Raw genomic sequence first — 72,089 nt, forward strand, 5'->3', positions numbered from 1 at the left:
TCGAACTGTTCGTGCAAATGGTTGTCGTCTTGCAAACGTCCCCATCTGTTGACTCAGGGCTCGACACGTGGCTGCACGATACGTTACAGCCATGTGGATCAGATGCCTGTCATCTACACTGCTGGTGATACGAGGCCGTTGGGATCCAGCACGGCGTTCCGTATTACCCTCCTGAACCCACCGATTCCGTATTCTGCTAACAGTCATTGGATCTCGACCAACGCGAGCAGCAGTGTCGCGATACGATAAACCGCAATCGCGATAGGCTACAATCCGACCTTTATGAAAGTCGGAAACGTGATGGTACGCATTTCTCCTCCTTACCCGAGGCATCACAACAAAGTTTCACCAGGCAATGCCGGTCAACTGCTGTTTGTGTATGGGAAATCGGTTGTAAACTTTCCTCATGTCAGCACGTTGTATGTATCGCAACCGGCGCCAACCTTGTGTGAATGCTCTGAAAAGCTAATTATTTACTTATCACAGCATCTTCTTCCTGTCTGTTAAATTTCGCGTCTGTAGCACGTCTTCTTCGTGGTATAGCAATTTTAATGGCCAGTAGTGTAGTTTGACCGAGTACGGTCTTTCCCATGGATTAACGCGGGAGGTTCGGACTGCCTCCCTACGAGAACATGTGAAGTCCCCTGCTGCTGCTCTACCAGCTGTCTCCCAGCTGAATCTAAGTGCAATGGCAGCTGGTTGGGTTTACGCTACCGTGCGCCTGGTAGTGCGGGAGACGCTGTTGAGGACATTGGTCCGGTAGCTGGCGCTATAATTACCTGCTGCTGCATGTGCGTGGATGCTGGCGCCAGTCAGGGGCCGCCTGTTCCGCTTATCCTCTACACGTAACAGATCATCACCTGCGACGTCCGTATGTCGGCTGTCAGGAGAAGGAAAACTTTTCTTCCCCCTCTGACGAGAGGTGCTGGGAAAAAAAAAACCACACGAAATTCTTGAGTAAGATGATCATGACATTAAAATTCTGGTTGTCACAACGGATAAGATAGGAAACCTTTGCTTGGTAGATGTAATTCCAGCCATGATAAATTGTTATAGTCGTAAGAAAAACTTTTCGTCGAAGCTTCAGGCTAGCAGGAGCAAAGCTATCACGTCTTCTACAGCGAATAACAGGATGATTGCTATCCACATAATCCCGAACACAGCAAGGGGAAGTAAATGAGATAACTAACGTGCAATCCTATTGACAACTCGTCATCCAGGCTGCTCACCAGTATAATGTGCAGATGAATGGAAAACAAAACTGAGGATCTGATAGATAACGATCGGTGTAGCTTTAGGAAAGGTAAATATATCACAGATGCAGTTACGCTTGATATTGCTGTAAGAATCAACATATGCCGCTCTAGAAAAATTGTTTCACAATGTAAAGTCGTGCGAGTTTTCTGAGATTCTCATGAATGTAGATACATATTATTGAAAGACAAAATGCACCAGGAACACAAAGGAACAAAAGTACTTAAGATCAGAATCTGCAACCCATACCAATTTGAATCAATGAGAAGTATCAAGATTCAGAGGGGAGCTACGTTAACTGTTATAAGTTCTTTTGTCATCATGAGTGTTTCATAGACAACATTCACATATTATTCGGAAATGATAAAAGAAAATATTAATATTAGTGTTTGAGAGTAGAACAAAAAATCTTCTGCCACTCTGAGCGAGTGCAGGAAAATAAAATACGAGGAGCCTTCAATAAGTAAGCAACACATTTTTTCTCGGTCAATTTCGGATGAAAAAATGACCAATTTGCTGTCGGACATAGTTGAATATTCCTGCGTGAGCCCGTATAGTTTCATGAAGTTGCGATCTGTGCCAGTGCTGGACGTAGCCTTTGAAATAGCGTCTGCAAGGGAGGGGCGTTCCAAGCAGAGAGCTGTCATTGAGTTTCTTTTGGTGATAGACCAGATCACGGAGATATTCATAGGCGCTTGCAGACTCTGCGGGGATGTGGAAGTAAACAGAAGTACGATGAGTCGTGAAGCGACGCGTCTGCCGTCCCGCAACAAGGTCTCGAGGACCTGTCTGATCTCTCGCCTGCTGACTGCCCACAGCTGTTACTCCTGCAATGTCGGAACGTGCGGACACACTCGCTGAGGTGATCGACGGATCAGAATCAAACACATTGCCGCACCGTTGGTCGTCTCTGTTGGTAGTGCTGACACACTCGTCCATCAGTTCGGGTATTCAAATTCCAGCTGGGTTCCTCGTTCCTAACGGAAGACCATAAAGAGCAGCGAAGGACATTTGTGCGGAATTGTTTGCGTGTTACGAGGCTGATGCTGGTAGCCTGCGCCCCCGCGAGGAGCTCGAAAACTTCACTGGACTGTTCTTCCTCATCCACCATACATCCCGGATCTCTAATCTTCCTACTCCCATCTGTTTGGTCCAATGAAACATGCACTCCTCGGGAAGCAGTACGTGGATAACGAGGAGATTATTGATGCAGCAAGACACTGGCTCCGACGTCGACCAGAAGAGTGATACCACGTGGGCACAAAGGCCCAACCAAAAAGGTGGCGTACGGCCGTCGTTTTGAACGGAGATTATGTTCAGAAATAGGTTTTTATAGCCAAAAAAGTGGTGAATAATGTAGTGTATTGGAATCCTGAATGAAACGAACCGGCTTTCAGAAAAAAAGTGTTGCGTTACTTATTGAACGCCTCTCATATAAAATGCGTTAAAATTTTCTGCTAGAGTCCAAAATCTACACACAGAAGATTTCTGCGTTTCTAATAGCAGATAAGAAATAGGATTAAAAAATATTACAACAGAGAAACGTGGCAACCTGAACAGTGGGTTCAACAAGAATGAGACAGCCACACAGCAACGCACTAAAACCTTAAGCTTAAAAACCTAGACTGAAGTTTAGACAGTAAGTTAATAAGTTAGTAAAATGTTTTACAAGATTCATCTCTATTTCAGCTACTATTGAGGGCTTGTCTCAATTGCTATGGAGGGCAGGTCGTTTCTAAAGTTAGTTACTATGAAAACATAAAATGGAATACTCTAAACTATGTCATATGATGATTTTTACGACTAAAACATCACGGACCTTGGGTTTCTCAATCCAGAGAATGAAGAAATTCGTAAAATGAGAGGAGAGGACGCGGTGCACCTTTCTTTCAAAATACTTTCGAATACAAAGCAAGGTACTTCCTCCAACAAATTATATCTCGCATAGCGACCACGAGGAAAATTGATACGTATACAGAGAAGTACCTAGAATACTCCTTCTCGAGCACTGCTCGCCAACTAAAAGAGGAAAAAATGCTGCTACGGAGAGTGGTTGAGGGATGGCGGAACCAAGAGTGGGCGACAAGGTCTTGGGCGTCCACGCATCATCACCGAACATGGTGGTCGGTGCTTTGCCGCTCTAGGTAGGAAAGGCAGCAGTATGTAGCCGATATGACGACAAGCACAAAGCTGGTGCAGGCAAAAGTGCTACCATTCAGTGCGTATTATCCGCAGCAGATTACCCTTACATATGCCCGACATCGATTGCAGTCGTCACTGAATCATCGAGACTGACCTGTGTTCATGGAAATGTGTCACCTGGACTGATAAATCTTCTTTCTTGTGACACCATGTCGATAGTCGTGACCAGATACGCCGTCAGCCTGGAAATCAGATTGGTGGAGAAATGTACTGCGTCACGGCTGAAGTCAGTGGAGGACAGTAATCGGGAAGGTGGAGAGGGGTGGGGGAGGGGGTGGGGCGTGAATCGTAGCAGCATGAAAGCTGTGGGCTACTTGAACATCATTACAGACCATCTGGAGCCCTCTATGCTTCATGTCCTCCCCGTCGGCGATGATATCTTCCAGCAGAATAAGTGTCCTTGTCACGAAGTCAGAATCGTGTTATATTTCTTTGAGTAGCATGATAGTGAACTCATGTTCATGTCTTGGCCACCAAATTCGCCTGCTCTGAACCCGATGGAACACATGCGGGAATTACGAGGCCTGTACAGACGATTCTGGCACCACATGCCTGCAGGGATCTACCAAGGACTTATCGAATCACTGAAATCGCTACTGTACTGCGTTCCGAAGGTGGATCAACACGTGGTCATAATGTTTCACTCATTGTAATCCAAAATGCTTTCCTACTAGGCATCCTGAACAGAGCCTACATACATATTGATGATCGGAAGCTGATGTACGTGCGATAGCTCATATTGTAAGCATCCCATCTGAACAGGTACATGAAGTTCTCTAACCTTATACGAAAATTCCCTGTGAGCACTGAGTAGTGCGATTGCTAACTTTTGATAAAAAACGGATCTGAAGAGCATTTCACTCCACAATGTCGCCGTCTACGATACTTTCATGAGGATTTGTTAGTATGGCTTTATCATGGTCAATTCTTTTTCATTGTAAGCGACAGACAAAACCATGGCCAAAACCTCTTGAATGTTCACCAAACGCAGATAAAACAAATTTATATTTTTTTTCAACGTTATTCACATTATTTTATACATATTACATTTGAAAGTTATTATGATGAAAAGACGCGTGCTTTTACACGATCTTTTATTGAATTTTCAATGTTATTTCATTGGTTACTAATTTTTATCATCACAGTAAATGTTATAACTATCGTCAAGTAAACGATCAAAGGCATAAAGTTTTCCTAAAAGTGTATGCCTGTCGTGATTTCCGAAATAGCTGTCATCGAATAAAGTACCTGCACCTGGGCGCTTCGAACTGCAGACACAGATTTCAGGATCGAGGGACAGCCTTGGGAAGCCCAAGTCAAACATCGATAGATAAAGGTGTAAATAACTTCATTCAATAATACAATGAGATACAATATGCCAGAATATGATCGTAATGGATGATTAATCGCCGGGTATGCTTTCGACATTACAAATGGTTCAAATGGCTCTGAGCACTATGGGACTCAACTGCTGAGGTCATTAGTCCCCTAGAACTTAGAACTAGTTAAACCTAACTAACCTAAGGACATCACACACATCCATGCCCGAGGCAGGATTCGAACCTGCGACCGTAGCGGTCTCGCGGTTCCAGACTGCAGCGCCAGAACCGCGCGGCCACTTCGACCGGCTCGACATTACAATTTGCAGGATCGTATTTTTCATACATACACGGAAAACATAAATTAAAACGGAATCTACTTCATCGAATGAATGCAGTTTTCCTGCGTGCACAAGGAACCATCAGAGAGGAAAAACAAAGTTCGTTGGCATCTTGAAAAATTTCTCATTCTTCCGACAATTTGGATGCAAACCATGCGTAACGCAGTACTTTATAAATATCGGTGCTGAAAACTGGCCATGTACGATTGATTGTATTTCAACAGCATCTTTACGAGAATCAATATCTCGTTCATTGTCAATCAAATATGAACAAGTTTAAAGGCGGTTTATACAGTTTTTAACTTGCTTGTAGGAATAAAAGTCGCATTATATTTTTTGCAACAACAAATACTGGTAAACAACCCAAAAAACGTTGGAAATTCAGAGAAGTTCATGCAAATACACGTGTCTTTTCGTCATATTACCTTGTGAATGTGATATGCACGAAATAATATGTCTAGTTTTGATAAAACCATAAATTTTAAAAAAATGAGCGAGACTCGATGGAGCGATTGTAGAGCTTGAATACTCACCACATGAGCGCCGCCAGCTCGAACTAAGGGTCGCAACGCATCGGTCCACTCACTGAAGAGTAAAACTTCTCTTGCGATTTCCTCGAATTCTCCTAAGCAGTACGCGTTACTCCTTACATATTATGTTGTTCTAATTGACTATTAAAAGTGTACAAAGTCTGAAGTAAATGCGTTATCCAAACGTCGTGGATTGCCCTTGTTAGTTCCGCCAACACGTATCCCCTAGTATCCCCGTTTTACAGTTCTGCATACCTTGGAGGTCTGCCACTAGCACGATAGGATGTTAATGACAAATGGCTTAGCCTAGGGGGTTCTTTTCAGCGTGCACACCGCGAAAGAGTGAAAGATTAATTGCGAAAATATTCCCCCCTCGACTGTGGCTGAGCCACTTCTCCGCAACACCTTTTCTTTCAGGGTTGGTTGTCCCGCAAGGCATGCAGGGGAACCTCTTTCAAGTTTTGTTAAAGTTCGTGAGAAGTACTGGCGTAAGTAAAACCTTGAGGGTCGGTCATGTGTCACGATTGGATAGCTCTTGTTACTATTATTTTAATTTACCCTTTTCTTTTTATTCTTATTAGTAGTTCTGGTAATTCACTCTTCCCAATGGATCATTGCATTACCTGTGGCGAAGTGGTTACACGGCAGTAGCATCCCTGTAATGGACTGGCCTGCACAGAGTCCTGACCTGAATCCTATGAAACACCTTTGGCATGTTTTGGAACGCCTACGTCGTGCCAGGCCTTACCAACCGACATCGATACCCCTCCTCAGTGGAGCACTCCGTGAAGAATGGGTTGCCATTCCCTAAGAAACCATTCAGCACCTGATTGAAAGTATGCTTGCGAGAGTGAAAGCTGTCATCATAGCTAAGGGTGGGCCAACACCATATTGAATTCCAGCATTACCGATGGAGGGCGCCACGAACACAAAGTCATTTTCAGCCAGGTATCCAGATACATTTGATCAGATAGTATATCTTAGAATTCTTGGTGGGAAGTACCACTTTACTTCAACAAGTTTAACTCTGAAAAGAAAGGTGGAGAGTCATCGGCTTTGACATAAAGTATCAACCAAAGCTCCTTCTTTGCCCATGAAAAAAAAATCAAGGAATGCAAATGTTTTAGTAAATCTTCTCAAGAAGAGAATTTCTTTAGTCAACTGCTAACACAGACGAAACTGATTGTGACGCATCTAAGGTGGGTTAAGAAAAACAAGTATAATCTGTAAGGAAAGATAGGAAACATACACTACGTACAAGAACCAACAGGCAACAATAGGAATTAAAGACCAAATAGAAACACTCGCATTGGAAAGACTGAAAGATAGGAATGCAAACTTTCGCTCGTAAAGTAGGTTAATGTTAAAGTTATCATCTAAAATGTGGAACAACGAAAATGACGAAGTGAAGGAACACTACCACCTTGGAAGCAAAACAACAGATGACGGACGAAGCAAGAGGGGATACAAAAAGGCAGACTAGCGTAGGCAAAGAGGGAATTCTTGGGCAAAAATCTACTAGTATCAAACATTAGTCTTAATCTTAGAAATAAGTGTTGGAGGACATGTTTCTGGACCACAGCATTGTATGAAAATGAATCATGGATTATGGCATACGTAGAAAATAAGAGAATCGACGCGTCTGAGGTGTGGTGCTGTAGAAGGATGCTGAAAATTTGGTGGGTTCAAGGAATGAGGAGGTTGTCGCCAGACGTGAAGAGGATAGAAATATGTGGAAAACATGGAGAGGGAGATGTGACAGGAGGGTAGGACATGGATCAAATCGTCAAATGATTTGACTGTGTTTGCCATGAAATTAAATTCCTTTTAAAACATCATGTTTATTATCAAAATTATGTTAGACTAATATTCATTATAGTTATCAATAATAAAATAACTTACTCAGTTAGTAGATTAATGCATGACACAGAGTGGTTAACACTTGGAAAACAAATATACACTTGGAAAACAAATATATGAACATCATCTTCCCCACACAGTCCATCCATTACACACATACTTTGTGCCATGTACCAATCCTGTTTGACAGTAAAACAGACATATACGTAATAAATGCTAATTATATCATAAAAAACCTGCCTGAAGTTGGAGATATTTCGAGCTATGGACCAGAAATTGCTTCATTACTTGCTTCAAAATAGATAAATGAACTCAGTAACAATGTGACACAACAGTAACTATACAGGGTGAGTCACCTAACATTACCGCTGGACATATTTCGTAAACCACATCAAATACTGACGAATCGATTCCACAGACCGAACGTGAGGAGAGGGGCTACTGTAATTGGTTAATATAAACCATAAAAAAATGCACGGAAGTATGTTTTTTAACACAAACCTACGTTTTTTAACGGAACCCCGTTAGTTTTGTTAGCACATCTGAAAATATAAACAAATACGTAATCAGTGCCGTTTGTTGCATTGTAAAATGTTAATTACATCCGGAGATATTGTAACCTAAAGTTGACGCTTGAGTATCACTCCTCCGCTGTTCGATCGTGTGTATCGGAGAGCACCGAATTACATAGGGATCCAAAGGGAACGGTGATGGACCTTAGGTACAGAAGAGACTGGAACAGCACATTACGTCCACATGCTAACACCTTTTTATTGGTCTTTTTCACTGACACACATGTACATTACCATGAGGGGTGAGATACACGTACACGCGTGGTTTCCGTTTTCAATTACGGAGTGGAATAGAGTGTGTCCCGACATGTCAGGCCAATAGATGTTCAATGTGGTGGCCATCATTTGCTGCACACAATTGCAATCTCTGGCGTAATGAATGTCGTACACGCCGCAGTACATCTAGTGTAATGTCGCCGCAGGCTGCCACAATACGTTGTTTCATATCCTCTGGGGTTGTAGGCACATCACGGTACACATTCTCCTTTAACGTACCCCACACAAAGAAGTCCAGAGGTGTAAGATCAGGAGAACGGGCTGGCCAATTTATGCGTCCTCCACGTCCTATGAAACGCCCGTCAAACATCCTGTCAAGGGTCAGCCTAGTGTTAATTGCGGAATGTGCAGGTGCACCATCATGCTGATACCACATACGTCGACACTTTTCCAGTCGTACATTTTCGATCAACGTTGGCAGATCATTCTGTAGAAACGCGATGTATGTTGCAGCTGTTTGGGCCCCTGCAATGAAGTGAGGAGCAGTGAGGTGGTCGCCAATGATACCGCACCATACATTTACAGTCCACGGTCACTGTCGCTCTACCTGTCTGTGCCAGCGAGGATTTTCCACGGACCAGTAATGCATGTTCCGTAGATTCACTGCGGCACGTTGGATGCTCTCTGTCCGGCTACCGTTCTGCATACACCCTGCAGGCTTCAGCTGCATTTCGTCGACACTCGCCATAGATGAGTATCATCTCCAAATGGTTCAAATGGCTCTGAGCACTATGGGACTTATCATCTGTGGTCATCAGTCCCCTAGAACTTAGAACTACTTAAACCTAACTAACCTAAGGACGTCACACACATCCGTGCCCGAGGCAGGATTCGAACCTGCGACCGTAGCAGTCGCGCGGTTCCGGACTGAGCGCCTAGAACCGCTAGACCACCGCGGCCGGCAGTATCATCTCCGCCTTTTCAGAGTTCGAATACACCATGGTCACAGTTCCTACAACACTACACTATCACAGACGTCTGGTAACACGGTGTACTGCAGTTGGTCTGCGTGCGGAGACGAATGCAGAATAACAATAACAGCAAGCGCTACATGTGGACACTGCGACAGCTAGACCAAACCACAACAGTGCACTACAGCCACACTCGTAAACATGTCCCTGCAGATGATGCTCGCCGACCGTGACATGTGTTTGTTACAAGCAACTGAACGTCGGAGGTTTCAAGCGTCAACTTTAGGTTACAATATCTCCGGATGTAATTAACATTTTACAATGCAACAAACGGGACTGATTACGTATTTGCTTATATGTTCGGATGTGCTAGCAAAACTAACGTGGTTCCATTTAAAAATACGTAGTTTGTGTTAAAAAACATACTTCCGTGCATTTTTGTATGGTTTGTATTAAACAATTGCACTAGCCCCTCTCCTCACGTTCGGTCGGTGGAATCGATTCGTCAGTATTTGAAGTGGTTTACGAAATATATCCAGCGGTAACGTTAGGTGACTCACCCTGTATAAGGGCACTATAGTACTTTACCCTTTGTTTTTACACTCAGGTGACGAAAGCCATGGGATGGCGATATCCACGTGTACAGATGGAGGTAGTATCGCTAGTGGACAAAGTTCGTTCCAGCACATTTTGTTAGTGCAGGTTGCTTATATTCAGGTGCAGGCATACATTCCGGGGGACACTTGAATGATTTATGACCTTAATCTATTGTTCTGATAAATGGTTTATGAACCCGCCATTCCCCATCCACCTCCCCCATACCTCTAGAAACCTCCAACCCTCCCCCTCCCCTTCGCCAGTATAATCACACCTTTGATGTCAAATTAAATCACTAATTGAATAAATCGATCAATTAATTAACCCTTCCACACCCACCTTCCATTATGCCTCCCCTCCCTTACTTGGAAACTGATGGGAAAAAGACTCAGTTGACTGGATATTTGGTGAAAAATATATTGCAGTGTATGGAATATTGTTTAACAATTTCTGGTAGACAAGGCAATATGGGATATAAGACACTGTTTTGAGCTCAGTTTATGTATTTATTCATAGAATTTGTCAGGAAATTAACTGCACTGTATAGAATACTGTTTATTTAAACATTTTCAGGCTGAAAAGGCAGTATAAAATATTCAAACAATTGTGGCACTTTTTTATTCAGATAGTACAAATAATATTGCCATTAAACATCGTCACACACAATTACACTTTTAAAAATCTTTTGTACCAATCACAGGGCAATGTGCACCCATGTGCTGACTGCTTGGCCAGGTTGCACAAAATGCCAGTGTCCGAGAGACTGCACTTCAGAAGCCTGAGCCCCACAACTGTTCTCGGCTCTCACACCACCAGCTGTCTCATGTATTACCAAGAGTACAGGACAGGGGAGAGGTACACAGACCAGAATATGCGCTAATTCCCAAACAAATTATCATGTGGCAGCAACTCTTTGGTACTGATACCTGAGAAATTCCTGTCGAAACACATGTTCTCCTTCTCTCTCCCTCTCTCTCAAATGGTTGCTTCCGCCGGCCGAAGTGGCCGAGCGGTTCTAGGCGCTACAGTCTGGAACCGCGCGACCGCTACGGTCGCAGGTTCGAATCCTGCCTCGGGCATGGATGTGTGTGATGTCCTTAGGTTAGTTAGGTTTAAGTAGTTCTAAGTTCTAGGGGACTGATGACCGCATAAGTTAAGTCCCATAGTGCTCAGAGCCATTCGAACCATTTTTTTTTTGTTGCTTCCTGTTTGTGTGAGCCAACATATGCAAACACACACAATTCAAGATATCCCTCCCCACCCCTCCTCCATTACACACTCCACATGCACCCCTCGCCACTCATGCAGACTTGGTCTTGGTAGCTGGTACACCCCTTTGTCCCCACACTTCCACTTCTATGGAAACCTGTAGTGCATGGAATGAAGACATTTGAGAAAAAGTAGGCAGCATCTGACATGTGCCACACTAACCCAACCTTTGTCCTCAACAAAGCAATGTATACCTGCTAAATCCCCAGCTCTGCACTTCTTGGAAATATTCCCACACTCGATTAGATTCACTGACTAATTAATTAAATCAATGCATATGCTATGTCCTGCATCACAGGACTAGAATATTAAACTCATTTTAGGCTCACAATGGTGTGCTAAGACCATGCTCTAGCTCTGTCACAGGAACTTTTGAACTCTCTTAAATTAAACATATGTCTTGTCACATACGAAGTCTCTCAGGGTCACAGCACAGAGGTGTTGTAAATATCAGGTTTATATCCTGATATCGAATTTATAAAGTGATACATCACTTCATAAATTCGATAATATAGCTCATTTCATTACGAAGACCATGTCTGAAGGTGGGAGATTGAACTTCTGTTAAAATTTCTCTCAGCAACGAAAAAACGCCTGATCAGCGCTCCAACTCTTGAATCATATCAGTGGTGCTCTCGCCCACGCTTCCACCCGCCTGGCAGCACGTCACTGATGTCAGATTGATAGGCTAGTTAATTAAATTGATCATGAGAGTCCCTTTGCATGATGAGTAATTTTTTTTTGCAGTCTGATTACGCCCGCCAGATAACCGTTACATACACTTCTGTGACGCCTCTTTTGGCTTCCCACAGGGTAGGTAGACACTTCCTCTGATACCAAAATGAGTGGTAACCATTGAAAAGATGCTGAAGACAACCAACGCTAATTGCAGTCAGTATCTCAGTTGTCTTGTCACATTGGTGGATCAAGCCACTTAGAATTCTGGTATACTGCTCCGCAACTAATGCTGCTGAGATCTGTGGGTCTATGGGCATTGTAGGATGTTTCACTCTCTTCTTAACCCCCTTAGTGCCTCATCTACCGGGTTCCCATGTAAACAGCTGCCTCCGCCGCCACCAGGTCTCGAACCTTCTCCCACGCATCAGTGCTTTGCTCTCCCAGCCATCAATGCACTGCTCGCCGTGCTGAACAAGTATTAATAATTCCAGACTTACAAAAGCTATACTTCCCAGAAGGACAGAGTGCTTAAGTCACTGGGGTGAACAACAGGTTGTAGAACACTACACTTCCTCTCATCCCTCTTGCAAAACAAAACGTTCTGTGATGTGCTTTCGAAATATCCTAGAAAGGCTGATGCAGTGAGAAATAACAAAGTATCTGTCTACTGACCACCACATCCTAAATCTGTATGAGTCTGCAGGCGTAGATTTCCCTCAGGATACAGCCCTACAGAATATTTCCTATTGGCTTCCCCAAATTAGTGGGTGCATGCTTCGAGAATTCTAATGGGAATCTCTGAAGGGGAGATGATGTTTTCGGGGAACACTGTTGAGAACCGACATTTGAAGCTGACAGCAGAAGGTTTCTACTGCCGCCAACGAAATTCCGCATGAGGACCACGAAGATAAGATAACAGAAATTAGCGCTCATGGAGAAGCATATAGGTAGTCTTTTCCCCCTCGCTCTTTTTACGAGCGAATTTAGAAAGGGAATGACTAGTAGTGGTACAGCGTACCTTCCACCCACGCTGTACCATGGCTTCCGAAGTGAGCACATTGATGTAAATGTGACCTTGTCGTAGCTGTTGCAATGTCAGTCCATCCATTTGTGGACACACAAAACTCATGGAAGTATGTTGTCTCTCATTTATTGAGAAAACAAAAGACAGAACTTCTGCTATTGGTTGTCTCTCGATAAAAATCTACATATTAGCTCCTAATTTTTCTTTGCAGTCATTTTGTGAGACGTGTGAGAAGTTGTAATTTGTTTACCCTCAACACTTAGAAAAGCGGTCCAGAGCTCACCCCTCATCTACCGTTTCGTCAGAGTATTGCTTACCTACTGTTTTCTCATAAATCTTCCATCCAGTCTTCGATATATAGGATTTGAACCCACCTGATTCTGACGAGAAAGGTATGTCCCCCATCAAATTACAGACCTCTGCTAGTTCTCTCGAAATCCAATCACATACCGATTGCACTGTTCTATTAGTTAGACGCCTGACAGGCGGAGAGCTACCACAACCCGCAGCTCGTGGTCGTGCGGTAGCGTTCTCGCTTCCCACGCCCGGGTTCCCGGGTTCGATTCCCGGCGGGGTCAGGGATTTTCTCTGCCTCGTGATGACTGGGTGTTGTGTGCTGTCCTTAGGTTATCTAGGTTTAAGTAGTTCTAAGTTCTAGGGGACTGATGACCATAGATGTTAAGTCCCATAGTGCTCAGAGCCATTTGAACCATTTGAAGCTACCACAACGAGAAAAAGAGCACACGGATGTACAGGAGGAAATTCACAACCATGCAGAGTATATGCGGACTGCACAAAGAAATTCAGAAGCATAAAAGATACAATTAATCGACACCAAATGACTGTCAATAAATATCGCACTGTACATGTCCTAATGGTTCAAATGGTTCAAATGGCTCTGAGCACTATGCGACTTAACTTCTGAGGTCATCAGTCGCCTAGAACTTAGAACTAATTAAACCTAACTAACCTAAGGACATCACACACAGCCATGCCCGAGGCAGGATTCGAACCTGCGACCGTAGCGGTCACGCGGTTCCAGACTGAAGCGCCTTTAACCGCACGGCCACACCGGCCGGCTACATGTCCTAATATCCGTTATCATGGTCCTATGATCACTATACCAGAAATACAACAGAGTAATCGTGACTGAGTCTTCATTGACAGCAGTGTCTCTCTCTGTCTCTCTCTCTCTCTCTATGTCGCTCTCTGGAACTCAATAAGATTTTATCGCACATGTTTCTTCTGATGTATCGTGAAGCAAATACTGTCAGCTTGTTTATATCGACCATACATGGTGATCCCATTAAATATACATGTATTGGTCCTCTGGAGCAGGTGACCAGTGATGCCAGTCGCTTCCATTGACCTGTGTAAAGTTTTGTCGCCTGTAGTGGAGGAAGACCATATTGACTATCAGTCACAAGGAGTGTGTTCTTGAGTTCTTGTTTCATTAATAGTTTCATAGATTGTTTTTGCTGTAACACAATGAAGTGGTGTATAACCACAGCTGTGTACTAGCCGTACATTTTGTTTTTCTAGCACGACTTCGAGGTCTGTGTCGGGTGCTAAACCGATGCTAACACGTTTCAATGCAATGGCTCGCAAACAAAGCCTGACATTGCATGGTGTAAACTATGCTGCTCCCACAACACACAGGTTGTTGAAATAAAAGACAGAGTCGGCGTTACTTTTTGACAAAAATATGAAAGACATTGCAACATATGCATTTGTGGCATAGTGGAGCATTTCCAAACAGCTGTCCGAAGTTGATGATCTATACATTTAATCTCATCTTCCACTGTGACAGGGTAGCAGATGTCTCGGTGTTCTATTTCAAAGAGACGAAGAGCATTGATTCCTCATACTGCAGCCTTGTACACGATAACTGTTGCGGTGCTGGCCATTCCCAGAGTTGTTGCTCCAACCAAAACTCTCTCCATCTCAAACAAGTGGTGTCAGTCAATCATTATATGGCAATCAAGTGCCAGTAGACGCATGATGTGGAATAGACAGTGGATATGGGACAATCTACTGTAATAAGCACCACAGTTGATAGTGTGATCAATTTCTGCAATTTCACCATTCTTTCCGTAATTTCAATGCCAAACAATTTCATGGCAGCATGCTTCCTAGTTTCTATATCATCGCTGAACCATCCCTCCACTGCTTTGCGAGCACCATGTACTAGATTGTGAACGTAGGTAGATGGCTGTGCAGAATGTCCGTTCATGCTTAATTCTCAGACATATGCACCAAAGTATACGAGGCAGCGTCCTATACCAGTGCTGTTATATTTCTATCACTTGGATCATAGTGCAGAATTTACGATTATTATTGCCCATCTTTCCCTATGTGAACGGAGGTCACAGTGTATTCTCGTATTCATAGGATAAAGTTAGAGACTGAAAGATCTCCCCGAGCTGCCATCGACCAACCCTCCTGCCCATTTACTTTGCAACTGACCAGAAGCAAGAGTTCCTATAGTGCTAAAGCTCTGAAAATAGCGAAATACTCTTCGCAAAATGACTCTGCAGTGGGTGTAAGAAAATTTAAATTCATCCTGCTAAAGAGCATAACATCTTCGATATAATTTATATTACCTATATTTGTAACAAGGTTGCCTACTTTCTGCATTATTAACAACCACCAAGGCATATTGCTGCCCCTATCACACCTCCTTTTTATACTATAATACTATACATGATGGCACATGATCACCCCAATCACGCTATTTTGTTTGCTAGATGTGCAATGGATAGAGGGAGACATTCCTCCTTGAGTTTCATTCTTATGTATGAGATACAACAGCACATCAGTCGGCCGGTGTAGTATAGCACTGTACTCGAATGTATTCAGTCACCCCCGACCAAACATTCTACAGTTGCATTATTATTCCATTTGCTGTATTTTCTGAATATCGGTGTTGCAAATGGCTCCCATTACCTTTTCCTCCCACTGGTGGCTCCATTTTCAGACATTAAATACATCTCTGTATATAAGGCATGAGGGGCCCACGTTTAAAACCTATCCCGAACGAAGCATATTGTGGATCCACCTCTGAACTTGGCTCCAGACATAATTCATAGTGAATCCACCTTCAAACGCTATGCCAGATATAGCGTATTGTGGATCCGCCTCTGAACATCACTTCGGATATAATGTGTGGCAGATCCACAGTCGAACAATAACTCGTATCTACTCTGGGTGATCATAGGAACACAATAAAGGAGATTAGGACATGTACAGTATGATATTTATAGACAGTCATTTGGTGTCGATTAATTTTGTCTGTTATGCTTCTGAATTTCTTTGTGCAGTCCGCGTGTACTCTGCATGGCTTTGAATTTCCTTCTGTACGTCTGTGTGCTCATTTTCTCGTTGTGATAGCTCACCACCTGTCAGCTGTCCAACTAATCGAACAGTACAGACGGAACGTGATGGGATTTCGAGAGAATTAGCAGCGGTCTGTATTTTGGCGTGGGACATCTCTTTCTCTTCGAAATCAGGCGGATTAAAATGCTATAGATCGAAGACTGGAAAATTTGTGAAAATACGGAAGGTAAGCGATACTCTGACGAAAGAGTAGTTGAGGGGTAAGCTTTATACCGCTTGTGGGTAAACATATTACAACTTCTCACACATGTCTTACAAAGTGATTGCAATGAGAAAATTCGGAGCTAATGAGAAGATTTTTCATGAGAGACAGTCAGCAGCAGAAGATCTGTCTATTGTTTTCTCAATAAATAAGAGACAATATATTTCTGTGAGTTTTGTGTACCTGTAAACTGGACTGACATCTCATCATGTAGACTAAAGTTCGATTTACATCTATACGCATACTTCGCAAGCCACTGTACGGTGTTCGGCGGAGAGTACCCTGTACTAGTCATTCCGTTTTCTATTCCGCCCATAAACACAGCGAGTGAAAAAGGCTACCTAAATATTTCACGATGAGCCCTAATTTCTGTTATCTTCCCTTCGCAGTTATTATGTGAAATGTTCATAGGCGGCAGTAGAATCTTCCTGCAGTCAGCTTCAAATGCCAGTTCTCAGTAGTCTTCCTCGAAAAGAACATCATCTTCCCTCCAGAGATTCCCATTTTTCTCCAAGCTTCCATCCACTAATTTGAGAGAGTCAATAGTAACGCTTTTTTGGGCTGTATTTTGAGGGAAACCTAGGTCTGCAGACTCATACACGTTTGGAACGGGGTGCACAGTAGTCTGGTAGTTTGATATAGTTGACTGCATCAGCCTCCTGCCACACGTTGCAGAACCTCTCGGTTTGCAAGAGGGATGAGGGGAAGTGTATTGTTCTACACCGTGCTATCTATCCCAGCGACTTTGAAGCACGCAGTCTTCCTGAGAAGGATAGGACAACTTTTAGGCGTCTGGAAACATTAACAGCTGCCGGCATGGAGAGCAGTGGGTTGTTGGCCGGCAGTAGTACAGCCCGGATGCACGGGAGGAGGTTCGCGACCCCATGGCAGCGGTGGTATCTTTTCACACGCGACACGGTGAAGGAGGCGCTGTGGGGATGGAGAAGGGGTGGAACATCCTACAGTCCCCATAGACCCACAAGTCTCAGCAGGACCAGTTCGAGAGTAATATACCACAATTCAAAGTGACTTGATCCATTAGGATGACAAGAGAACTGAGAAACTGAAAGCAATTAGCGTTGGATGTCTTCAGCATTGTGTCGATGGTTACCACTCATTTTGATATCAGAGGAAGTGTCTGCCTGACCTGTCGGAAGCCAACAGAGACATCACAGAAGTGTCTGTAACAGTTATCTGGGGAGCGTGATCCGACTGCAGGAAAAAAAAAAAAAAACTCATCATGCAAAGGTACCATCATGATCAATTTAATTAACTAGCCTATCAATCTGAAATCAGTGACGTGCTGCCAGTCAGATGGAAGCGTGGGCGAAAGTACCACTGATATGATTCAAGAGTTGGAGCGGTAATCAGGCGTTTCTTCGTTGCTGACAGAAATTTTAATAGAATTTCAATCTCCCACCAACAGAGTGAGAGATGGTCATCGTAATAGAATGAGCTATATTATCGCAATTATAAAGTAATACATAGTATAAACTTGGTATTTACAGCTTCTCTGTGTTATTACCTTGAGAAACTTTGTATCTGACGAGACATTTGTTTACTTTAAGAGAGTTTGTTTACTTTAAGAGAGTTCGCCCCCCCCCTCACCCCAATGAACCATGGACCTTGCCGATGGTGGGGGGGCTTGCGTGCCTCAGCGATACAGACAGCCGTACCATAGGGCAACCACAATGGAGGGGTACCTGTTGAGGGGCCAGACAAACGTGTGGTTCCTGAAGAGGGGCAGCAGCCTTTTCAGTAGTTGCAGGGGAAACAGTCTGGATAATTGTCTGATATGGCCTTATAATACTAACCAAAACGACCTTGCTGTGCTGGTACTGCGAACGACAGAAAGCAAGGGGAAACTACAGCCGTAATTTTCCCCGAAGAAATGCACCTTTACTGTGTGGTTAAATGATGATGGTGTCCTCTCGGGCAAAATATTCCGGAGGTAAAATAGTCCCCCATTCGGATCTCCGGGCGGGGACTACTCAGGAGGACGTTATTATCAGGAAAAAGAAAACTGGCATTCTACGGATCGGAGCGTGGAATGTCATATCCCTTAATCGGGCAGGTAAGTTAGAAAATTTTAAAAGGGAAATGGATAGGTTAGATATAGTGGGAATGAGTGAAGTTCGGTGACAGGAAGAACAAGACTTCTGGTCAGGTGAAATCAAATAGGGGTAATGCAGGAGTAGGTTTAATAATGAATAGGAAAATAGGAATGCGGGTAACCTACTACAAACATACTAAAATGTAAACTTTCACGGCCGGAAATATCATGTCCATTATAATTATCCGGGCTGTTATGCCGTGGTCGGTTGATGAATTCTGAGGTGATTCCCAACGTTTCGTCTCCGACTGCGGGAGACATCTTCAAGGGGGTCCGTAGCTTGATGGAAGGTCCAACACACACACTGGCTCGCTACTGACTGCCGCTAAATTCCGTGTCCGCGCGCCCCCGCGCCGCGGCGTGACGTCACGTGTTTTGAAAACGTCACTGCAATTGGCCGCTGTCCGTCGCCGTCGATCGCCGTTGCCATCACCCAGTAGTGGACGAGTGGTACACATCTTCTTTAACACCGGCATCCATATACCGTTTAATTTGACACGCTCCTCCTTTCGGTTGAAGTTATTTGGGTGTTTAGCGATTTCTATTGCCTCCCTGTAGAGCCTTTCGTAATATCCGCTTGTGGCCGCTAGTACTTGCGTCTCCTCGAAACGAATATTGTGGTTCCCTGGCTGGAAAGCATGCTCCGCAACAGCTGATCGTTCCGTTTCTCCTCTTCTACAATTTCCCTTGTGCTCTTCCAAACGTTTAGAAACAGTTCTTTTGGTGGTACCCACATAAACATCACCACAGCTGCATGGGATCCTATACACTCCAGATTTTTCCAATGGTTTGCGAGCGTCCTTGGCAGGCCTGAGGTATTCCTGTATCTTCCTGGTGGGCTTGCAAATTACGGTAATATTCCGCTTCGTCAAGATCCTCCCTATTCTTTCCGTTACATTTTTAACAAACGGCAGGAAAACCTTAGATTTTGCAGTAGCCTGTACGTCAGTATGATTTCTGCGTGGCTGCCTCAACGCACGTTTTATTTCAGCGGACGAATATCCGTTCTTCGTTAGTGCATTGTGGAGATGTTCCATCTCAGCATCGAGCAACTCAGGTTCACAAATATTTCTAGCTCTGTCCGCTAACGTCTTGATAACACCCCGCTTCTGTTGTGGGTGGTGGTTAGAATCCCGGTGCAAATAACGGTCCGTGTGCGTGGGTTTGCGGTACACTGAGTGGCCCAAACTACCATTTTCGTTTCTAAACACAAGCACATCGAGGAAATGTAGTTTGCCGTCTACCTCCTCCTCCATAGTAAACTGAATTCTTGAGTTTATACTGTTCAGATGTTCGTGGAACCGGCTTAGTTGCTCCCTACCATGTCTGCACAACACAAACGTGTCATCCACGTATCGGAACCATACATTTGGTTTCTTGCTGGCAGTACCTAAGGCCTGTTCTTCGAATTTCTCCATAAAGAAGTTTGCAATTACGGGACTCAGGGGGCTTCCCATAGCCACGCCATCCGTTTGCTCATAAAACTGTTCATTCCACTTGAAGTATGTGGTCGTCAAACAACACTTAAACAGCTCTAAAATATCGGCAGGAAAAATTCGATCCAGCTGTTCCAATACATCATTAAGTGGAACCATGGTAAACAGCGATACCACATCGAAGCTGACCAATATGTCCTCAGGCTGGACCACTATGCCATTCGATCTGCTGATGAAATGTGTCGAATTCTTTATATACGAGTCCGAACGGCCCACATGTGGTTTTAACAGCGTAGTCAAAAACTTGGCTAACGAGTAGGTGGGCGAACCAATGGCACTTAGTATCGGTCTTAACGGAACATTTTCTTTATGAATTTTGGGCAATCCATAAAGCCTCGGTGGTAGCGCAACCGAACTGCAGAGACCTTTCTGTACACTCTCTTCAATGGAGGACTTTTTTATTAACCGCGACACAGTTCTGAGAACGTTGTTAGTGGGGTCTTTATTCAGCTTCCTATATGCTTGCGGATCCAGTAGATCCGTAATTTTTCCCTGATAGTCGGCCACATCCATAACCACCGTTGCGCTTCCTTTGTCAGCTGGGAGAACCAAAATACTATCGTCGTCATTCAGGAGTTTTAAAGCTCTTCTCTCACCCACAGTTATATTACTTTTCGGCGGTTTTGCATTGGCTAATATTCTCACTGTTTCTATACGGATTTCTTCAGCTGTTACAGAATCTACACTGCGAATTCCTGCTTCTACATTGGCTATAATTTCTTCCGTGGGCACAAAACGCGGACTAACAGCAAAATTTCCTCCCTTGGCAAGCACAGATGTCTCATCGTCAGATAACGAACGTTTGGACAAATTGATAACGGTCCGGGAAACGTCTAAATGCCGAACAGTCTGATTAGGTAGCAAATTATCAAACTTCTTCTTCTGTCTACTAGGCGTCGTCAACATACGCTTCCCCATGGTATCATGCAGTAGTCTATCAATTTTATCCCAGTCACCGCTGCACAGTTTATTACTGATCGTAATATGGAGAGACATTAACTTACAGTTTGTGCTTGCCAAGTCCCGTCGGGTCTGCTGAATGCGCTCTCGCAGTAAGGCCTCCTCAGTCCGTTTGAAAATGCGTTGTGCCTTTCCCGAGTAGAACAGTCGCTTTATCTTCAGAAACTTCGGTATAACGCCGACGGCTCTGCAACGAGACAGGAATGTGAAGGAACACAAAAGCTGCACTCTCTTCTTCTGGAGTCCTTCCAGGCGTCGCACTTCTCTTCACATCTCCTCCCCGTAGAGGCGTCTGATACTAAAATGTAAACTTTCACGGCCGGAAATATCATGTCCATTATAATTATCCGGGCTGTTATGCCGTGGTCGGTTGTGTTGGACCTTCCATCAAGCTACGGACCCCCTTGAAAATGTCTCCCGCAGTCGGAGACGAAACGTTGGGAATCACCTCAGAATTCATCAACCGACCACGGCATAACAGCCCGGATAATTATAATGGACTACTACAAACAGCATAGTGAACGCATTATTGTGACCAATATAGATACGAAGCCCACGCCTACCACAGTAGTACAAGTTTATATGCCAACTAGCTCCGCAGATGACGAAGAGATTGACGTAGGAAAGGAAGAAGAGAATTTAATAGTCATAGGTGACTGGAATTCGATAGTAGGAAAAGGAAGAGAAGGAAACGTAGTAGGTGAATATGGACTGAGAGGAAGAGATGAATAAGGAAGCCACCTGGTAGAATTTTGCACAGAGCATAACTTAATGATAGTTAACATTTGGTTCAATAATCATGAAAGTAGGTTGTATACATGGAATAAGCCTGGAGATTCTTGAGGGCCAAGACAGATTATATAATGGTAACACAGAGATTCAGGAACCAAGTTTTAAATTGTAAGACATTTCCAGGGGCAGATGTGGAGTCTGACCATAATCTATTGGTTACGAACTGTAGATTAAAACTGAAGAAACTGCAAAATGATGGGAATTTGAGGAGATGGGACCTGGATAAACTGAAAGAACCAGAGGTTGTAGAAAGCTTCAGGGAGAGCATTAGGGAGAGATTGACAAGCATGGGGAAAGAAATACAGTAGAAATAGAATGGGTCACTTTGAGAGACGAAATAGTGAAGATAGCAGAGGATCAAGTAGGTAAAAAGAAGAGGGCTAATAGGAATCGTTGGGTAACAGAAGAGATATTGAATTTAATTGATGAAAGGAGAAAATATAAAAATGCAGTAAATGAAGCAGGCAAAAAGGAATACAAACGTCTCAAGCATGAGATCGACAGGAAGTGCAAAATGGCGAAGCAGGGATGGGTAGAGGACAAATGTAAGGATGTAGAGGCATATATCACTAGGTAAGACAGATACTGCCTACAGGAAAATTAAAGAGACCTTTGGAGAAAAGAGAATATCAAGAGCTCAGATGGAATCCCAGTTGTAAGCAAAGAAGGGAAAGCAGAAAGGTGGAAGGAGTATATAGAGGGTCTATACAAGGGCGATATTCTTGAGGACAATTTTATAGAAATGGAAAAGAATGTAGATGAAGATGAAATAGGAGGTACGATACTGTGTGAAGAGTTTGACAGAGCACTGAAAGACCTAGTTCGAAACAAGGCTCCGAGAGTAGACAACATTCCATTAGAACTACTGACAGCCTTGGGAGAGCCAGGCCTAACAAAACTCTACCACATGGTGAGCAAGATGTATGAGACAGGCGAAATACCCTCAGACTTCAAGAAGAAGATAATAATTCCAATCCCAAAGAAAGCAGGTGTTGACAGTTGTGAAAATTACCGAACTATCAGTTTAATAAGCCACTGCTGCAAAATACTAACACGAATTCTTTACAGACGAATGGAAAAACTGGTGGAAGCTGACCTCGGGGAAGATCAGTTTGGATTCCGTAGAAATGTTGGAAAACGTGAGGTAACACTGAACCTACGACTTATTTTAGAATATAGATTAAGGAAAGGCAAACCTACTTTTCTAGCATTTTAGACTTAGAGAAAGCTTTTGACAATGTTGACTGGAATACTCTCTTTCAAAATCTGAAGGTGGCAGGGGTAAAATACAGGGAGCGAAAGGCTATTTACAATTTGTACAGAAACCAGATGGCAATTATAAGAGTCGAGGGGCATGAAAGGGAATCAGTGGTTGGGAAGGGAGTGAGACAGGGTTGTAGCCTCTCCCCAATGTTATTCAATTTGTATATCGAGCAAGCAGTAAATGAAACAAAAGAAAAATGTGGAGTAGGAATTAAAATCCATGGAGAAGAACTAAAAACTTTGAGGTTCGCCGATGACTTTGTAATCCTGTCAGAGACAGCAAAGGATCTGCAAGAGCAGCTGAACGGAATGTACAGGGTTGTGAAAGAAGGATATAAGATGAACATCAACAAAACCAAAACGAGAATAATGGAATGCTGTCGAATTAAATCAGGTAATGCTGCGGGAATTAGATTAGGAAATCAGACTCTTAAAGTAGTAAATGAGTTTTGCTATTTGGGGAGCAAAATAACTAATGATGATCGAAGTAAGGAGGATATAAAATGTAGACTGGCAATGGCAAGGAAAACATTCCTGAAGAAGAGAAGTTTGTTAACATCGAGTATAGATTTAAGTGTCAGGAAGTCGTTTGTGAAAGTATTTGTATGGAGTGTAGCCATATATGGAAGTGAAACATGGACGATAAATAGTTTAGACAAGAAGAGAATAGAAGCTTTCAAAATGTGGTGCTACGGAAAAATGGTGAAGATTAGATGGGTAGATCGCATAACTAATGAAGAGGTATTGAATAGAATTGGAGAGAAGAGATATTTGTGGCACAACTTGACTAGAAGAAGGGATCGGTTGGTAGGGCATATTCTGAGGCATCAAGGCATCACCAATTTAGTATTGGAGGGCAGCGTGTAGGGTAAAAATCGTAGAGGGAGACCAAGAGATGAATACACTAAGCAGATTCAGAAGGATGTAGGCTGCAGTAGGTACTGGGAGATGAAGAACCTTGCACAGGATAGAGTAGCATGGAGAGCTGCATCAAACCGGTCGCTGGACTCAAGACCACAACAACAACAAGAGAGTTCGAAAGTGAGGAGGTATCTTGTGACAGAGGTAGGGAGCATGCCCTTAGCACCCCGTCACGAGACAAAATTGACTTTAATATTCTAGTCCTGTGATGCAGGAGATATCACATGCATTGATTTAATTAATTAATCAATCATTCTCATAGACTAAGGGAATATTTTAAAAAAATACTTAGCTGGGGATTTACCAGGTGTTCAGTGTTTTGTTCAGGACAAATGTGGGATTAGTGTGGCACGCAACAGGTGCTGCCTATTCCGTTTCAAATGTCTTCGTTCCATCCACTGCAGGTTTTCATAGGAGTAGACGTGTGAGAACAAAGGGATGTACTAGTTACTGGTCTGCACGAGCGGCAAGGGGTACATGGGAGCAGGGGGGAGTGGTGGAGGGGTGGGGGACATCTTGATCTGTGTGTGTGTGTGTGTATGTTGGTTCAGACAAAAAGGAAGCAACCACTTGTGAAAGAGAACGGGGGAGAACGAAGGAGAGATCGAGAACAAGTGTATTGACAGGAATTTCTCAGGTATTAGTACCAAAGAGTTACCACCACATGATGCTTTGTTTGGGGATTAGCTCAACATTCGGTCTGTGCACCTCTCTTCTGACCTTCGCGTGTGGTAATATGCGAGACAGCTGGTGGTGCGGCAACTGACAGCAGTCACGGAACCCATGTGGGCATACGGCAGTGTCTTGGACACCAGCGTGTTGTGCAACCTAGTCACGCAGTCAAGGTAGTGGAAGGGTTAAATATGTGATCGAGTTAAGTAATTAGTCAATTAATTTGTGGGTGTGGGAGTTTCTCAGAAGGACAGGAGTGATAAATCAACACCAGGGCGTCATATACCACTTAGCAGACAATACGTTAAGTTCATAAAACAATTAAGTTTGCCCCTGAACGTATGCAACGAACCTTGTGTCCCTACTATCACATACACAAAATATGAAATGGTGATGCAGTGGCGGAGGTGTCATTTGAATTCAGGTGATTTATGTGAAAAGATTTCTGACGTAATTTTGGCTTCACGACGTGAACTGACAGAGATTTAACGCAGAATGGTAGTTGGAGCAAGACAATGGGACATTTCGTTTCTGAAATCATTAAGGAATTGTGTATTCTGAGATCCACAATGTCAGATGTGTCCAAGAACATCAAATTCCAGGCATTACCTCTCACCAAGGACAACGCAGTTCTTGGCGATCTTCACGTAACGACTGAGAGCAGTGGAATTTATGTTGAGTTGTCAGTGGGAACAGACAACAACACTGAGTGAAATAACCGAGGAAATCAATGTGGGATGTACGATAAACATCTCCATAAGGACAGTGTGCCGAACTTTGGCTTTAATGGGCAATAGCACCAGACGACTGATGCCTTTGCTAACAGTGCGACATCGCCTGCAATGCTTCTCCTGGGCTCATGAGCATACCGGTTGTGCCCTAGACGACTGGAGAACTGTGACCTGGTCAAATGAGTCCCAATTTCAGCTGGTGAGAGCTGATGGTAGGGTTCGAGTATTGTGCAGACGCCACAAATCGATGGACCTAGTCGACCGCTGTGGCCGAGCAGTTATCGGCACTTCAGTGCGGAGCCGCGCTTCTGCTATGGTCGCAGGTTCGAATCCTGCCTCGGGCATGGATGTGTGTGATGTCCTTAGGTTAGTTAGGTTTAAGTAGTCTAGGGGACTGATGACCTCAGCCGTTAAGTCCCATAGCGCTCAGAGGCATGTGAACCATTTTTTACATGGACTTAAGTTGTCAACAAAGCACTGTGCAAGCTGGCGGTAGCTCCGTAATGATGTGGGCTGTGTTTGCATGGAATGGGATGGGTCGTCCAGTCCAACTGAACCGATCAATGACGAGAAATGATTTTGTTTGGTTACTTACAGACCATTTGCAGTCGTTCGGTGACTTCTTATTCTCAAATAACGATATACACCATGTCACCACTGGTTTGAAGAAGATTCTGGACCATTCGACCGAATGATTGGCCAGACAGATCGCCCGACACGAGTCCTATCTAATATTCATGGGACGTAATTGGAAGGTCAGTTCGTGGCAAAATCCTGCACTGCCAACACTTTCTCAATTATGGACGGCTATAGAGACTTAGTACTTCTGCAAGGGAGTTCCAACGACTTGTTAAGTCCATGTCAGCTTGATTTTGTGCACTAAGCCAGGAAAAAGGAGGTCGGACACGATGTGAGGGGTATCCCATGACTTCTGTCACCTTAATGTATTATTATCCGTAGTAGTAGTAGTGGCAGTGGTCACGAACAAACTATTGAGAGACCGAAGTCTTTAAATTTCTCCCACTTCAGGTGTGAGGAGTCCAGCAATCAGTGATTTACAAATACCAAGTGTAGTGCGCGCATTTTAACTTGATTGATTTTAAATGCGAGTGCAGGGTCCGTGTGAAGCAGGGGTTGCTAGACAAGTGTGCGGACGAGGCATGTTTTGCAACAACACTCTCCCCTCAGAGTTGATAGTTGTTGGTAGTACTCAGGATGCACTGAGAATTACTACATCATTCTATACAAAAAGGTTGTTAAAAGTAAGCAGTACCAATCGACTCATTAGTTCGTGGTTTAATAAAACACGAAAAATGACTCATTTGTCTTTCATCATTTTAAAAATAAAAGTGATCAAATTTCTTTTTATTCCGGAGCTCAGCTTAGGCGGTAATGATGGTGACGGTAGGGGTGTTAGGGGGAGATGGGAGGAGGCTACTGTCAGGGGTAATGGTCGCAGTAAGGTTGGGTACAACTTTACTAGAGAGAGCTGGAGGAGTAAATTCCATATGCCCAACAAGTAATCGAAGACATTAGGTGCAAGTGCTACCCAGAGTGGCACAGGAGTGGAATTTGTGGTGGACTGCATCAGTAAGAAGACTAATGACTCAAGAAACTAAGGTGGGCTGAAAATGAGGTTTAAAGGAAAAAACTACTGATTTGGTAAGGAGGAAAACTGCCTGCAGTAAGATAGGTTCCCAGCTCCATACCAGGGCTTCTACATGTATTTAATGTCCCAGGTAATAATAATAATAATAATAATAATAATGAGCGTATGGCATTGGTGGTCGGGAGACCCCTCGCGCGGCGGTTCGGCCACCGCTCCACAAGTTCTTTAACGCCACTACGGCGACTTGCGAGTGAATGAGGATGAAATAATGATGAAAGACACACAATACCCAGTCGTCTCGAGGCAGAGAAAATCCCTGACCCCGCCGGGAATCGAACCCGCGACCCCGTGCGCGGGTAGCGAGAACGCTCCCGCAAGGCCACGAGCCGCAGACATGTCCCAGGTATTTCCAGTATTTCAGTGGTTCATAAGAAATTTTCCCCTGAGGAGCGTAGCACGAAGTGGGTTAACACATTGGAAGCCTGTAATAGACGTAATGAGGGATGAGTTATTGAGTGTACCTACGCAGCAGGAACAACAGGCACCTTCCATTACCTTATTAAATTCCCATCGTTCGTCTCGAGGCTGCCAGAGTTTAAGCAAACATGGAATATGAGACCATCTTCTGCAGCAAATAACTTTGGACGCGTACGACGCCACCGTAAATGCAGTTAACAGCGGTGGGAGGGGCGGGACGGCCGTATCTGCCATCGGCGGCCGCCTCCTCAACTGACGCGCCGCGCCGGCCAATCAGTTGCCGGCGTGTGATTGGTCGCTGCGGGCGCCGCGAGCAGACGCAACAGCAGCAGCAGCTCCACCTGTGCCGGCCGGCCTCGGACCACTAAGTCACCGCTGACAGCCGCGGCCTACAGCTGGCGCCGCCTAATGACGCAATCTATATGCAACATTATATGTGGAGCAGCCGGAAGCCCGGATCAGCCGGCGATGAGACCATTGCCTGCCACAGCAGGTACAGTTCCGCTACAGTCACCTGCGTTCCGCCGCAGACGAGTAGCAGTCCCCTCTCCTCAGGGAAAAAAGCCGTGTATCAAAAGTCACTGCCTGGTGCGAAGACAGGTCAATCTTGCTGAAGGTCTTCGCGCTGGTCAAGGCTACGCATCTATTCACGTGTCTGCTTTGCTATTGCATCCCATATCGGTTTGCATCTGCTTACTGTATTCAAGTTCTGATCTCTCTCTACTATTTGTACCCTCTACACTTCCCTCCGTTAAATCATATTAACTATCACATGGAAATTCTAGGAAGACATGAAACGTTCTGTCCGTTTTCAGGGCTTCTGTGGCGTCGAACGAAGAGCAACTCACGAGTGAAGATGCAGTCGAAGGGATCTTAGCGAATTTAGCCGTGCGAGGCAGTTTTTCTTTATTATTTTGGCTTTAGGCAAAATTAGCAACACAGCCAAAGCAGTTATAATAATAAAGAATTAACATAAATAACGTAAAATAAAATGTTAAAGTAAGTTTAGCTTTCGGGACAACCGATGTACTCACTTCCAGCATGCTGGATGGCAGTAGGAAGCAGCTTACTATGATTCAGTGAAATTACGAAACCGTCAAAGATGCACAGTATTTACAATACTGACCATTAAAATTACTACACCAAGATGATATGCAGATGATAAACGGGTATTCATTGGACAAATATATTATGCCAGAACTGAAATGTGATTACATTTTCAGCAATTTGGGTGCATAGATTCTGAGAAATCAGTACCCAGAATGACCACCTCTGGCCGTAATAACGGCCTTGCTACGCCTGGGCATTGAGTTAAACAGTGACTGGCGTATTGTTACGAGCCAGTTGCTCGGCCACCATTGACCAGACGTTTACAGTTGGTGAGAGATATCGATAATGTGCTGGCCAGGGCAGCAGTCGAACGCTATCCAGAAAGGTCCGTACAGGACCTGCAACATGCGGTCGTACATTATCCTGCTGAAATGTAGGGTTTCGCAGGGATCGAATGAAGGGTAGAGCCACGGGTCGTAACACATGTGAAACGTAACGTCCACTGTTCAAAGTGCCGTCAATGCGACAAGAGGTGACCGAGACGTGTAACCAATGGCAGCCCATACTATCACGCCGGGTGATAAGCCAGCATCTTCTTCCTGTCGGTTAAATTTCGCGTCTGTAGCACGTCATCTTCGTGGAGTAGCAATTTTAATGGCCAGTAGTGTACATTTATCCTGTGAAATTAGAACTGTAAATGATGACTACGTTTAAGGGGCACTATAACCATTTTTATCAAATTAATGGCTCTCTATATACTGTACGTTTGTCAAATAATTTTCACAAATACAAAATAGGCTTCTCTAATTCTTCACTCAATCCACAGGCATTTATGTGCTTCCTCCATTGTAGTGATTGGCCGCATGGTGTCATGTGTTACGGTAGTACGAACATTTTCTGTATCCAAAAAGGCCAGTACAGAACCTGCAACATGCGGTCGTGCATTACCCTGCTGAAATGTAGGGTTTCGCAGGGATCGAATTAAGGGTAGAGCCACGGGTCGTAACACATCTGAAATGTAACGTCCACTGTTCAAAGTGCCGTCAATGCCAACAAGAGGTGACCGAGACCTGTAACCAGTGGCACCCCATACCATCACGCCGGGTGATACGCCAGTATGGCGATGACGAATACACGCTTCCAATGTGCGTTCACCGCGATGTCGCCAAACACGGATGCGACCATTATGATGCTGTAAACAGGACCTCGATTCATCCGAAAAAACGACGTTTTGCCAATCGTGCACTCAGGTTCGTCGTTGAGTACACCATCGCAGACGCTTGTGTCTGTGATGCAGCGACAAGGGTAACCGCAGCCTTGGTCTCCGAGCTGATAGTCCCTGCTGCCGCAAACTTCGTCGAACTGTTCGTGCAGATGGTTGTTGTCTTGCAAACGTCCCCATCTGTTGATTCAGGGATCGAGACGTGGGTGCACGATCCGTTACAGCCATGCGGATAAGATGCCTGTCATCTCGGCTGCCAGTGATACGATGCTGTTGGGATCCAGCACGGCGTTCCGTATTAGCCTCCTGAACCCACCGATTCTATATTCTGCTAACAGTCATTGGGTCTCGACCAACACGAGCAGCAATGTCGCCATACAATAAACCGCAATCGCGATAGGCTACAATCCAACCTTTATCAAATTCGGAAACGTGATGGTATGCATTTCTCCTCCTTCCTCGAGTCATCACAACAACCTTTCACCAGGCAACGCCGCTCAACTGCTGTTTGTGTATGAGATATCGGTTGAAAACTTTCCTCATCTCAGCACGTTGTAGGTGTCGCCAACGGCGCCAACCTTGTGTGAGTGCTCTGAAAAGCTAATCATTTGCGTATCACAGCATCTTCTTTCTGTCGTTTAAATTTCGCGTCTGAAGCACGTCATCTTCGTGGTGTAGCAATTGTAATGGCTAGTAGTGTAATTGAATGGCGACAAGTTCCAGACCTTAGTTCATTATCAAGCCATCCACATAAGTGCTACCATAATGTGTGTACGCTGGCCACACTGTGCTGTACTTAGCACTACGCTGTCGCATGCAAATCGTACCTTGCCCTTAGCCACTCACACAGGCAATGTGGCCAGTGTACACACATTATGTTAGCACTTACGTGGATGGCTTGATAGTGGATTAAGGTCGGAAACTGGTCGCCATTTAAATAAAAACAAACTGCTGTACAACTTCAAGGTTTCGTAATTTCATTGGCTAACCAATACACAAAGAAGATTTACGTGAAGTCTATTCTTGCAAAGTTATCATATGGAGTATTTTATTCAAGAAAACCTAAATCTGCTAGCGTACATACCAGTTCGTAATTTAAAAACTATACATATGGACCATAATCTGAGTATTCGTAAGCAAATATAAATTCTTAGTTTAAAATATGCATATACAGTATTTCCGGGGTAGGGATATTCATAAACAAATGTTTATAACGGAAGAATTCGGCATCACTATGTTCTTGGGCAAAAACGCAGTCGATAGACACACTCTCCGAGATGTGATTGTCACCACTTCATGATCAGCGCTGAATTGTGTGGCGCATGCTCACAAATGTTTACTGAGCAGCACGCAGACATACTCCTGCAAGTCAACATGTGGCGGCCAAAACGGAAGATGCAGTGTGTGCTATAGATAGCAAAGTTAAGACCTGCAACAGATGTTCAGAGGCGTGCAAGAAGAGAATGGAACTTGGATCCTACCATACGAAAATCCATTTATGAGTGGGACAGAACTTTTAGAGGAACGGGAAGCTTGATTTCAGATGCTGGAAAACATCCTAAAACGCCTGTGAATGAAGAGACCGTGAAACGTGTGCACTAAGCATTCGATAAGAGACCACGTAAATCCATTAGCCAAGCTAGTAGGGAACTAGCTGCCCCCGTTCGACGCTGCACGATATTGTGCACAAATGTCTCTAGTTGTGGGCTTACAAACTCCAACTTTTGCATCACATTAAGCCTGAGGATCAGCGCAGAGATGTGATTTTTTGTTGAAATGTTGCATCGTACGGACGAAAAAAAGGCTACCTCAATCCAGTGTTGTTCTGTGATGAACCTGCCTACCACATCTTTGAAAAAGTTAACCGACATAAGCGTCGAATATGGGAATGAGAGACTTCAGCACAAGTGATTGAGTACGAAAGGGACACACCGAAAGTTAATGTGTGGTTGGGATTACATAACCATTGTGTAACTGGTCCAATTTATTTGGAGTCTACAGTGACAGGGAGCATCTATCTCGACATGTTGGCGAACTATGCAACTACACATATGGCTCCCGACGTTATTCTCTGTCACCTTCCGCACTATCATGGGGATTGTACTACATTTCTCCACGAGACGTTTCGCGAACGTTGGATCGCAGTTTCTGGCTCCCTGAGTCTGCCAACCTGACTCCGCTGCATTTCAATGCTTGGGAGCTTATCAAGGACATTGTTTACAATACAAAGGTTCGAGATCTGGTAGATATGAGACAACGGATCCATGCCGCAGTAGAGGTCATGATACCTGCCATGCTTATCAACATGTGACGAGAAGTGGAGTACCGTTCCGATATCTGTCGAGCTACAAACGGTTTCTATGTTGAACTGCACCAACATGCATAAAAATGTTTGAGCTCCACTGTACAATGTTGGACAATTAAAGTTATAAACCTTAATAGGTACTAAAATGTAATCAAATCTTTTTGCATATCTGTAACTCGGACAACCTGTACATACCTACAGGGTGAAAAGTATTTAAACCGACAAACTGTGGAAGGTTGAAGGGGACATTAAAACAAATATTTCCCTAATGTCATTTTTTCCTATGAAGAGTATTTAAACCGGTAGAGGAAGATTTCTCTGGCGGCAAATTAATTAAACCAACAAACACTTTTCCATTTTTTTATGACCAAGAGACAACACACTAACACAACCCACTTCAATTACAGTAGATTTTCAAAAATGCCTCCATTGACACGTAAACAAAGGTTACACCGTCGGATCATGTTCTGCCTGACACGTGCAAAAACCACAGGAGTATCCTGAATTCTTCCTGCTGCTGCTGCTACTACTACTATCTGGGCAATCAGATCCTCTTCTGATGCAACAGGAGTTGCATAAACAAGGTTGCATCTCTCTCTACACACAGAAAAGTCCATAGGGGACATATTTGGGGATCGAGCAGGCCATGGTAAGGCCATGGTACAGGACCACCTCTGCCAGTCCACGTTTCTGGGAACCGTCGCTCCAGGAATCGACGCGCACGACGACTGAAATGTGTCGGCTCCCCGTCATGTTGGAACCACATGCGTTGTCTTGTAGGGAGCGGGACGTCTTCCAGCAATTCTGGCAATGCTCTGGGTGGAAAATCATCTCGTTCCAGGTTGTGGACACGCTGTAAGTGAAATGGACGTAACAGTTACTCTCGAAGGACTGTTCTTACATTCGTCTGATTCGTCCCCATGTTACGTGCAATTGCACGAGTGCTGATTGAAGGATCCCGTTCCACATGCTGCAAGACAGCTTCCTCAAATTGCAGCGTTCTTACCGTGCGACGGCGTCCCTGCCCAGGTAATCTGCTAAATGACGTGGTCTCACGCAGACTTTGGTACACAGCAGGAAAGGTTGTATGATGCGGGCTACGGCGATTAGGACATTGTTGTCGATAAACTGGCTGTGCAGCTCGTCCTTTGTGGTGCGCCAACCACATCAGTGTACTCACTCCAGGTGTATCGCTCCATTAGTAAACAGAGACAATGCACTACTACACTGGTGGACAGCAGCTGCCTACAACTGAAGAGCGTAATACGCCCTCTAACAACTGAAGATCGTAATACGGCCTCTAACAACTGAAGAGCGTAATACGGCCTCCACCGGTTTAAATAATCCTCATGAGATAAAATGACATCAGGGAAAAATATTTGTTTTGATGTCCCCTACAGCCTCCCAGAGTTTGTCGGTTTAAATACTTTTCACCCTATACAAAAATACAACACATTGTTCTAACAGGGCTTTTACCATGAGAGTATTTCACCCACGTGGATTCATAGTACCAAGTTTTAACTACGTATATTGACTTCTTTCAAGTATTCCGAAATCATATTGTACTTACTTACATCGAATGGGTAGAGTAAGAAGGTGACACTTGTAGGTAGTAGAAAACCCCTCTCAAACAGTTTCTTGTATAGTACTTCTTCTTCCTTCTTCTACTTAGTGCTTGCAGTATTACATGCTGCCACTTCAGTTCGATCCTCATCACAATGTCTAGAACCTAAAATGTTTAGACGATATAAATGTGCAAGGTAACATCCTTTTCCTCAGCCTCATATGAATGATGGACTTCGCCTGGCGTTTATTTGGCTTCACTCAATCCAACCATGGTCGAGGACAGACGTCGGATTGCGTGACCGCTAGGTATCTGCCCTAACGTTGCCGAGATACATGTCATTCACGGTTCCAGTCATGGTAAACAGCTTTCTTTCCTTCCATTACCAAAGTGACAGTTCTTTGATGCCTCAGAGTGTGTCCTGCCAATCGATCCCTTGTTTTAGTCAAGTCATGCCAAAAGTTCCTTCTTCCCCCAGTTCAGTTTGGTATCTGCTCATTAGTTACGTGATCTACCCATCCAATCTTCAGCACTCTGCTATTGCACCACATTTCAGAAGCTCCTACATATTCTCATCTTCCCTAAACTGATTGTTATTCATATTTCACTTCCGTTCAAGGCTATACTCTAGATAAATACCTTCAGAAAAAATGTCCTAGCATTTAAATTTACATTACGTGTTAACTAATTTCCATTTTTCAGAAATGCTTTTCTTGCTATTGGCAGTCTGCATTTTATATTCTCTCCGACTATCATCAGTTATTTTGAAACTTCTTGGAGTATTAAAACTGTATGCCAGACTGCAATTCAAAACTGGGACCTTTCCCTTTCATGTGCAAGTGCTCTACCGATTGACCTTTCCAAGTATATCTCACAACCCATACTCGCAGCTTCACTTACCTGTACCTTATTCCCTCCATTCCAAACTTATCTATTTTGCTAATTACGAAGGAGAGCTGATCTACTACTTTTAGTGTTTAATTTCGTAATCTAAATCCTTTACCATGGTCTGACTTCTTTCAGCTACTTCCCATGACTCCTGTTTTACTTTTGTTTATGCTCATCTTAGTATAATTTCTTTACAGGACATTGTCCATTTTGTTCAGCTGCTGTTCTAGGTCCTTTGCTGCCACTGACAGAATTACAATGACATCATCAGGAAATCTCAAAGTTTTTATTTCTCCTTGGTTTCCTTTACTATTTGTTCAATGTACAGACTGGATAACATTGGGAATAAGCTACAATCCTGTCTCATTCCCTCGTCAAGCGCTGCTTTCCTTTCATGTCCTTCAACTCTTATAACTCGCTCTCTGGTTTTTGCAAAAAATGTAAATAACCTTTCACTGTCCGAATTTTAACCTTACCATCTTTAATATTTCAGACATTGTGGTCCTGTAATAATATCAAAAGTCTTCTCTGATCTAAATATGATGCAAACATAAATTTTCCTTTCTTCAACCTATCTTGTATGTCTAACTAAGTCTCCCCACCCTCACTTTGACCCAGGAGACAGGCTTAAACTTATCGCTACTCTGAAGTCAATAACTAAAGCCGTGTAACTATGTAACCATTTTCAGAAAGATCCCGTGAGCCGACCAGTGGACTGAAAAATCATCACTGCGAACAGTTCATACGTTGTCCCCTGCTAGCCACTAGCAAAGGTTTCCATTGAAACAAACATAATTAATTGACTTTAATTCAACCTGTTGTCCAATAAACACAATCAAAAATGGTTCAAATGGCTCTGAGCACTATGGGACTTAACTTCTGAGGTCATCAGTCCCCTAGAACTTAGAACTACTTAAACCTAACTAACATAAGGACATCACACACACCCATGCCCGAGGCAGGATTCGAACCTGCGACCGTAGCGGTCGCGCGGTTCCAGACTGTAGTGCCTAGAACCCCTCGGCCAACCGGCCGGCAATAATAAATACAATCGTCAAGGTGGCTGCCTGGCTCCACCACCTAATTCGAGGCCTCTGCTTAATGGCCACGTTTATCCTCACTGAAATGGCAACACTCGCCTAGAAACCTGGATATGATTCAATTACAATTACACATTGGCATATAGGTAAGCACTTTCGGATACTTGTAGGCTTTACGTAATAGTTGCTACTAAGGAGCACTGACTGCCGACTTCAGAAATACAGTTCGAAAAATGTCCTTCGCGCCAGAGGGTGCAGCACCTGAATGCCATACCCAGCGAGAGCTGACGCCCGAATCTTTAGTTCTACGAGCTCCAACTAGTTTCGGGCAATTTGTTTTTTAACATCTAATCCTTTTAGCCAAGCAGCCTCAGGAACGTAATTTAGCCATTTCTATTGGCCGTTTCTTAATGCAACTGAAGTAAACTTTGATAAAGTGCCCTGTCACGGATTTTCAACTTTCATTTTCGACAGGAATTGGAAAACACTGGCCATTCGCAGAAAATCACTCGCCCTTGAAATCAGTACAATAGACCCAGACCGCAACCCTGAACAGCTAGCATGGGACACAATTCCGGTTGTAGGTTGCCTATCTAACATCCTCCAGGCGCAACAAAAATTTAACTGTCAGTGTTTCACACGGTTATTGGTGGCACTTAAAAATTTAAAATGGTGCAATAAACCAACCTTATTAACATTCTACATCTTTATTCTTCACGTCTACATATTTGCAGTCATCTGCCGCTAGAGGGTTCCAGTTATAGCGTGAAAAATGGCGGTGTGTAACATAAGTATGTCGAAGCGTGAGAAACAGCGTGTACTAATCGATTTCGAATTCAAAAAATCTGTCCACACGTAAAGCGCCCTCTCCATCAGCATTACAGTGCCAGACCACACACGAGCGCTGCGACATCTACACATTCCCACGCTTTGGATTCACCGCAATTCCGACTAGGCCCCACCTGGTTCAAAAACTTAATCAACACCGTCGAAGACTTCACTTTGATAGCAGTGAAGCGGTGCTAGCGGCAGAATGTTTCTGACTTAATCAGCGAAGTCAAACATTCTACAGTGACTATGTCGACAAAATAGTCTCCCGTTGAGAGAAATGTGTTCGTCGCCAGGGTGACTACGTTGAGAAATAAATATGTAGACAAGAAGAACAAACATCTAGAATATTAATAACATTTGTTTTACTTGAAAAGTTTTAAGAGTTTTCACATAAAAAAATTCAGAAGCATTACTTTCCAGTATGTCCTCTTAGTTCTGTGATTAACAAATTACGTACAGCAGTCAAGTACAGCTGACGAAGATGTTGAAGATAATCGTAGAAATTTCGAGCTTTTTCTCTAACTTGACGGGGCCTGAAAATTGAAAACATCGTCCAGAAAGTCGTAGTTTGCAAATGGCTAAACGTATCGTTCACAGTACCTTCTAAAAGTAATTTGAAGTATGATTTGTTCAGAACTGTTTTTCAGCAGCTGTGGTGCATGTCGAAAATGTATCGTCATCTGCACAAAAATTTTATTACATTCACTTTCCTCGTTTCAACAGATTAACCTGTCATCTTCAGATGTTTGAAATAGGCTCATTTTAAAGTTCCAAAACATTTTCTGTTGGTTGTGTTCCATAGCTAACTTGGGACAAAATTTCTGTAACCATTAATAAGCCACCTGTTTCTACCAAAGACCATTTTGCAGCACAGCTGGGGCCGACAGGAAAAGCCACGTCGGAGCACAATAAGGTAGAAAAATTTATTTATTTATTTATTTGACACTCTTTGTTGGCCTACTGGGCAACCTCAGTGAAATTACATGAATGTACCCGTCGATCAGTCCTGACATGTCAACAATGTTTTATTACTCCAATATGTCGTTCGATAAAAAAGACCACTCTTTCGGCAAGTCTGATACAGCCGTTATGGACTCATTATTCAGCTCGCGGAGAAAATAGCCTCATGGAACGACTGAAAGAAACAATAGACTGTCGACGAAACACAAACTGAGACATCAACGAATAGGGAATACTCAATGTGACAGCCGGTGTGGGCGGGGTGGCGGGGGGGAGGGGGGGGGGGGAGGGGGGAAGGGAGGGCAAGGCAGGAGAAGGGGGGAGGGATAAGAATTGTAGAGGTAAGCTTAGGTCTGAGTGCAGCAAGTAGAGTCAAACGAATGTAGGCTGCAGTAGCTGTGCAGAGATGAAGAGAATTGAACACAATAAAGCATCATGGAAGTCTACATAAAACCAGTCTTCAGTGACTTTGATTAGTGATCACTATCATTATGTTCAGTACGTGGTTTGCATTTTCTTCAAAATACCGGGTTTTGGATCATCACCTTTACTCGACTCTCCAATGCTTCATGGAAACATGGATTTTGTACTTTCGGCTATTTTATTTCAACAGATTCCGCGGGAAAATGTGAGCAAAGCTACTTGGTCATAGAACAGATCAAGCAGTGGTAAATGTAATAACTTAAAAAAAGACCAAAACACTAAAAAAAACACCAAAAAGATTTTCAGTGGGAAAAACAATAAATAATACCACACAGTGAAAGGCTCTAAATTATGTGAATAGTTCCTATTCAGAACAAAAAGTGCGTTCTACTAGGATGTCTTTCAACTTAGATTTTAAAATCTGTGTTTATCTCTTAAATGTATCAATTCTGCTGGAAGCCTGCCGTAAATGAAACCTACAGAGTAGTCTACACTTATCTCTATGGCTGTTAAAAAGATGTTACCGAAGTGAAAATTATTTTACCATCTAGTACAAGTATTCACTGGCTGAATATGACGATCTTTTATGAACCAATCACTTGTGGGATTACAGGTACAGGGATGGGAAAATGCTGTAGCTTTTCCTGCTGGTGTGTTAGTAGACTTATGTTTGTGGTTATCCTCTGCATATCGTTCCGTAGCTCACAGGTACGATGGAACAAGTTTTGAAATCCAGAAACAGTTGAACAGTTCAGCTGTATAGAGCAGCATACACACCCAAATGTCGATGTAGGCGCTTCAGTCTGGAACCGCGCGACCGCCGCAGTCGCAGGTTCGAATCCTGCCTCGGGCATGGACATGTGTGATGTCCTAGGGTTAGTTAGGTTTAAGTAGTTCTAAGTTCTAAGGGACTGATGACCTGAGATGTTAAGTCCCATAGTGCTCAGAGCCATTTTGATCTGTTCTGTTCAAAATGATCTGTTCTGTTCCTGGAGAGCTGGTTCATCTGGAATCCATCACCTGTCTGTAATACAATTTTCCGTTAAATTAACCCTAAATACATAGGATTCTTAGAAAACGTGGACTTGTTCCAACTTAAAATATAACTAAGTCATAAAAGAGTTTTGCAGAGAAGGTTCGATTTATGTATGTCAGGGTGCTGGTTATTTACCACGATCATTGTAGTATCCGGTGAAAGATGAGAAGAGAAGAGGAATGAGAGAAAAAAGTGAAAGAAAAAGATTTTAATCCATATATATTATAAAAGTGGATGTATTGATGTACCATATCTCCTCCTAAATCACTGGATCGATTTCAGTCAACCTTGGTGTACTTATCACTTACTGTCTGAAAAGAACCGCTATGGGGGTATGAACCACCTATCTCTCAAATGGTTGGGGGTGAGGGTGAAAAAGAACGCAAGGAGCAAGACTATATCCATCCATTATTTGAGAGTGAGAACATTTAATGAATTGTAACAACTTTTACGCATAATTTCAAACATTTACAAGACTTTTTCTCGTTAACGTCCCCCACTAAACGATTAAAGGGAAAAAGTTTATAGCTTACTATAATTTTGCCGTTCGTGCAGTAAATATTCCGTATCAGGTATGACGTTTGAATTTATTAGTTCTTTACTACTGACTTTATTCGCAACACATTTCGCAGACAGTATCCACGTACACCACTGTGTATTCCTGCCAAATTATATCAATATACGACACATAATTCAGAAGATACGATGTCATAAGCATTGAGCTGCATGAAAACGCATCTGCAGGGTGAAATGTGCTAAAGATAAAGGTGAAATATGTGTTCAGATATGTGTGAAGTATATATGACATGTGCGTTCGGGGGCAAAGCGGCGAGTAAAACAGGCCATTCCTAAAACACTCGGTCAAGTTCAACCAACAAGCTGCAACATTGTTGCGAATAAAACACTGACCCAAATATAGGATAAATTTCCTTTACTTTACGTCTATGGTCACAAACTTTTTGTCAACAGATTACCGGTTTCGGTCTATAATGACCATCTTCGGATTTGATTTAGAAAAACAATGTTCTAATGTACTACACTACACTATGGCTGCAGTACGTTAGGAAATGTTTTTATAAAACAGATCTGAAGATGGTCACTATAGACCGAAACCGGTAATCTATTGACAAAAAGTTTGTAATCATAGACGTAAAGTCGAGGAAACTTAAATTGAACTGATTTGATACACGTATTACATAGCATCTGGAAAGAAATACTAAAGGGGTAAGAACCACCAAAATCCTATCAGGGTGGGGAGATCGTCAGAAAGAGGGGAGGGTAAATGGATGGGGGAAGGGCAAAGGAGGAGATAGACAAACAGATTCAGAGGAAGAGATGCACAGACAAGGAAAAAGGAGGAGATGGACAGAGGGGGCAGGAGCAGGTGGACAGAGATGTGGTAGGAGGAGATGGATAGAGAGTAAAAAGAGCAGGCAGATGGGGGAGGAACAGATGGACAGAGAGAGTGACAGGAGGAGACAGACAAAGAGAGTGGTTGGAGGAATTGGGCAGAGATAGGCAGGATGAAGAGATGGTCAGAAAAGAGGAGGAGGAGATGGAGAGAGGGGGGGGGGGGGGGGGGAAAGATTGACTAATGGTTCAAATGGCTCTGAGCACTATGGGACTCAACTTCTGAGGTCATTAGTCCCCTAGAACTTAGAACTAGTTAAACCTAACTAACCTAAGGACATCACACACATCCATGCCCGAGGTAGGATTCGAACCTGCGACCGTAGCGGTCTCGCGGTTCCAGACTGCAGCGCCTAGAGCCGCACGGCCACTGCGGCCGGCCAGATTGACTAACAGTAGTGGTATAAATACATACCTGTGTAATACCGGATACTCAGCTGGTTGTATAAATTGTGATTGTTTTGCTGTTATCAACTTTTTTACGCAGTGCATAGATTCAGATTTTCCTCTTAGTAATAAACAGATAAGTCTAAAGAAAGCATTTAACGATGAGTGGAAGAAGATAGTCGAAGAAGTCGAGAGATGTTTTTATATAGATCGGTATTTACCTTCTCTAATATTTAATGGAAATAAGTTGCCGGCACGCTTATAAATGACCTTTTGGATACAATAATTCTCCCAGCATAATAATCACTCTAATAGTAGTTACATTTAGCTCAAGGATCGTGCGAGTACTAGCCTAGCTCGTATAATCTGAATAAGAGCTCTGAGAGAGGAATGTACGGAGCGCAGCGCAAAGGACGAGCGATGGCGTAATCGCTGCTTCAGAAGGAAAATGATTGAAGCATTCTTATACAACAGTTCATTAAGTGGGGAGTGGATACTACAACACGCAAAACCTGTGCTCCACGTCCATTGTGATACAGAGCTTGCATTATTTCCTAGTGCACTAAAAGCGATTATCTACCGAAGCCAGCAGTTAACAAGAAGCTTCCTGGGAGATTAAAACTTGCCCGCGAGTGGCAAAGGTCCCGGGTTCGAGTCTCGTTCCGGTACACACTTTTAATCTGCCAGGAAGTTTCATATTAGCGCATATCCAGCTTTCATTATAGAAACAATATGTCTCAGAAAATTTTTCGATTGAGAATGATCTGACATAAAAACAGCACTGTAATCAAAGTAATATTTGTTTCAAGCAAAGCTATATATGCAACTTTTCCTTCTGTTGACGTTATTTCTGCTCTGATTAGTCATTACAAAGTGAACCAAGAAATCTGTTGTAACAACGACAAAATTTCGAAAAGCGTCACACGTGTGTGCTAAGCATATCACTGCTGTGAACATACCGCAGCAGTGCCGCACTTCATCATTAACAGTATCAGTGCAAATGCCACGTTAAAAAGAGTACAAAAAGAATCATGAATAAGTCTGACTTGTGAATTAGTTATCAGTCACCTTGACACTGCGAAGACATTAAAAGAGGAAGAACAAGGCAAAGTAATTATTCTGCGAAATCTAACAATGAGGACATTAAAAGCAGATTCTATAAAAGTCGGGACCATGAATAGAAGAAAAATATCAGCTTGCGCAACGTGACTTTATCGTTATCGTTCCCTCTGAAGTGGTTAAGTCAGCATAAGACTCAAAATCAACGTCCAAGATAGCGTGCACTGAAGTACTGTTTTATCTCCCATTTAGAAGTGGTCGTGCATTCCGTTCGTTGCATAGCGGATTGTGACAATGTAGCTCAAACAATGATGTAATTTCGAAATGCGTCGCAAGAACATTCTATGCACATAACTGTTGTGAGCGTAGAGTAACGGTGTGCCATTCAGTCTTTAAGAATGATAGTACAGAGGTTACGAAAAAAAGAGTACCAAATAACCATGACTAATTCTTAGAGATAAGAAACTCTTTAATGAGTCTGTCACAACAGATGCTGTATGCGAATATTTCATACAAATGGAAAGTAAGTTAGTCCAAAATCACGAAGTTAATCAACAGCTTGGGAGGAAATACTCGTACGCAGTCAATGATTGTGTATTACGGTGTTTCGGAAGGAAAAGAAACTATTTCGGAAAACTGTAGTACGCAATAGACAATTTCGATTTTTGATCATACAAACAAGGGTTCAATTTCCAGTAGAAATACAGTTCCATTTTTTTAGTTTTGTGCATAATCAAAACATTACAAAAATTAAAACGATCACACAAGAAAATTATTGAACAACTTGAACTAGTGCGAAAGGACACACGAATACTTTAGAAACATTTAAATTTTAAAATGTCCCGCAACAAAATTCAACGTACGTTTCTGCTAATTTCGAAAAGTTTCTACAGCATTCTTGACGACGCTTCGGTGTGCATTTATGCGAGTGCCAGTATTTATATCGCGTGGAAGGTCAGAATATATTGGCTGCTAATGAACCGGTTAATGCCGTCGCTCCAAAGATACGTTAGAATTAAGTAAGTTACCTGATGAGCGAAAAGTGCAGCGGATCACTCATCCTGATGGAAGATAAGGAGTTTCTGGCCAAGAAAACCACTTTCGGTAACAGTGGAAGTCTCTGGTGAGTCACTAAAGATGCCTTTTTAACTACAGCGCCCGTTAATCTACTGCCTCAAAATACACTGAAGACTTCGGTCGGTCTTTGTGTCTGACCACTACCACTCCTACTACGAGTAACAATGCATTAAACAGACACACGGTGCGGGATACCTCGTGTGGGACGCCCTTTTGCCCGCCGTCTATGTGGCATGGACTCAATAAGTCGTTGGAAGCCCTTGCAGAAATAGTGAATCATGCTGCCTCTATACCCATCCGTAATTGCGAAAGTGTTGCCGATGCAGGATTTGGGGCACGATCTCGATTACTTCTTATAAATATTCGATGTGACTGATTTCGGGCGATCTGGGTGGCCAAGTCATTTGTCGAATTGTCCGGAATGTTCTTCAAATCAATCGCGAACAATTGTGGCCCGGTAACATGGCGCATTTTCGTCCATAAAGTTACATCATTGTTTCTGAAAACCGTATCCGAGTAGTCGAACATAACCATTTCCAGTCAGTGATCGATTCACTTAAACCAGAGGACCCAGTCCATTCCATGTAAATACAGTCCGCACCGTAATGGAGCCACCACCAGCTTGCAAAAAACCTTGTTGACAACTTGAGTCCATGGCTTCGCGGAGTGTGCGACACACTCGAGCCCTACAATGAGCCCTTACCAACTGAAATCGGTTCTCATCCGACGGGGCCAGGGTTTTCCAGTCGTCTCGGGTCCAATCGACTGGTCACGAGACGCTGCGGGCGATGTCATTCTGTTAGTAAAGGCATTGGCGTAGGTCATCCGCTGCTGTAGCCCATTAAATCCAAATTTCACCGAACTGCCCTAACGGTTAGGTTCGTTGTAGGTCGCACAATGATTTCTGCGGTTATTTCACGCAGTTTTGCTTGTCTATTAGCACTGACATCTCTACGCAAACGCCGCTGCTCTCGGTCGGTAAGTGAAAGCTGTCGGCCAATAAGTCGTCCGTGGCCAGAGGTAATGCCGGAAAGTGTAGGCGAGTCTAACGCCATCTGTATGTGTGCCTATCGCTATACCACAATTTTTGCCACCTCAGTGTATGTGGACAGTGATATAATGTTAAAAAGTTCCTCCCCAATGGTATGTGGTTTTTCGTCGTATTATAAGTCTGAATTACGGCCTTTGACGTAGTTACATGTGATTGTAGCGTCGTTAGGTCCCATGAGGCTTTCTGCAGATAATGCTCTTGTGCAGAGGATCGACGTTTGGTAAAGGGATACTCAACCAATAACATAAACAAATGTAACTTATTGCTCATAATTAGATAGAGAGAACCGTTGTTGTATGATTACGCGATTGCCGAACAGTAACTAGAAGCAGTCACTCTATTAAACATCTGGGAGTATGCATAGGAGCGATTTAAAGTCGAACGACGACGTGAAACCAATCGTAGGGAAATAGATGACAGACTGAGATTTAAAGCAGAAATCCTCAGAAAGTATAGTTCATGCATGAAGGAACTAGGCTACAAAGCCCTTGTTCGACCGATACTTGAATACTGGTCGTCAATCTGCATCTCTTACCAGATAAGACTGATAGATGAAGTGGAGGTGATCCAAAAAAGAGCAGCGCGTTTCGTCACAGGTTCGAAAGTAAGAGCGAAAGCGTCACAGAGTTGCTCGCCCAACTGCAGTGGCAGACGCTCCAGGAGAGTCGTTGTCCATCGCGATGTGGTTTGCTGTTAACATTTCGAGAACGAGCCCTCCTAGAGGTGTCAACAGCATGTCGCTTCCCCGTACGTGTATTTCGCTAAAAGTCCATGGAGGCGAGATTAGAGACTCGATCACGCTCGAAAGTTTACCAACAATCGTTCTACACGCGCGCCATTCGCTATAGGAAGGGCGTAAGTGACAGAGGGCACCCTCCTCCACAGAACACGAGGTGGATGGCAGTGTATAGATGTAGATGAAAGGAACAAAATTAAATGAATTAATTGGTATTTAGAGATCGGTGTGGAGACAACCTCTGTTGCCGTAACTGCCATTGCGTTTTGTATGTGACATATCGATGAGTATTGAAGTCTTCAAATAATTGTTGCAAAACTATGTTCTTCACACTCAAAAATTACTTCTACTTGACCCCCAACTGCCAAAGTGCTCTTTCAGCAGAAAAGGGTGTGCTGGCAAATGTACGATTGTTGCAGACGTTCAATGAATACACTACTCTGGAGCAAGGAAACCGTCTACAGATAGCGTTTCCACCACAAGATCTGTACACAAACACCACGTCGACATTGCTTTAAACGCCACAGACAACCAAGTTGAAGCAACAATCTCGTTTCATTTAGCTGAAACACCAATCTCGTTTCATCCAGTGGTGACGATTAGTCAACTTTCCGGACTTCAGCTGCACCGCCGCATTCGCTGAAGACTCAGACAATGCTTTGGGAATAATCACCTTACGAAAGCCACAGTAAGTATTTACCCTCTCCCCTGCAATATTTCGTACAAAAATTTCTGCCGTTCAGAACGGCAATGTGTCAACTGTATAGCATAGAGTACTTGCGTCAGCTCCAGAATCTTTGGAGTTACACTGATTGAAGTACAGGAGGCAGCCCTTGTAATCAGAATAATGAGGGATACCATTTGTGTGGTTAATATAATACGAAGCATAGCCAGAACAGTATTACAAGTTTGGCACAAACTAACTGCGGTAAATGAGATGCCTCTAAGAGTATCAACTCATTCTGGCAACGTGGGCGGCTCACACAGACAAACAACAGTGAAATAGTTTTGCTCGCCCAGCCAAAAGGAGCACAAATGTTGCCAAGAAATGTGAAGAAAGCCTACTGAAAATAAACAATTAAGTTAAGATGTGGCACCAAACGAAACGAAATAATTAACCGCCATTCAACTGCAAGACATGCAGTTTATTTTCTCTCTTTTGCAAAGACCTGAATGTGCCATCAACAGTATATCTGTTGCTGGAAGATGAGACACGCGAACAATGACTGATAAATACAGCAATGCAAGCTGGTGACATATTTCTGTATTGCTTGACAGAGGCACCTAAACATCACGAAGGTTCGGCACTGTAATGCAGCTTTCTTTATTGGAAGGACTACGCGTCGCCGACTTTTCATGCAGTTACATCTTCAATGCAAAGAGGAGAGAAAACTCCCTGAGGTAGACTTATAAAATCTATCTCTCAGAGATGTATAGAACAGATGGCTCGGTACCCTATCCATAGTGGAAATATACCAGACTTGCTGGTAACAAAGAGACCCGCCCTTTTTGACGAAATTCAGATGGAGGATTGAGTCAATGATCATGATAAAGCTGTAGTAACGATGAGCGTTGAGGCGCGGAACAACGGAACGTATTCTCAATTCGAGTATGAGAAACTTCCTTTAGACTGAGAAACTTATGTCCACGAATCAGCATGGTTTTAGAAATCATCGCTCAGGCGAAACTCAGCTTACCCTTATCTCACGTGACATACTAAGAACTGTGAATGAACGGCAACAGGCAGATTCCATATTTCTAGATTTCCGGAAAGCATTTGACACGTTGTCCCTTTTCAAGCTTTTAACGGAGGTACGGACATATGGAGTAAGTTTACAAATATGTCATTGGCTCGAAGATTTCGTAAATAATAGCAACCAGCATGTAGTCCCCGGCGGTGAGTGTTCATCAAACAAGGGTATCATCAGGGGTGCCCGGGAAGTTTGATACGACCGCTGTTACCATCTATATAAATAAACGATTTGGCTGACAGGGTGGGCAGCAATCTGCGGCAGTTTGATGATGATGGATTAAAATCTTTTTCATTCACTTTTCTTCTCTCATTCCTCTTCTCTTCTCATCTTTCACCGGATACTACACTACTGGCCATTAAAATTGCTACACCAAGAAGAAATGCAGATCATAAACGGGTGTTCATTGGACAAATATATTATACTAGAACTGACATGTGATTACATATTCACGCTATTTTGGTGCATAGATTCTGAGAAATCAGTACCCAGAACAACCACCTCTGGCCGTAATAACGGCCTTGATACGCCTGAGCATTGAGTCAAACGGAGCTTGGATGGCGTGTACAGGTACAGTTGCCCATGCACCTTCAACACCATACCACAGTTCATCAAGAGTAGTGACTGGCGTATTGTGACGAGCCAGTTGCTCGGCCGCCATTGACCAGACGTTTTCAATTGGTGAGAGATCTGGAGAATGTGCTGGCCAGGGCAGCAGTCGAACATTTTCTGCATCCAGAAAGGCCCGTACAGAACCCGCAACAAGCGGTCGTGCATTATCCTGCTGAAATGCAGGGTTCCACAGGAATCGAATGAAGGGTAGAGCCATCTGAAATGTAACGTCCACTGTTCAAAGTGCCGTCAATGCGAACAAGAGGTGACCGTGACGTGTAACCAATAGCACCCCATACCATCACGGCAGGTGATACGCCAGTATGGCGATGACGAATACACGCTTCCAACGTGCGTTCACTGTGATGTCGCCAAACACGGATACGACCATCATGATGCTGTAAACAGAACCTGGATTCATCCGAAAAAAAGACGTTTTGCCATTCGTGCAACCAGGTTCGTCGTTGGGTACACCATCGCAGGATCAAGGGTAACCGCATCCATGGTCTCCGAGCTGATAGTCCATGCTGCTGCAAGCGTCGAACTGTTCGTGCAAATTGTTGTCTTGCAAACGTCCCCATCTGTTGACTCAGGGATCGAGACGTGGCTGCACGATCCGTTACAGCCATGCGGATAAGATGCCTGTCATCTCGACTGCTAGTGATACGAGTCCGTTGCGATCCAGCACGGCGTTCCCTATTACCCTGCTCAACCCACCGATTCCATATTGTGCTAACAGTCATTGGATCTCGACCAACGCGAGCAGGATTGTCGCGATACAATAAACCGCAATCGCGACAGGCTACAATCCGACCTTTATCGAAGTCGGAAACATGATGGAACGCATATCTCCTCCTTACACGAGGCATCACAACAACGTTTCACCAGGCAACGCCGGTCATGTGCTGTTAGTGTATGAGAAATCGGTTGGAAACTTTCCTCGTGTCAGCACGTTGTAGGTGTCGCCACCGGCGCCAACCTTGTGTGAATGCTCTGGAAAGCTAATCATTTGCATATCACAGCATCTTCTTCCTGTCGGTTAAATTTCGCGTCTGTAGCACGTCATCTTCGTGGTGTAGCAATTTTAATAGCCAGTAGTCTAAGTTATTGCGGATGAGTAAGAAGATCAAACCTGGTATGTTTGGATACAGTATTAATCGTATCCCGTTTGACAATCAAGTCGTTTAAATATCTGGGCATAACGTTGCAAAGCGATATGAGGTGGAACGAGCATATGATAACTGTGGTAGGGAAGGCGAATGGTCGACTTCGGGTTATTGGGACAATTTTAGGAGAGAGTGGTTCAACTATAAAGGAGACCGCATGTAAAATGTTGGTGCTATCTATTCTTGAGTACTGCTCGAATGTTTGAGATCCGTACCAGGTCGTATTGAAGGAAGACATCAAAGCAATTCAAACGCGGTCTGCTAGATTTATTACCGGTAGGTTCGAACAACACGTAAGAGTTACGGAGATGCTTCGAGAACTCAGATGGGAATCGCTGGAGGACGCTCACGAGAAAGATTATTGAGAAAATTAAGAGAACAGGCATTTGAAGCTGACTGCCGAACGATTTTACTGCCACCAACATACACTGCGCCAAAGGACCACGAAGATAAGATAGGAGAAGTTAGTGCTCATGAGGATGCATACAGGCAGTCGTTTTTCCCTCGCTCTTGAAAGGGAATGACAAGTAGTGGTACCGGATACCCTCCTCCACGCACCGAACGGTGGCTCGCATAGTATCTGTGTGGACGGAAATGTATGCAGGAAACCTACATGTTCACTAACATAGATGAGGAGGAGGCTATCTCAGTTCTGAGTGTAAACAGGCAATGAACTTCTTTTAGGCAGTGAACATGCAAGAGAACCGTGGTGTAAATCCAGACGAATAGTTGACGAGGCTCTTGAAACATATGAACTAAATAGAATAATTAAAGACCGTAACCCCTGGGTGCAGAGCCAGGATTAGTAAGCTTTTTAAGGAGAAGTGCTTGTCGCAGGATACATACAAAACAATATACAAATGTGCAGATAGAAAAATATTTATTGGCAAACCATAAAGTCTTGAATGACTTGAAACGCCCTGCTAAGCCCGCAGGACAGGACAGTTAGTTGGAATTGTGGAAAGGGGCCAAAATGAGTGGCTGTCAGTTACACTCGAACACATATAACTTTATTTATTTGACCAAATATTACGGTACAAATTCTTGAACTTAGTTATCGGCTGAATACGCCACACTATCTTATGCCTTAAGGGCACAACCACTTTAATTTAAAAAAACGGCTAAAAGCATTAACTCAAAATTCAGATGCCAAAGAGAATATTTAGAAGGCAGAAGGCTTCACATTAAGTAAGTTCTATAATTTGGCTGAAGGCCCAAAAATCTAACACTTGAAAAGCAACAACCTGAATTTAAAGACGGCTGGAGGCCCATTATTTAAGACTGAAGGTAAAATTAAATAAAAAAGCACAAGGCAGAAGGCCCCAAACAGTCTGATACTCGAAAGACAAAGATCCTTAATTTTAAAACGGCTGAAGGCCCATGACGTAAAATACAAATAGAATAATTTTAGGAGGCAGAAAGCCCAAGGCTGAAGGCCCAAACAATCTAACACTTGACAAGCAAGGAATTTTAACTTTAAAGCGGCTGAAGGCCCATGACTTAAAACACCACTAAAAACAATTCAACTTTAATTCAAAACCATAGGCTATTGAGCCATACAAATACACATAACAGAAAATAAGAAAAGGCAGTGCAGCTAATGGTGCTCAGAAGTTTCGGGGCTCGGCCAGCACTTGAAATACTAACGGTCACTTAGGTGAAGTTAGGTGAAGGCAGTCGGCCCAACCAATCTCGATCCGACGACAACCCAACCAACAGACAGTCAACGGACACACCAACAAAGTAACTTGCGCTGCACTCGACCAGCACAACACAGGGAGTTCAATGCAAAACGTAAAACGCATTGACGCCCATAACCAAGCATACATTAAGCTGTCAAACTACACACCGTGCTGGACAGTGACAACACGGTGAGGAAAGGACACTGCCTGAATTTACGTCAACGGCCAGGGCAGGTATCCAGAACGTTAACGGCCACAAGGCAGAAGATTCCGCTGGTGCACTTCAATTGCAAATAACCAAATACAGTTAGACTCCACCGGACGGTGGATAAACCTTCGCCAACTCGAACACACACGTTGTTGCTCGAGGGGCAGAAATCCATTCCAGTACGATTATGCCATAGGTGGTAAATCATTGGAAGCGGTAACGACCGTAAAATACTTAGGAGTTACTATCCGGAGCGATCTGAAGTGGAATGATCACATAAAACAAATAGTGGGAAAAGCAGGCGCCAGGTTGAGATTCATAGGAAGAATTCTAAGAAAATGTGACTCATCGACGAAAGAAGTAGCTTACAAAACGCTTGTTCGTCCGATTCTTGAGTATTGCTCATCAGTATGGGACCCTTACCAGGTTTGATTAATAGAAGAGATAGACATGATCCAGCGACAAGCAGCGCGATTCGTCATGAGGACATTTAGTCAGCGCGAGAGCGTTACGGAGATGCTGAACAAGCTCCAGTGGCGGACACTTCAAGAAAGGCGTTACGCAATACGGAGAGGTTTATTATCGAAATTACGAGAGAGCACATTCCGGGAAGAGATGGGCAACATATTACTACCGCCCACATGTATCTCGCGTAATGATCACAACGAAAAGATCCGAGAAATTAGAGCAAACACGGAGACTTACAAGCAGTCGTTCTTCCCACGCACAATTCGTGAATGGAACAGGGAAGGGGGGATCAGATAGTGGTACAATAAGTACCCTCCGCCACACACCGTAAGGTGGCTCGCGGAGTATAGATGTAGATGTAGATGAGGGAATGTTCCAACAGCCAACAACGAGAACCAGACGGCACAATGTGAACAGTCTTGACTTGCTGATAAATTAAATCCAAACTCAACTTTCGTGTCCAGAGTCGGTGCGCCACAGACCTCGTAGCAATGGGAACAGCCCCACACACTTCAACACTGCATAGAGACTGCCAGTGGGCCTGGCCAAACTACGCCCCGCGGAGATTTCCTCGCTGCTCCGCACCAACCGACCGACTGCACGCACACAGCATAGACGGAAACTGTAAGCACCAGACCACAGATAGCACAAGGTGCGAATATCGATACACATCGCTGCTGCCTCTCGCGGAGAGAGCAAACAACAGTATAATCGCAATAACTGCGGGAAACCAAATACAGAATAGGAACCAAGGTTTAAACCAACGCATAACATGAGCCCAACACGGCTCATGACTCTTTCAGAAAAATATCATTACAGGACATACTCAAAGCACCAAAAAGTTTTGGTAATACGTCAGCGATTTCAGTGGCACAGAAATTAGGAAACACACTCTTGAGGACGGGACAGGAACCAAAACTGCAAAACAGAGGCTCCGAACGTTCCTTCAAACAGATAAATTAACCTTCATTCAATAGCAGTACCACAGGTAAAATTGGTGACGTAGTAGTCACTTCTAGTAGTATCGAAAAGCTGCTTAAATCGCTAAAATTCAATAAGGCGCACGGTCCCATAAAGCTCGTGTCAAGTTCCATATCGAATCAGCGACTGCTGGCCGCGGTGGCCGTGCGGTTCTAGGCGCTTCAGTCCGGAACACCGCGACTGCTACGGTCGCAGGTTCGAATCCTGCCTCGGGTGTGGATGTGTGTGATGTCCTTAGGTTAATTAGGTTCAAAATGGCTCTGAGCACTATGGGACTCAACTGCTGTGGTCATAAGTCCCCTAGAACTTAGAACTACTTAAACCTAACTAACCCAAGGACATCACACACATCCATGCCCGAGGCAGGATTCGAACCTGCGACCGTAGCGGTCGTGCGGCTCCAGACTGTAGCGCCTTTAACCGCTCGGCCACTCCGGCCGGCTAGGTTAATTAGGTTTAAGTAGTTTTAAGTTCTAGGGGACTCATGTCCTCAGATGTTAAGTCCCACAGTGCTCAGAGCCATTTGAACCATTTTTGAATCAGCGACTGTGTGAGCTCTATACTCTTGAAAATAATTTACTGCAGAGCTCTTGAGCAGAGATACAGTATCAGATCAAAAATATCGCGACGCCTATTAGTGGACAGTAATACGGAAGCGTCTAACCTTCGCCTTCACGAAGGACTGAGCTCTGCTGGCGGCGTCTGCATGTCCGTGAAGGAATGGCAGACCATTCTTTCTCGTGACAAGAAACCGTGAAGGCAGTGATGTTGGTCGTTGGGGTATGAAGCAAAGTCGACGTTCTAACTCCTCCCAGAGCTACTCCATTCGGCGTAGGTCGACATTCTGGGAAGGTCAGTCCATTTCAGGAATGTTATTGTCCCTCAACCATTGCGTCACAGAAGCTGCTTTACGACAGAGTGCATTGTCATGCTGATACACTCACCTTCTCCCAACTGTTTCTCTACAGTACGTTGCCAGAAATGTTGCAAAACGTGTTCACTTCCTTCCATATTTAACGTTTTATTAAAAAGAGGAGCACACCCTACCCTCGAGAAACGGCTGCATACCGTAACATGACCTCTTCCATACTTCGCTGTTGACACTGCACATGAAGGCAGGTAACGTTCACAAGGCACTCGCCAAACCCAAACACTTCCATCGGATTGCGTGATTCATCGCTCCAAATCATTTGTTTCAAGTCATCAACTGCCCAGTGGCGCCGTTCTTTACACCAGCTCATGTGTGTCTCAGCACTGACTACGAAATGTGTGGTTTATGAGGAGCAGCTCGACCACTGGACGCCGATCTTTTTAAGCACAGTCACTGTGCTAGCTGGACAGCTGGTAGCACCTTAGAGCTCACGAGTGACTGCTCTTTCGTTTATTTCATGCAATTTTTCTGCAACAGCCCTCGCCAGTGCTCGACGGTCCCTGTCGTTCAGCACATTAGGTTTGCCTGGTGTTATTTTCGTTGCGGTTGTTGTGGCGCCGTCCGAAGAACGAGCTGCAAAGGCAAGGTTGGTATCTCACAACGAAACGCCAATTAAGCATAGTCGCTGCCAGACGCAACGACGAATCAGCTGTGTGTCACTCCCAGAAGAGTTTCCATACGCCCCCGCGTCAGTATACTTACTTATGTGTGAGCACAGTGCCGCTCATCCCCGTCTGCAGTCATCGCCGAAGACGACAGCATCGTCACTCTACAGAGTCAACAGTGCGATAGTTGTATTAGACAGGACTCTGCGTAAATGTTTATCACTAATTGTACCCCGTCAGAAAACTCTAGTATCTCGTTCTGTTTCAAGTGACACATTAGTTCAAAATGGTTCAAATGGCTCTGAGCACTATGGCCGGCCGCGGTGGTCTCGCGGTTCTAGGCGCTCAGTCCGGAACCGCGCGACTGCTACGGTCGCAGGTTCGAATCCTGCCTCGGGCATGGATGTGTGTGATGTCCTTAGGTTAGTTAGGTTTAATTAGTTCTAAGTTCTATGGGACTGATGACCTAAGCTGCTAAGTTCCATAGTGCTCAGAGCCATTTGAACAATTTTAGAGCACTATGGGACTTAACAGCCGTGGTCATCAGTCCCCTAGAGCTTAGAACTACTTAAACCTAACTAACCTAAGGACATCACACACATCCATGCCCGAGGCAGGATTCGAACCTGCGACCGTAGCGGTCTCGCGGCTCCAGACTGACGCGCCTAGATCCCCACGGCCACACCGGCCGGCGACACATTAGTATTCAGTGACAGTAATATACACTCATGACAGTCTTGTGGACATGGATTGTTACAAAGTTAAATATTCCATTTTGTTTAAGTTGTAATAAATTAAACTAGTACTTTAGACTGAAGAGCCAAAGAAATTGGTACACACGCCTAATGTCGTGTCGGGTCCCCACGAGAACGCAGAACTGCCGCAACACGACGTGGCATGGACTCGACTAATGTCTGAAGTAGTGCTGAATCCTGCAGGGCTATCCAAAAATCCGTAAGAGTAGGGGAGGGGTTCGAAATGTCTTCTGTACAGCACGTTGCAAGGCATCCCAGATATGCTCAATAATGTTCGTGTCTGGGGAGTTTGGTGGCCAGCGGAAGTGCTTAAACCCGGAAAAGTGTTCCAGGAGCCACTCTAAAAATTGAGGACATATGGGATATTGCACGTCCTGCTGCAATTGTCGAAGTCCGTCGGAATACAGAATGGACATGAATGGTGTCACCCATCAGAGTCGTATTCAGACGTATCAGGGGTCCCATATCACTTCAGCTGCACACAGCCCACACCATTACAGAGCGTCCAGCAGCTTAAACAGTCCCCTGCTGACACACAGGCTCCATGGATTCATGAGGTTGTCTCCATACCCGTTCACGCCCATCCCCTGGATACAATTTAAAGCGAGTCTCGTCCGACCAGGCAACATGTTTCCAGTCATCATCAGTCAAATGTCGGTGCTGACGGCCCCAGGAGAGCTTTGCGTTGTGGGGTCGTCGACGGTACGCTAGTGAGCATTTGGCTCCGAAAGCACACATCGATGATGTTTCGTTGAATGGCTAGCACGCTGACACTTGCTGGTGGCCCAGCATTGAAATCTGCAGCAGTTTGCAGAAGGGTTGAACGATTGTCTTCACTCGTCGTTGGTCCCGTTGTTGCAGAATCTTTTTCCGGCCGCAGCGATGTCGGAGATTTGATATTTTACCAAATTCCTGATATTCACGGTAAACTCGTGAAATGGATGGTCGTATGGGAAAATTCCCACTTCATCGCTATCTCGCAGATGCTTGTCCCATCGCTCGTGAGTCGACTATAACACCACGTTCGAACTCATTTAAATCTTGATAACCTGCCATTGTAGAAGCAGTAACCTACCTAGCAACTGCACCAGACACTTGTTTGTCTTCTATAGGCGTTGTCGACCGCAGCACTGTATTCTGGCTGTTAACGTATCTCTGTATTTCAATGCGCATGCTTAAATTAGTTTTTTTTTTTTTTTTTTTTTTGGCACTTCAGTGGATTTGTAGTAGTATCAGCTCAGCCTTGTCCAGGAGTGAAGCTCAAAACCGAGACTCTGCCGACGAGCGGTACAACGTCCTCCGTAATTCCACTTCAGAGTCACATCACCAACAGTCGACCCGGGCAGCTTTAGAAGGGCTGAAATGTCCCTGATGGATCTGTTACTCAGGGATATCCAATGAATGTTCAGGTTCGAAGTCACTGAGCTCTTTTGAACCACCCTTTCTGCTGTTACTACATCTCTAATGATAAAATAATTCTCTCCGCCTCCTTTTATACTGGTGAGTCCGCCTCTCGTGACATCCAGTGGCCAATTTCACATTACACAGGAGTTTCCGGGTACTTTTGAGCAGATAGTGTATATTCCGCCTGATTTCCAAAAGTTCACGCGTCACACATTGTGACATATCGATAGTTCATTGACGAAGTACTAAAGTTGACTGAAAAGTAATGCCTCCATCTTCGTAACTCTTCAATAGTTGGCAGCATTGGTATGTGGCTGGTACCGGCTTGTTCCGTAGCCTCTTCTCTACAGCTTCAGTTGCGGGAAGCCTTAGCAGCGAACGGTTGTGTTGTCACTGTGTGAAGTATGGAACCCTGCGCAGACGGTCGGTCAATGCGATTTAAGCAACGTGCAGTCATTGAACCCTTGACAGCAAAAGGCGTCACCCCAAAGGAGATTCATAAGAGAATGAAAGCAATTTAGAGTGAGTGTGTTGATGTGAGTACTGTGCGTTATTGGGGCAGTAAGTGTAACGATGTTGATGCGGGAACATCTGACCTGCGTGACAAAGAGTTGGACGTCCTGTGACAGCAACCACCGAGTTTCACAAGCAAAATGTTGACAGCTTGGTTGAGGACGATCGTCGTATCACTCAGAGAGAAACTGCGACCACAATCGGCATTTCATAAGAACGTGTTGGTCATATTATTGCTTTGCTTGGCTATAGGAAGATCTGTGCACGATGGGTACTCCTGAAATGAAAGCGCACAGACTTGAAATTTGCCAGGAACTCCTCTCGCGTTACCAGAATGAAGGTGACGCCTTGCGCCATCCAATTGTGACATCTTGCAACGTGGGTACACGATTGAAAATGGAAAAGAGTGTTTGGCGTCAGTGGCCGGGAGGCCCCTTACGGGGCAGGTCCGGCCGCCTTGGTACAGGTCTCATTACATTCGACGCCACATTGGGCGACCTGCGCGCCGGATGGGGATGAAATGATGATGAAGACAACACAACACCCAGTCGCTGAGCGGAGAAAATCCTCGACCCAGCCAGGAATCGAACCCGGACCCGTAGGACGGCATTCCGTCACGCTGACCACTTTTTTCCATTTTGTTCTTTGCTGATAGTTGTGTTTTCGTCGTTGCGGGCGTAACATGACTGGCAACTGAGTGGAAGGATCAACAACCAGTCAGCTATCGGGGCGGACGGTATATCATTACTACCAGGGGACGAAACGTCAGTCTATGGAATGTCGACACAAGGACTCGCCCCAGAAAAAGAAATTCAAGACGCAGCCCTCAGCTGGAAAAACCATATTCACAGTGTTCTGGGACGCAGATGGTGTTATCCATGTTGATTTCCTTGATCGTGGAACAGCAATAAATTCAGAGCGTTACATCAGAACGCTGCGGACTCTGAAACGACGGCTAACAAGGGTCCGAAAGGAAAAGGGAAATATTTTCCTGCAGCAAGACAATGCCAAACCACACACTTCACGTGCCAACACAGCAGAACTTCAGAGACTGAATCTCACCATGTGCGGCATTCCCCACACAGTCCAGATTTAGCACCGCCTGACTTCAATCTGTTCCCGATAATGAAAGACGATCTGCAGGGACATCATTATGCTTCTGATGAAGACGTTGAGAGAACTGTGAGGCTGTGGTTGGGGAAACAGAGTGTCGACTTCATCCGTGACGGCTTTAGAAAACTTGGTCTACATCTACATTCCACATCTACATTTATACTCCGCAAGCCACCCAACGGTGTGTGGCGGAGGGCACTTTACGTGCCACTGTCATTACCTCCCTTTTTTGTTCCAGTCGCGTATGGTTCGCGGGAAGAACGACTGTCTGAAAGCCTCTGTGCGCGCTCGAATCTCTCTAATTTTACATTCGTGATCTCCTCGAGAGGTATAAGTATGGGGAAGCAATATATTCGATACCTCATCCAGAAACGCACCCTCTCGAAACCTGGCGAGCAAGCTACATCGCGATGCAGAGCACCTCTCTTGCAGAGTCTCCCACTTGAGTTTGCTAAACACCTCCGTAACGCTATCACGGTTACCAAATAACCCTGTGACGAAACGCGCCGCTCTTCTTTGGGTCTTCTCTATCTCCTCCGTCAACCCGATCTGGTACGGATCCCACACTGATGAGCAATACTCAAGTATAGGTCGATCGAGTGTTTTGTAAGCCACCTCCTTTGTTGATGGACTACATTTTCTAAGCACTCTCCCAATGAATCTCAACCTGGTACCCGCCTTACCAACAATTAATTTTATACGATCATTCCACTTCAAATCGTTCCGCACGCATACTCCCAGATATTTCACAGAAGTAACTGCTACCAGTGTTTGTTCCGCTATCATGTAATCATACAATAAAGGATCCTTCTTTCTATGTATCCGCAATACATTACATTTGTCTATGTTAAGGGTCAGTTGCCACTCCCTGCACCAAGTGCCTATCCGCTGCAGATCTTCCTGCATCGTTGGCACAAATGCATCGAACTGGCTGGTGATTATGTGGAAAAACTAATATTGGTAATTAAAGATCATATTCTATCTATTATTTCTGCGTTTGATTTAGTAAAATATTCCGATCCAAACCCAATTAACGAAAGTGGAGGCATTACTTTTCATTCAAACCTCGTATTATGAGCGGAAGTGTAAAAAATAACTGTTATTGGAATAAGTGAGAAAGATTTATTTGCAGACATTTGGATGATGATGGCAGCGAAATGCAACAATTATGCTGTGACGGTTGGTCGATGTAATCCTGGGGAACGTACAATGAGACTTGGAACGACATGTGTTATAACATCGTTCTCTACAACTGCACAGCTTCACCACACCAATGTACCAACAGTAATCAGAATAATTAAATCTCCCATGTTTGGAACATACTACCTTTCGTTACGGTCATTGGTTCGCATGGAACGAAGTAGATTTGTACGAGCTGTAATGCAGTACAATGCTCCAGGCAAATCTGCGTTCTCTTCTACAGTGCTAGTAGTCTGCGCCTTCCCTGAAACAAATTTACATACGTTATGGATAAATCCAACCTCCGCAGTTTAGTGTGAACAAGGTTTGCGAAAACATTGTTTCAAAATTATGATCCTTTTCTTGCTGCTAATTATCATAAATTCTGCTGCTTAACGAGTAATGACGCCACGTTTTTTTAGTGAGCTGTGATCGACATAAGCTGTATGTACAGCCCGCACTGACATTTCACAACGATTTGAAATGTAACTTCCATAAAACTAAAAGGATGATATGCTTCTTTTAGTACAGTACTTGTCAACTTTTCTTTCAAAAATACTGACACATATAACGTACTTACAATGACTCAATACAAAATTCATACATTATATGATAAAAAGTATCCGGACACCCCGAAAACATGCGTTTTTCATATTAGGTGCATTGTGCTGCCACCAGATACTCCATATCAGTGACCTCAGTAGCCATTAGACATAGTGAGAGAGCAGAATGGGGCGCTCCGCAGAACTCACGGACCTCGAACGTGGTCAGGTGATTGGGTGTCACTTGTGTCATTCGTCCGTACGCCAGATTTCCACACTCTTAAATATCCCTAAGTCCATTTTTTCCGATGTCATTCATTCATTCACTTCCGTGACCGGTCAGCATTTCCAAAAAATAGCAGCTGCGATATCTTTGTATTTGCGACGTGATAGTGAAGTGGAAACGTGAAGGGACACGTGCAACACAAAAGCATACCGGCCGACCTCGTTTGTTGACTGACAGAGACCGCCGACAGTTGGAGAGGGTCGTAATGTGTAATAGGCAGACGACATCTATCTAGCCCATCACGAGGGAATTCCAAACTGCATCAGGATCCACTGCAAGTACTATGACAGTTAGGCGGCAGGTGAGAAAACTTGGATTTCATGGTGGAGTGGCTGCTCATAAGACACACACATCACGCCCGTAAATGCTAAACGACGCCTCGCTTAGTGTAAGGAGCCTAAACAGCGGACGATTGAACGGTGGAAAAACGTTGTGTGGAGTGAGGAATCACGGTACATAATGTGGCGATCCGATGGCAGGGTGTGGGTATGGCGAATGACCGGTGGACGTCATCTGCCACCGTGTGTAGTGACAATAGTAAAATTAGAATGCGGTGGTGTTATGGCGTGGTTGTGTTTTTCATAGAGAGGGCTTGCTCCCCTTGTTGATTGGCGTGGTACTACCACAGCATAGCACAGGCCACCTTCTTGCTTCCCACTGTTGAAGAGCAATTCGGGGATGGCGATTGCATCTTTCAAAACGATCGAGCACCTGTTGATAATGCACGGCGTGTGGCAGAGTAGTTGCACGACAATAACATCCCTATAATGGACTGGCCTGCACAGAGTCCTGACCTGAATCCTATAGAACACCTTTGGCATGTTTTGAAACGTCGACTTCGTGCCAGGCCTCACCGACCGACATCGATACCTCTCCTCAGTTCAGCACTCCTTGAAGAAATGGGCTGCCATTCCGCAAGAAACCTTTCAGCACCTGATTGAACGTATGCGTGCGAGAATGTAACCTGTCATCAAGGCCAAGGGTGGGCCAATACCATATCGCATTCCAGCATTACCGATGAAGTGCGCCACGAACACAAAGTCATTTTCAGCCAGGTATCGAGATGCTTTTGATCACATGGTGTACAACTTGTTATGACCACAGGCCAAACAGCAATACATAAGACAAAAACGATTCGACGTAATAAAGATGATAAAATCATAGTATTTTACTGTCATAACTCTTCTCCTTCGGAAACAATATTTTCCAAAAGCAGCCGACTCCCGAAGTCTGTCAGCAGTTGATTAAAGGCCGATTCATACTGGACGTCAACTGAAAGGAGAGGAAGCAACGTCATCGCCAGTGCAGGTTCACACTAGACGGGGCGTTGACACAACGGCACCTCATTTAGTCCGGTGTCGATGGTGGAACTGAGCTTCTGAGATAACATTCTTGATAAACAAAGTAGGCATATGGTATCAGAATTCGGTAATTAGAAATCATAGTGGAGATAATTAGTGGCTGAAGCTGATAACAGGTTTACTTGACCAATATTGTATGGTTATTTTCCACGCTGCTGACGAGTGGAGGAATAAGAGCAGTGTCGTTCCAACAATTTAAAATATTGACAATTTTTGCGAGGTATATAAACAAACCAAACAATATATAGAAATCAAACCACGGAGCCTTTCTACGTTTACGTTATGTCAGATAACGTCAAAAACTGTTTTCCTTCCTTCAGCAAAAAAGAAAAAAAAATAGTTTCAGCTATTTATATCAGTATTAGTGCACAGTGTAGGCAGTTTCTTAGCGCACTCATTTTAAAACGTAAATCATTTTTCATTTTAAAACTATGACTTGTTTACCGGCATAACACTCATGGGAAAAATATCCATGTCCTTAAGGGATCTAAAAGGTGTCACGAAAGGAAAGAAAGCGATAAAATAAGAAGAAACAAAAAAATAAAATTTACTACTACCTGAGTGAACGTGGCAAGAACAGATTAACTTCCGATGACATCATTTTCTTGTTGAGAATCCATGACTTCGGTGTCCCATTCTCGTCAGGCCGTAAACAGTCTTTACGAACGCCGCCATTTGAAATGCGCTGCGGGATGCTTTGACTTTCTGTTCAATTCCGTTTAGTTCCGTCAAATGTGGACCGCTCTTACGGGTGTCGAACGCTCTGAACAGGTGATTTCTGCAACTCTAGTCTTCTGGCAAGTCCGTCCATGCTGAAGTTTAAAAATAAATATCCAAAATTTCTTTGGTTACTCTTTGGTTCTGCTAAAGAAATTCTCGAAATGGATCTCTGCTGAAATCGCCATGTCATCTGCTACGAGTATTCAAAAGCGTATTCGCTCTGTTCCTAGAAAAAGAACTCGTAGCTGTACAAAACGGATTGAAGACTGTCGCTGTGACAGCTGAATCTAGAGGAACAAGTGACGGCAAGGACTTAGTGTTTCGTAACATCTCTTCTTCTTCTTTCTGCGATTTTTCTTCACCAGGAGGCGTCTCTCGTATCCAACCAATTATCCAAAATGACAGTCACAATCGCATTATTTATTTTGCCGCCAACCGGTTTGAACCCGCGATGGGGTCATCTTCAGGGCAATTTACACTGTAAAGTTATAATATTAGTAAGTAATCATGTACGTAATCTACAAGCAATTAGTCAAAGTTACATAAATAAACAGATTTTTATACCCATTTGGTCGCTGGCTGGAGTCACCCTGCCTGTGTACGGTTGGTAACTATGCATGGTTGGCTCTCTGCATGAGCTTAAATAACGGACAACAACACGTCGGCAGACGGTAACGCCTTCCACGGTGACCAACGGTAGTTACCCGCTTAAGCAAGAAATCGTAAATTTTAAAATTTGTTCCTCTTTAAGCTCACGCAGAGAGCCAACCATGCATAGTTATCAACCGTACACAGGCAGAATCTGCCTCGCAATTGAACAATTCAAGTCACGCCTGACATGCTACAGCGAGTTTGGCAAGAAATCGACTTCAGAGGGGATGTGTGCCGCATGACCAACGGAGGCCACTTTGAACCTCCTCAGGTATAGGGTAAGAAACTTGATGGATTTTGCTATAAAATGAGACCAAAATCATATCTGTAAGTAAAATGAATAAATCAATACGAGTTTTCACATTAGTAAAGTCGTTTTGGATACACCCATATTGTTGAGCGGCATGGCGGGCAAATGCTGGGTGCGAGCGCCTTGGCTCCAACACACGCTCTCTCGTCTTGTGCTTTCTGGGATCAATGTGTACAGCAGACACTTCATCGGAATGGTTTTAGAGGTCGAGTTATTTTCCCTCCTTCAGACAAATGTGAGGCTCGTACTTCTCCATGAGGATACCATGCCACATGTGGTGGAAAACTTGTAAGCCTTCTTCGAAGGCCTTCATGTTTGTTTTATTAGTCACGGGACATGGAAGGCCGCCGACTTTATGCTCACTTTGTGTATGCGTACTTCAACCACGTGAAGAGAAATTTCCCGTAAATAAATCCAGGTTCTCTTACATTTCATGCCACGACATAACGATAATGTAATGTCGCACATGAATGCTTCGTAGCGTACTAAATTCTATAAACTCGGTGATCACGAACAGTTCTGTAAATCTAATAGTTTGTGCGCTCTCATTCACCTGAGTTCAATTCTGTTACGTCAACCTTGTTGGCATTGTGATTTCGAGTCACGTTACTTTATATATTCAGAAAATGAATAGAAATCCACAAGAAACAGTAATTAAGATATCAGACGAAAAAATAAGGAAACAACAGCGTCAGTGAGATTAGGATCATAAAGAGATGGAAGGACTATGTTACAAAACGAACGCAACATAGAAGTTATTAATGAAGAAAATAATTTCCTTAAATGATTTCTCGATCATTGTGGTGATCCACGAATAAAGCTGTCTACATCGCTTAATATGTTATGTTAGACGTCTGTATTCCGTTTTGCAAGCATCATTGAAGGATTTTTATATTTTTTTTTATTTTTTCATAAGTGAAATTCAATTTCTTGTCTGTTATCCAAGGATTTCTACCGGGCCTTGTCTATTTACTTGTTTGATCCTGTGCTGCCTCTCTCAGAGCTACCCACTCGTCTTCTGTCGTGGTCCTTTCAATTCATCCAAGTACCAGCTTCTTCATTTCCTACCTATCTGCAATTGCTTAAATTTTAATTTGCAGTTAATAAACAAAAAATTATGGTCAGAGTGCGCCTCTGCCTCTGAAAGTGTTGTGCTGTTTTCTATGCTTATGTAATCTAATTGAAAACTTCCAGTATCACCAGGTCAATTTCACATATACAGCTTTAATTCACAAGGCTAGTGTTAGTAATGATTAAATTGTGCTTTTTGCATTATTCCATCAGGCAGCTTCCGCACTCCATGTTCCCCTAAGAAAGTTTCCTGGTCTTCCAGTATCGAATTCCACTATCACGCCACAATTAAAATTTCATCTCCCTTAACTATATGAATAATGTGTTTTGCCTCGTTACACATTTTCCAATCTCTTCAACATATGAGGAGCTATTACACATATTAAGTCATACTACATTAGTGAGAGTTGGCTTTTGATCCGTCTTAGCTTCCATATATCTTGGCCTGGATATGTCTTAGCTTACATCAAAACTTAGAACGCGAATAAAAAGTTCAGAATCAAGGACCGGTGACTTGATCGTCTTGGTGCTGCAGCTCGCATGCAGAATAGGCACAGGTTTTGTTGCAGCTGAACTTTGTTTTAGGAGGTCTAAGTTTTGGTCTGATGACAGTAGCAGCCGAAACTTCGTAACAAGATGAAATCTGATGCCTCTTGCGCTGTGTATGTGTCGGTCTTAGCTTGCTACAGTAGTTAACTTGTGATGTAGCTTGCAACTATGATTGTATTATTCTGTGATCACTGTCTGTCTTTTTTATTATGACCTGTATTCTTGACTCATGGATCAAAACCACGTCGTTTGATGATAGCACTGCTGCTGAAAATTTAAAAGTTGTCATGTGAGTTTATGTAGCATTTACCATTCTGATGAAAATAGTCTTAGCGCTATTGAAACCTGGTTAATGCGTTTTTTTTTTTTTTGAAAAAGTTTTGTGCAATCGCTTGGCTGACTGTTACATTTTATATAATCTGTTAAGTGATATAGACGGCTATATTCGCAAAAATGATCCTTAAAGTAGCCTAATTGACAGCTACTTCACTAGCCTCTTAAATGTAGCCATGGTGTTGGATTATTACTGAGAATGTAGTATGACATTTTCTACCCATACTCATGACTTAATACTCCAAGCTATCAATTAGTATTTAAAGACGGATGAACAAGTCTTTGAGACATGCTAGAATATCCATACATATTGTGCGAGAAAGTACTGCAGTTAATAAATATTAGGACATTGTACTTTGTGCAGTGAATCCAGACTTACTCAAAAACCAGAAGGAGATATCAATAACAACGAAACAATTACAGAAAATCGGAGGAAAACAAAGGTGCTTGAGACATTTAAATCCATCTAATGGTAGAAATGGCGCTTGCTTGCTTTTGCAAACGACAAATTCTTCTCAGTTCTTTTCCCACTCATAGCCTAGTCCAGCACTAGTCAATGTTTTCATTTCTGTTAAATACAACCACTGTAATATGCTTAAATCCTCGCCGGTCTCAGACCTACACAGGACACCTTCAGAAAACATAATTCTTAACCACCATGTGACGTACAGGGAGCACCCGACATGCCTAGTCAACAGTTTACAGCGCATGGGGCATACGTTTGCAATACACTGGCTGAGCATAAAGTATTTCCTGATGGCCATAATGTATTTCTAAAGAATTATGCTAGATGCTGCTGGGGATTGTCGCAAATGGTAGCTTAACTCATAAAGTTTCTTTTTATGGATACGTTTCCACATGTGCTCCGTTTGTCGTCTATAGAACGTCTAGGTGATACTAAATTTTTCTCCACGTCTTTGCCAACATCTCTTCCGTCACAGCTTCTACAGCATCTCATATTCGTGCCATAAGAGTTCCTAGCTCAGAAACTGGTGAACTGAACACTTCGTCCGTAACGAAGCTCCACAAAAAAGAAAAATTCAAGGAGGTTTGTGTCTGATGAACAATCTGGTCATTTCGTTTGTCAGTCTCTACTGGTCCATCTGTCTAGGAAGATTTCATCCAAGAACTGGTGAAAACATAACCCCAGTGTAGCCGAAACCGTCTTGCTTAAACACTGCCCGTGGCTGGAATTCCTATAACTGAAGTATAACGTAAAGTTCCAACATATTCAGGTAGACTGTTGCGTAATGGTAGCCATATTGAAAAAGGATGGTCCAGTAATTGCGATGCCACACCGTACATTCATTCTCGGATCGTTCCTTATGTGCAGTACCCCGACATGTGGGCTGTCTGACTTCCAGATGTGGAAATTACGCCGGTTGACTTTCCAAGTGATGTGAAAAGCCACTTCATTGGAAGAACAAATGTTATTAGTCATTGTCTATATCAATTCGGGCCAGCATTTTCCTAGCAAACTCAGCAAGTCTTGACTTATCGTCTGGTTGCAAAGCTTGCCGGGGTTGTATTTGTACGCATTGAAATGCGGCGTTTGTGTCAAATCTTCATCACAATGCTCTGACGTGTACCTGTTTCTCCTGAATCACGACGGGTCGATATCCGCAGACTGCGCTGAAATGTTCTACGCTCGGTACCAACAGTGTCATCACCAACACTGCCAGTCTGTTCCAACTTTTCATACCATCTGTACATCCGGCGGATGTCGACAGTAGACACTTTGGAACTGTCGCTGAACTGTGAAATGCGACCGTGTTTAATGAAACCGCAAAACACATTGCACATTTTCATACAGTGACAGCAGAACTCCTAAAGTGCGCTGCCTGTAACAAGAGAGGGAGAGAGAATCACATGTAGAAATGATCCGTAAAATTTCGTGGTTGAGCTGTCGCTTACAAAACACCACAGACGCTCGTGGAAAAGTACCCATAAAATGTTATGACGTCAGCTATCATTTGCAACAAACCGTATTGCTGCATCTAGTTCAATTCCTTAGAAAAAAAATTATAATCAAGGATAGTACCATAGTACCAGTGCCCATCCCGGGTTCCTTAAGATTTATGGTTCATTTTTGTCTCCTTTAACTAACTGAGTAATGTCTTTTGTCCCATCACACGTTTCTTCAATTTCTTCATCATCTGCGTAGCTAGTTGGCATATAAGCTTGTACTACGGTGGCAGGCGTGTGCTTTATGTCTATCTTTGCTACGATAACGCGTTCACTATGCTGTTTATAGTAGCTTACCAGCATTCCTATTTTCTTACTCATTATTAAACCAATTCCTGCATTACCCTTCTTTGACTTTGTATTTCATAACCTACCTGCCCGATTAAGGGATTTAACTTTCCACGCTCCCACTCGTAGAATGCCAGTTTTGTTCCTCCTGATGACGACATCCTCCTGAGTAGTCCCCGTGCGGAGATCAGAATGGGCGTCTAGTTTACCTCAGGAATATTCTACCAAGGAGGGTGCCATCATCACTTAACCATACAGTAGGGCTGCATACCCTCGGGAGAAATTAAAGCTGCAGTTTTTCTTCGCTTTCACCCTTTCGCAATACCAGCACAGCAATGCCTTTTTGGTTGATGTTCCGTACAGGGATAGATTCTGAAAAAAGTAGGGGTAAGCTATAGGGAGAGACGGGTCATATACAATATGTACAACAACCAAGAGGGAATAATAAGAGTGGACGATCAAGAACGAAGTGCTCGTATTAAGAAGGGTGTAAGACAAGGCTGTAGCCTTTCGCCCCTACTCTTCAATCTGTACATCGAGGAAGCAATGATGGAAATAAATGAATGGTTCAGGAGTGGAATTAAAATACAAGGTGAAAGGATATCAATGATACGATACGCTGATGACATTGCTATCCTGAGTGAAAGTGGAGAAGAATTAAATGATCTGCTGAACGGAATGAACAGTCTAATGAGTACACAGTATGGTTTGAGAGTAAATCGGAGAAAGAAGAAGGTAATGAGAAGTAGTAGAAATGAGATCAGCGAGAAACTTAACATCAGGATTGATGGTCACGAAGTCAATGAAGTTAAGGAATTCTGCTACCTAGGCAGTAAAATAACCAATGACGGACGGAGCAAGGAGGACATCAAAAGCAGACTCGCTATGGCAAAAAAGGCATTTCTGGCCAAGACATGTCTACTAATATCAAATACCGGCCTTAATTTGAGGAAGAAATTTCTGAGGATGTATGTCTGGAGTACAGCATTGTATGGTAGTGAAACATGGACTGTGGGAAAACCGGAACAGAAGAGAATCGAAGCATTTGAGATGAGGTGCTATAGACGAATGTTGAAAATTAGGTGGACTGATAAGGTAAGGAATGAGGAGGTTCTACGCAGAATCGGAGAGGAAAGGAATATGTGGAAAACACTGATAGGGAGAAGGGACAGGATGATAGGACATCTGCTAAGACATGAGGGAATGACTTCCATGGTACTAGAGGGAGCTGTAGAGGGCAAAAACTGTAGAGGAAGACAGAGTTTGGAATACGTCAAGCAGATAATTGAGGACGTATGTTGCAAGTACTACTCTGAGATGAAGAGGTTAGCACAGGAAAGGAATTCGTGGCGAGCCGCATCAAACCAGTCAGTAGACTGATGACCAAAAAAAAAAACAGGGCCAGGACAGTCAATCATCCAAACTGTTGCCCCTGAAACTACTGAAAAGGCTTCAGGAACCACATATTTGTCTGGCCTCTTAACAGCTACCCCACCGTTGTGGTTGCACCTACGGTACTGCTATCTGTACCGCTGAGGCACACAAGCAACCCCACCGGCGGCGAGGTCCATTGTTCAGAGGCAGAGGTGTTCAACAAACTCCAGTGACCGACGTTATAAGAGAGGCGTTGTGCATCACGGAGAGGATTACTACTGAAATTTCGAGTGGGCACTTCCGGGGAAGAGTCGGACAACATGTTACTTCATACCACATACATCTGACGAAATGATCGCGACTAGAAAATTCGAGAAATTAAAGCTAACACAGAGGCTGTCCGACAATTATTCTTGCCATGCAACATCAGCTAGTGGAACAGGGAAGGAGGAATAAGTTAGTGGTACCAGAAATAGGCTCCGCCGCACACCTTAGGTAACTTGCGAAGTATTGATGTGGATGTAGATGTAGATAACAGGGCGGTGTGGATGTAAATTGTGTGATGCAAGCCCGTGGCCGAGCTGCTGGCCTGACTGCATGCAGTGTGCTGGCTTTCGTTCTGTACGGCTCTAGCAGGTGGAAAGTGGCGGGCCCATTGCCCCGGCCGCCTTTAACTCTCGTCAAATACACTCCTGGAAATTGAAATAAGAACACCGTGAATTCATTGTCCCAGGAAGGGGAAACTTTATTGACACATTCCTGGGGTCAGATACATCACATGATCACACTAACAGAACCATAGGCACATAGACACAGGCAACAGAGCATGCACAATGTCGGCACTAGTACAGTGTATATCCACCTTTCGCAGCAATGCAGGCTGCTATTCTCCCATGGAGACGATCGTAGAGATGCTGGATGTAGTCCTGTGGAACGGCTTGCCATGCCATTTCCACCTGGCGCCTCAGTTGGACCAGCGTTCGTGCTGGACGTGCAGACCGCGTGAGACGACGCTTCATCCAGTCCCAAACATGCTCAATGGGGGACAGATCTGGAGATCTTGCTGGCCAGGGTAGTTGACTTACACCTTCTAGAGCACGTTGGGTGGCACGGTATACATGCGGACGTGCATTGTCCTGTTGGAACAGCAAGTTCCCTTGCGGGTCTAGGAATGGTAGAACGATGGGTTCGATGACGGTTTGGATGTACCGTGCACTATTCAGTGTCCCCTCGACGATCACCAGTGGTGTACGGCCAGTGTAGGAGATCGCTCCCCACACCATGATGCCGGGTGTTGGCCCTGTGTGCCTCGGTCGTATGCAGTCCTGATTGTGGCGCTCACCTGCACGGCGCCAAACACGCATACGACCATCATTGGCACCAAGGCAGAAGCGACTCTCATCGCTGAAGACGACACGTCTCCATTCGTCCCTCCATTCACGCCTGTCGCGACACCACTGGAGGTAGGCTGCACGATGTTGGGGCGTGAGCGGAAGACGGCCTAACGGTGTGCGGGACCGTAGCCCAACTTCATGGAGACGGTTGCGAATGGTCCTCGCCGATACCCCAGGAGCAACAGTGTCCGTCAACTGCACATACGGTTCACGTCCACGCTGTCGCGGCATGCTACCAGTGTTAAAGACTGCGATGGAGCTCCGTATGCCACGGCAAACTGGCTGACACTGACGGTGGCGGTGCACAAATGCTGCGCAGCTAGCGCCATTCGACGGCCAACACCGCGGTTCCTGGTGTGTCCGCTGTGCCGTGCGTGTGATCATTGCTTGTACAGCCCTCTCGCAGTGTCCGGAGCAAGTATGGTGGGTCTGACACACCGGTGTCAATGTGTTCTTTTTTCCATTTCCAGGAGTGTATCTCCGGTACTCATTTCGTAATTGCCGCTGAACAATAAAAAGTGTCAGATCCTTTCCAATTGTACTAATAGTATTCCTGTCAACTTCGGGTATACAATGAGCGACAAAACTTAAAGTCTATCGCCTTAACTAAAAACCTTGATATTACAATTACATAAGCTTCTACTGGAGCCATCACAAAGACAGTCTTATGGCGAAAGAGAATTAAATGCTGCGTTTTATTGCCAGAAAACTTACACTACTGGCCATTAAAATTGCTACACCAAGAAGAAATGCAGATGATAAACGGGTATTCATTGGACATATATATTATACGAGAACTGACATGTGATAACATTTTCACGCAATTTAGGTGCATAGATCATGAGAAATCAGTACCCAGAACAACCACCTCTGGCCGTAATAACGGCCTCGATACGCCTGGGCAAACAGAGCTTGGATGGAGTGTACAGGTACAGCTGCCCATGCAGCTTCAACACGATACCACAGTTCATCAAGAGTAGTGACTGGCGTATTGTGACGAGCCAGTTACTTGGACACCATTGACCAGACGTTTTCAACTGGTGAGAGATTTGGAGAATGTGCTGGCCAGGGCAGCAGTCGAACATTTCCTGTATCCAGAAATGCCCGTACAGGACCTGCAACATGCGGTCGCAACACATCTGAAGTGTAACGTCCACTGTTCAAAGTGCTGTCAATGTGAATAAGAGGTGACCGAGACGTGTAACCAATGGCACCCCATACCATCACGCCGGGTGATACGCCAGTATGGCGATGACGAATATACGCTTCCAATGTGCGTTCACTGCGATGTCTCCAAAAACGGATGCGACCATCATGATGCCGTAAACAGAACCTGGATTCATCCGAAAAAATGACGTTTTGCCATTCGTGCACCCAGGTTCGTCGTTGTGTACACCGTCGCAGGCGCTCCTGTCAGTGATGCGGCGTCAAGGGTAACCGCAGCCATGGTCTTCGAGCTGATAGTCCATGCTGCTGCAAACGTCGAACTGTTCGTGCAGATGGTTGTTTTCTTGCAAACGTCCCCATCTGTTGATTCAGGGATCTAGACGTGGCTGCACGATCCGTTACATCCGTGCGGGTAAGATGCCTGTCATCTCGACTGCTAGTGATAAGAGGCCGTTGGGATCCAGCACGGCGTTCCGTTTTACCCTCATGAACCCACCGATTCCATATTCTGCTAACAATCATTGAATCTCGACCAACGCGAGCAGCAATGTCGCGGCCTTTATGAAAGTCGGAAACGTGATGGTACGCATTTCTCCTCCTTACACGGGGCATCACAACAACGTTTCACTATGCAACGCCGGTCAACTGCTGTTTGTGTATGATAAAACGATTGGAAACTTTCCTCATGTCAGCACGTTTTAGGTGTCGCCACTGACGCCAACCTTAGTGTGAATGCTCTGAAAAGCTAATCATTTGCGTATCACAGCATCGTCTTCCTGTCGGTTAAATTTCGCGTCTGTAGCACGTCATATTCGTGGTGTAGCAATTTTAATGGCCAATCGTGCATAAGATGCAACAAATCTATTAAAAAGATTGAGTATTGTGCAGCTTGTTCGACCGACTCTTGAGTATTGATCATCAGTCTAAGACCCTTACCAAATAGGACTGATAGGAGAGACAGAGTAGATCCAACGAACAGATCTGCGTTTCGCCACGGGTCCTAATAGTCGGCTCAGATTACCGGATAGTAGTGATGAAGGGGTTAAACAGTTCAAAAATGAGAAGCCAGTTTCATATTATCATGAAATAGGAGAGAAAGTGTCACGAATTCACAAATATGATTAGCGAATCCTGGCAGCAATAACACAAACAAAGACTTTTCATTGACGTGCGATCTTTTCTCGAAATCTTAATCACTAACTTCGTCCTCCCAATGCCAAAGTATTTTGTTGACTACCACCTACACAGGTAGAAATGACGATCGTGACAAAATAAGAGGACTCAGAGTTCGCACGGAAAGGTGTAGATCTTCATTTTTCCCACATCCTGTTTAAGAGTGGAACGATAGATAAATTTTCTGGAAGTATGTCTGTGAAGCTTCAGACAAACACTTAACGTTTAAATTGCAGAGTAATCTTGTCGATGTAATCATACAAATGTAGAAGTAGCTTATCATATCGTTGCAGACTTTTACGACAAACGATCCACCAAAGTCAAGTTCAACGGCTATCGTAGGCAGTAAACCGAATAGCAAATCTACATAACGACTTAAAACGAAAGAAAATCATATTCTGAAATAGATCTCGGACTACGTTGAAGAATGTAAGTTACACACACATGAAGTGAAAACAATCACACAATTTGGAAAGAAATGGTTATTTATGATCACCTGATAAGTACAAGGCCACAAAAGCTGTCCAAATAAACTTCGCCTTCCTTATGAACCAGCTAAGTTAATGGATCTAGTATGTAGAAGTGTGAAAAACTCTTAGGACACCTCGGTATCTAACATGATGACATTTAGATATGCGATTCTCTAAAGAAGAAACTTTATGGTCAACCATATCCTGCCACAAATTAAAAATTTAAAAAAATCGGAGCAAAGAAACCACTGGGACAAGAAAAAGAACCAGTTGAGTAATAATCTCTTATATAAGAATCAACATGAATTCTGAAAGCAGTGTGCTCGAGAAATTCAGCTTTCTCTCTTCGTCCTTTCGAAAGGCGTTCGATACAGTTAACGCTCTTACCTAATGAACAAAATACGATCATGCGGATTGGACTGAAGACCCTCTTAACAAATAGAAATCAACAAAGTAATGCAAAAGTAGCTTCGGCGTACTCCAAAGGAGCGTGATAGGACGGTACTGTTCTGAACATGTGTAAGTTAACTGACGAAGAACTTCGGAAGGTCAGTGTGTTCCAT

This window comes from Schistocerca americana, chromosome 3 (genome assembly GCF_021461395.2).
Source record: "Schistocerca americana isolate TAMUIC-IGC-003095 chromosome 3, iqSchAmer2.1, whole genome shotgun sequence".
In the NCBI taxonomy this organism is placed as follows: Eukaryota; Metazoa; Arthropoda; class Insecta; order Orthoptera; family Acrididae; genus Schistocerca; species Schistocerca americana.